This window comes from Castanea sativa, chromosome 11 (assembly GCF_040712315.1).
Source record: "Castanea sativa cultivar Marrone di Chiusa Pesio chromosome 11, ASM4071231v1".
Classification (NCBI taxonomy): Eukaryota; Viridiplantae; Streptophyta; class Magnoliopsida; order Fagales; family Fagaceae; genus Castanea; species Castanea sativa.
The window spans coordinates 53620054-53688084 of NC_134023.1; the positions used below are offsets into that span (position 1 = coordinate 53620054).

Genomic DNA, 68031 nt, shown 5'->3' on the forward strand with positions numbered 1-68031 from the left:
GACTAGTGAAGCTCCATTGGACAGTAGTTTCATTGACTATCCCTGGTGGTGTTGGTAAATGAATAAAAAAGTTTAACATGTACTATTGCCTTTGGAGGTTGTATTTAGATTCATGTTTACTGTATGCTTTAATATGTGATAAGAAGAGAATTCTGTTCAATTGGGTTGGGCGAGAAGCTGAAGCAACCAATGAATTTCGATTAGTGTTTGGAGATGAGAACTTAAATGGAAGTGTTAGCTGAATGGCATGGCTTAAGAATTCCTATTGAGTAATCTGTTTGTAAATTTATGTAATAATGCCTTATTGCTATAAGCCTATAACTATTATCAATTATGGAATGTTCTAATTTTTTTGGTTTGTGATAACTTAACTACGTATTAGTGATAGGTTCTTCATGAATATATTAGCAATACTATCTCTAATTTTGCTTTCGTTCATTTCAGACCTCCAAGATTTAAGTTTATATTCAATTAAATTAAAATTAAAAAAAAATTGGAAAATGTTTTTCAATTATTAATTAGGTTTTTTTTAATTTAATAAAAATTGAAGGAAAAAAAATTAACAATTTATCCAATTACCGCAACATTAACAAAAGTTGATATAGAAGCCTTATTTAAGTAAACTTAAAATTTAGAGGACTAAAATGAACGAAAGCAAAATTAGAAAATTGAAATGAATTTTGGTAAAACTTGAAGGATAGGTTTTGCATTTTAACTTTTATTCTTTTGCTTATGTTGGTGTTTAATTTAATTATATATATATATATATATATTCTCTAATGATTCTTTTATTTGATCATTGTTTTTTGGAAATGATCAAGAAAGAAAAAAAATTCTTCTGTGTTTGTGGCTAATTCACGTCGAGATATTAATCAAAGTAATTGTACTATTTACTTTTTAGTTTAAATTTTCCAAAACCATCTCATTGATAAGGTAGGGTTTAAAACAAGAATCTCTCTTTTTCTCTTCATCATCTATTCCCTTTTCTTTATTTATGAAGAGGCTGAACTCTAACTCATTACTTTATACACCAATATGTGTGGCCAGACATATTAAGAAATAGAGTATTGCCCAGATTACAAGGTGAAGCAGAGGAGTATCATCCCTCGTCCCCTCTCTTCTTATCAAATGTATGTTCATAGATGGAATGGATAATAATTGCTTGTATTATATTTGTAATATTTCAATAAATTTTGTAAGTAAAATGTTATTTAGGAATAAATTTTTGAGTAATACTATAGACACAAACTATTTTACAACATTTTTACAAAATGTTGATATGGCTAACCTCTTATTAGTTTTCATCTAGACTTCTCATTAATATCACTTTTTCTTTTATCAATAATTAGAGCATTTGCAGCAGTGTAGCTATATAGATATTTTAGCTGTACCAAAACACAAAAAAGAGGGCTGCAGTAGTGGAGTTAAAGGTAAAACTTTTACCTTCATTGCTACAATGCACAGCTATATTGTAGCTATATATAGATATGTACTGTAGCTAAGAGTTAAAAAAAAGTATAATTTTTTATTCTCTAGCCAGATTAAAATAATATATGTTTGTTTCTTTTTTTTATATTCTTTTATTCTCATTGTGCAGTGTCACTCTCAACTCACTCTCTGAAGTTCTCTTGTCTCTCTGTCTCACCTTCTCTCAAAACTCTCTCAAGCTCAGGCCTTGTTTGGATTTAGCCAAACTCAGTTAACAAAACTGAGTTTTGTTAACTCATAACCCAAAAATCGTGGGCCCCACATCACTGAAGTCTGTTTGGCTGCTTAACCCGGATGATAAGAGGGTGTTTGGATTTGTGTTTTCTATCACCCATAACTCTGTTTCCATCACTCATAACTCAAAATAAGTGGGACCCATGAAAAAAATGTTTGTTTGGATTTGTTTCCTATTTTTGTTTCCATCATTCAATTATCTGATTTTTGAGTAATGAGTTATGAAAACTGAAAACACATTTTGGGTGTTTTCAGTTTCCAAAACTCTATTTTCAATGGCAATTTGGTAAATAAACTCACACCTCTCTCACTGTTTAGCCGCAATGTTTGACTTCTGGAATTTTTTTTTTTTTTTGAAACAAACAGTAATGGCATAACTGAGTGATGAGTGCCGTTTGGGTGGGTTTGGGAAAATTGAGGTATTTTAAGTGATGAGTGATGAGTGACGAAAATTGAGTGAAGAGTAATGAGTGATGACAAAAAAAAAAAAAACCAAACAGCCCCTAACTCAGTTAAGAAATCTTAGTTAAATGGCTTGTGAGTTAACAAATTTGGAAACTCCCCGGAGGTGTTTTCAAGTTATGAATTATAAGTTATTAGTGGCAATTTTGTAGTTTATCTAAAAATATGGGTCCCACCGCCAGTGTTTCGTCCCATCAGTGCAAGCTTTGTGAACCCAATGGATCTATTGCGACTACTCTCCCAACCACCTCAGTCTTCTTTCTTCATCACTTTTAGCTCCTCTCAATTCTCCCAAACCCACAACAACATCACAAAATCACAAGGCCTTGTGAACCCAACATCACAGCAACATCATAACAACAACATCACAAGAGCAAGAACAACTTACAAAGCTCTTAACAAACAATAATGTCTTATTATGTTAAAATAAAAAGAGAAAAAAAAAATAAACAGTAGGAGTTGCAAATTAAGAACCGAAGGAACATATCTTCGTAACCATCACAGGCCAACAACAAAGTCACCCAGCTTTACATCTTCTATTCCCAAGGCATACAAGCTTTAAAAATGGAAAGAGATAAACAGATTTGGATTCCCATGGCATACCCAGCAAGAATAAATAATTTTTGCCTAAAATTTCAGAAAGAACAAGGGATGAATCCATACACTGTTCACTCGTAATGCTCGAGGAAGCTGTCGAAGTTCATTGGGAAAGTCAAGCGACCACCAATCTGGATGAGGAATAGTGGCCGAGCAAAGGACCAACTCTCTTTCTCTATTTCTAGGTTCGGATTCAGGGTCAACACTGGACGACGGAGGTGTAGCAGCTCAGGTTCAAGGATGAGGAAGGAGGATGATGTCGTGGTAAGGTGACATGGCGGCGGCACAGGTGGGCAAGGATGGAGGAGTTGATGCTTGGGTGGTCTTTTGGCTTTGGGGTTTGAGAGGTGAAGGCAAAGGCTGGAAATAAAGGGAAACCAAAAAAGGCAAATGGAAACTAAAAAGAGAAAAGGAACTCGGGTAGCCATTTTGTGCCTCTGCAAGATGGATAGTAAGTGGGTCCTACAAAAGGTGAGTTTTTTGTGTTTTTAAGAAAGAAAAGATGACCGGGTTTAGTTGCCAAACAGAATTGGGTTTGTTTTGGGGGTATTTTTGAGTGATGAGTGATGAGTGATGAGTTATGAATAATGAGTGACGAAAATTGAGTGAAGAGTGATAAAATAAAATGAACCAAACAGGGCCACTCTCTCAAACTCTCACCGGTCTATTTCACCGCCGCCGGCCCGACTCAATCCTTAACGTCACCGCCCACCGAAGCTCAACATCATCGACCCCCCAGCCGACCCACTTAGTCGAACTCCTAAGCTGTCATTCAGCCTCAGACCCACGCCGCCGATCACTTCTCTTCTGTCAATCCACTTCAGGTCAGTTGTCTCTAAGGTTTGTGATTCTTTGAGCAAAGTTTGTTCATTTATTTGTTAATTTTTGCTGGTTTTCCATGAATTATTATGGGATATATTTTATTTGGGTTGGGTTGTTATTTTTCAATGGATTGGTATTATGAAAGGAGTAACTTTAATTTCCATTGAAGTTGAAGATTTTATCTGAGTTTTGTTGTTTTTTCAAGATTATGGGTTTTGTTTCTTGTGTAATTATTATTAATAATTAAAAAAAATAGTTTGCTTAATCGCATATGGGAATTTGTATAATTTCAATTATTGGATTACTTGGAGTGAGTGTATTCTATTTTTTTGTTGAAGCATTCTATGAAAGTTGAAAGCGGCTTCCTTGGCACATGATTCCACCTCTACCCATGTCATTTGTGCAACAACAGATTATGTTTTAGTAGAATTCATAGTTCACATTGTTCCAAGATTGCTTCCAGACAATTGAGACGACAATAGGCTATCATGACGATTGAGGAATATTTTTTAGTCAAATGATAAATTTGTATATATATAATTTGGGGTTAAAACAAAATATTATTGTTACACTAGATGATTATTTGCTATCATGATGATTGAGAAATAGTTTTAGTTAAAAAAAATGTATAACTATAATTTGGGATTAAAAAAATCACTTGTTAGCACTAGATTATATTTGGTATCATGTGGTAGTGGCAGCGGCGGTGGTAGAAGAGTCGGTGGCGGTGGTGGGGGTGACGGTGGCATTGGCGGTGGTGGGGGTGACGGTGGCATTGGCGGTGGAAGAGTCGGCGGCGGCGGTAGCGGTTGCGAGTGGTTGTGATTGTTGTTTATTATAGTGGATATATTATTTTATTGTAGTAGATATATTATTTTATTGTGATGTTTATATTATTTTATTGTGTTGAAAGCTAAAATAGATCCACTATTGCAGCATATTTTGTAAAGTGAGTAGGAAAAATAAATAAAGTAACTTTTTATAGTGCCAAATAACTAAATTTTTAGCTCTACTGCTGTGGATGCTTTTACTCACCACATTAATAGTTTATAAAAAATTTTGTAAAATAATTTGTATTTAGTATTATTCTAAATTTTTTCTCCTTCTTACCTTTTGAGTCCATGAGAGAGTGAATATTTTGACTTCAACAATTGATAAATTGTCAAAGCAACACTTTCTAAATTTTTTCCCCTTCTTCCCTTTTGAGTTCTTGAGAGAGTGAATATTTTGACTTCAACAATTGATAAATTGTCAAAGCAACACTTTCCTGCACAGTGTACGGGATAAGTAGCAGCAGAAGAAATTATTAGTTGTCCAACTCATTTGATGCTCTCATGTCTCTCCCCTCATTGGTTTGCGTTTAGCTATAAGTTAGTAATGCACTAAACACGTTAGAATGGAGATTGTCGGTCTACAGTCTAACGCGTCTAGTGCACGTTAGGATGGAGACTACTGTAATTAGCAGATAGTAGCTTCTACCGTACAAGAAATTGTTATTTGTCCAACTCATTTGACGCTCTCATGTCTCTCCCCTCATTGGTTTGCGTTTAGCTATAAGTTAGTAATGCACTAAACACGTTAGAATGGAGATTGTCGGTCTACAGTCTAACGCGTCTAGTGCACGTTAGGATGGAGACTACTGTAATTAGCAGATTGTAGCTTCTACCGTACAAGAAATTGTTATTTGTCCAACTCATTTGACGCTCTCATGTCTCTCCCCTCATTGGTTTGCGTTTAGCTATAAGTTAGTAATGCACTAAACACGTTAGAATGGAGATTGTCAGTCTATAGTCTAACGCGTCTAGTGCACGTTAGGATGGAGACTACTGTAATTAGCAGATAGTAGCTTCTACCGTACAAGAAATTGTTATTTGTCCAACTCATTTGACGATCTCATGTCTCTCCCCTCATTGGTCGAGTTTAGCTATAAATCCAGTAATACACTAAACACGTTAGGATGGAGATTGTCGGTCTGCAGTCTAACGTGCAACAGAAGTAAAGCTGACACATACTATTAATTTTTAGCCCCAAAACAACGAGAAAGTATATCCTGTTTCAGTAATACCAAGTCAACATCTAGTTTGGTGTTTCTTCTCCAATAAATGATTGACAGCTGTCCAACAAATCCAACTTAGTTTACTCCACCAACAAAAAATGAAAAGACAGTCTTGCCCCTAAAATGTTTTCAAAGCCCGCCACTTATTACTCTTTTAGCTCCTACAGTCCTTCTTCCTCTTTCAAAATTTTTCCCAAAATCAAACCTTGAAATTTTTTCAAACCCTTGCCACTGCTAGACTCTCTCTCACTTCTATCTGTTTCTTTTTAGTGCTTATTTCACATCTTCTTTTTTCATTTTCTTCTTATTTCTTTGCAATTAATTACGAGTTTTTCACTTATTACAAAGATTAAAAAAAAAAATTAAAAGGTAAAGGAACATTTGAGCGTGGAAAGGAGAAAGATAGGAATACTAGAACTTGAAACATGTTGAATATGTGATAACCTGAACAAGATATTTATTTCTGATGTATATCCCAGCTTTTGTGAAACAAAGAGCTGAAAAATACTCATCAGGGTATTGAAACTAATCTGTATCTCTTTGAATTTGGTATTGGTACAGGGACATGATGCTTCTGTTTTGTTGGGTTTGCTGAAGGAATTCATTCCAATAAATAGTCTCTTTCTAAGAGTTTGCTCTAAGGTATTTAGTCTATCTCTTCCGTTGTCTTTTCTTAGCTTAAGTCTTTGGTTCTATTTTTATAAAATTATGAGTTCTGTGTGTTCAAGTTGTTCATTCACAATATTCTATTTTTCATATTAGGCGAGACTAGTAATGAATTTTTAAGAAAATGCTCTTGATTTAGTTGGTGACAATGATTAAAGTCAAAATCATGAGAATGTAATTTTGGGTGAATACTATGAAATTAAAATTGGAGTGCAACTGAGTTCTGAAGAAAACCCTTGTGATCTAAAAAGTATAATAAATTAAAAGTTCTACCATTTGGACAATTTGAAAATAATCTTGGAGATGGCCTTTGGATTTTTCATTTTCTTTTGTTTAATTTTAACCTCACAAAGGACTTCTTTTGTTCAATATTGGCAAAATCATATTCAATTTTTTGATGGTAAAGGGAATGCTAATTGTGGGGCCACTTGCTTCTTACTACTAATAGTATATTTTCTTTGCCTGAAACCTTGATTTAGTCATGCTGTGATCTATTTAATTTTCTTGATCATGAACTTAAATACAATTTGATATATTAAGTCCTTTAGGAACAAAAGCAGCTCTAGTACATATTAATTTTCTTGATCATTGTTAGAATTTTCAAATCCTGGTCCTTAGTAATAATTATCTTGTTTGTGGTAGTTTGTGTTCTAGCTCTTTATTTCTAAATTTGATCTCTATAAAATTTGAATGTCATTGGTGCAAGAATGTGATGTTTTTGTTTTGTCGAGTTTGCCAAAGGAATTGATTCTATGAGGTAGTGTCTTTCTAAGACCTTCCTCTAAGGTATAAGTGCTCAACAACAAAAAATTTCCAGTCTTTTCTTTTCAGTGTTAGCTTGGTTGTTATTATGAAATGATTACACTCAAAGAATGGGTATGAGATCTAGTTGAGTGTGCATGTGTTCATGGTTGGTTGAGTTATTATGGAAATTAATTATGAGAAATGCTAACGAGTGCTCTTAGGGCATTCATTAACAATCTATTTTAGGAAAGTTTTGACACTATTTTTATGGGAAATGAAAAAAAAAAGTCAAAAAATATATATATATATTTTCCTTTTCTCATAAAAACTTTTTTTAAATGGATTATTAACCAATGTCCTAAGGGCATTCGTTAGCATTTTTCAATTATAATATTTAAATTTCAAGTTGTTTGTTTGTTAGGATCATTATGGAAAGCATGCTGGTACATATGTGCGGTTGGGATGATTGCTGAGATGAGTTGCTGCCTGCTGCTAAGTTATGTCCTGTGAGCTTCTGTGCTTGTGATGCTTGAGTTGATGTGCTGAGAAGCATTAGCTTATCTCTACCGTTACTTGAAAGTAATTGACTAAGTGGCTATTGTGTACTTGACTTTGTTAGGGTGATAGTCATTGTAATTGTAACAAGTTGCTATAATTGTATTAACTAGAATATTAGTTGTGTATTTGTATTGTTGTTCAGAGCAAAATTTTGCCAACTAATTGCATATTCTCAATTCAATGTTTTTTTTAGTTGAATCATTATTTATTGTATTTTGGTGTTACAGCAATGATTTGACCAAGCTTAAATGCTTTCTCAATTTGTTGATGTGCAATCTTATGACATTGGAAAAAGGAAATGAAAGTTTTTGAGTTTGCTTTCTGCTGAGCATAATTGTCTAAGATTGCTGGTTTCCAATAGATGATTTGGTCACTTGTCCAAGACCTTTTGTGATTGAGAAGTTAATGCTTGGACATTATGAATAAAGAACTGAAAGGTTTTAGAGAGTGAAAATGAGTGATTGTAAAATTATAATAGAGAAATCAAATAGTTTTTTTCTTAATTGTTACTCCCTTTGCCGCAACTACAACATCTCATTATACAAGCTGCATCCTGTAAAGAACCTAATTGGTTCTTGATGAAAGAAATGGTTCTTGGAAGGAACCAAATTCTACAAAATAGAGAGTAAGAAGATGGAAAAGTGTTTAGAATAACAAGGAAACTTAAATTATTTCATTGATATTTCTTTATTTACAATGCAAGACCTTCTATACATATCATTACTAAAGCTCAACTGGGTAGCAATTTCCATTCATTGCCATAAAATCATTACCCACATTTATTTCCATAAGATCACCATAATTCTGCATAAGGAAAATTGATCAAACAAAAAGCCAAAATGCGTAGCAAATCTTGTAAAGGATCAATGAACAACTTTCATTAATAGATGACACTTGATCAAATGAATTGATGTCGCATTGAGTATATCACTTGAAATCACACAAAATAATACATTATAAAATGATCCTACACCACTTCTAAATAAAACAACCACTTTTTGTTTGCAAGGACTAAGAGAAGGATCCATCCCCACATGGGAGACATGAAAATGAACAAATTCATTCCTATTCACTTCCCCAGCTCAAACCTTCAAACTAGTAAAACCATTCTCATTGAAAAGAGTAAGGGAATGCCAATCCAAATCACATGGAAAACAAAAACAATATTTCATTCTCAACTTACTCCATAATTAAATATCTTTATATATATATATATATATATATATATATATATATATATATATATATATATATATATATAGATATATACATATAATTCTTATTCAAAAAATAGAAACATCACGGTCCAAGAACACAATGTATCCAAGACACTTCTAAGTATAACCCAATGTATCCTAGACAAAGAAAACACCAGAGACCATAGATTTTGTGCATAGTGGCAATTAAGGAGCAGATGGACAATATCTATCGCACCACCATCACAACCCTCCATTGGTTCCTATATGCCCCTTCCACTATTTCCTCCACTGTCACCACTTCAATAATCCATCATCTCTCTGTTATCAAGTATCTCATCACCTCATCTCTCTATTTTCACTAAAGTAAATGCATTACTATTCCAATTCCAATTCCACTACCAGTGGTATACTAAACAATTACAACAACAAAAAACCACTACAAGTATCAAAGTTTGAAACTTTCAAGTAAGCCAGCATATAATACAAACTTAGATACATATAAAAGAAACAATCTTTAAAATGAATAGCTAAAAAAAGCAATCTTACCCTAACAATTTAATGACTGAAACTCAAGCACACCCACCAAATACTTGTAATCAACTAATAAACAAAGAAGCTTTATGTTTCTACACATGAAACTACAACAAAAACATAACTTTAATCTAACCCAAAATAACATCTTTTAAAAAAAGTAACCCCTTGCACTGTATTAAATATTTTATAAACAAAGGAGTCATCATCTTTAGTTGAGACATTTTATCAAACATATACAAGTGAATCTCACTTCCAAACGAATGTGTAAGGAATATAATTATAAAAGCTAAAACTAGTGAGATTTTATGTTCCTCCTTAACTAGACGGGCACACCAAAAACAAAAATCCCAATCAAATCAAATTAGGGGCCATTTCTAATTCAAACAGTCTATTCTAAAGCAGGTTCACACAATGACCCATTTCCCTTCAAGAATTTATGTTCACTACATCGCTCTTGAAAGTTCCCAGAAACTTCGTTCTTCTTTACCTTCTTAGAACATCCATACCAGATTATGTAAAAGTTTCTAAAATAGAAATTACTACCAATTTTACACATTTTGAGCAAAAAAACACCCACATCAGTGGGTGTAAAAATGTCTAAAATTGTGCAAATCCATCCACAAGCTACAGTAACCGTGTATATTTGCATGGTTACTGTAGCTCGTTTATCCCATTATTTTATAATTTTTCGTTAGCTCTTTTTTTCTCCCTCTTTTCCGTGCTCAACAAACCCAGTTAAAACTCAACTCCTCATCTTCTTATTTTTCCTCAGATGCACACAAACACACCCACACACAAACACATCCACATAGAAAATCAACACAGAGATACACTTACTTAAAAAAAAAAAAACAGAGATACACAAACACCGATCGGATCGGAGCTCGTGGATCATGGATCGGAGCTCGTGGCTCGGAGCTGTGGATCGCAGCTGTCAGGAGAGTTGATCTGGAAAATGGGTAGCGAGAGAGAGAGAGAGAGAGAGAGAGAGAGAGAGCAAAATCAGAAAAAATGGGCAAAGAGGGAGAAAGAGAGACCGCGCGCATATGTATAGGGTAGTTAAAGAGAAATAATAAAAAATTTGAGAAAATTGATTATTTAATTAAAAGAGGTGGTAGGATAGATGAACTGATGTGGATATCTTGTAAAAATGGATGTGTAAAATAAACGGACTGATGTGGTTACTTTAGAGCATTCATATTAGGCAATGTAAATGGTATAAGTAGGAAAATTTTAGCATCAAAACACAAAACAACCCTATTATTTGGTATTGTACTTGTAAAAAGTTTTACAATACTGCAGTGGACTTCTACATATACAAGTTACTGTTCACCTATTATAAACTTGAATTTTATTTTTTTATTAGGTAGTATATATTATTTTATTGAGAGAGAGATTAGATTATATTATTTTACTGGGTAGTATATATTATTTTAATGAGTTGAATAGAAAAATAAAAGTTAGGATATTTGATGTATTGTAAAATGGTATGGTACAGTGATAAAGTAACTTTTGAGATGGTAAAATAGAATAATACAAAGATTGTGGATGTGAATGCTCTAAATAAATGTTTTTTTCCTGAGCACCTAATTACAAGTGAAATCAAACCCTTTGTTTTGACAAAACTTCACGCAGTTGCACCTCTTATTCAGTGTTCACATGTCTCTCTCTCATTGGTTTATAGCTTTTATTGTTGAACAATGAACATTTAAACTATTAATTTTTACCCTTAAAACAATGGTGTTGTATGTAGCATTATCTCTTTATGTTAGAAGTATATATTTAAATGATTAAATTTATTATATTCTAATAGTTTAGTATAGTATTAGAGCAAGAGGTCTTATGTATCTTTATTTCTTCCATTTTACCTCTTATTTAAAATCACATATGTTAGGCTCACCTATTAAAAAGGAGTCCATATGTGAGAGAGAAAGTGTTAGAACTTAAAAGTATCTGATTAAATTATTAAATTTATCATAGTTTAAATTTTTGGTACAATCAATAATTTAACTGTGAAAAAGAATGTTAAAAATATATGATTAAACAATTAAATTTATCACGATGAACTTGACACAATTTTTTCCTACAATGAGTCGCAAATTACTTTTTTTCACTTTCACCGAGAATTGACGTTTTTTTTTTACACCAAAAACAAAAATTTCAATCATGTACCAAATTACTTTTTTTCACTTCCACCAAGATTTGACGTTTCTTCTGCACCAAAAACAAAAGTCCCAGCAATTAATCACAAAAGTCCCGTCTATGGAAGACTTTTTTTTTGTTTTGTTTCCTACAGTATTTCCTCAAGCTTTCAACCAGATTTCGAAACCGTCTATAATGGAAGACTTCGAAACCTTAGTTTTGACGTTTGACTAGTGGAATATATCATGTGGCGAACCAGTCTTCGAAACCTTAGTTTTGACTAGTGGAATATATCATAGTTTTGACGTTTGACTAGTGGAATATATCATGTGGCGAACCAGACTTCGAAACCTTAGTTTTGACGTTTGACTAGTGGAATATATCATGTGGCGAACCAGACTTCGAAACCTTATATTTGACGTTTGACTAGTGGTCCATTCCCTCGCTGAGTGGAAACTTAGGTTATGTACACATTGCTCTTGAAAGTTTTCAGAAAGTTGTTCTTCTCTACCTTCTTATAAATGTGCTCTTTCATGAGCAACTAATTACAAGGGAAATCGTTTAGCAAAAAAAATTACATGAGAAATCAAACCCTCTGTTTTGACAAAACTTCACCCAGTTGCACCTCTTAGGCCTTGAGCCATATAAATATATAGAAAAAAATAAAGTTTGTACCATCCTAGGTGACTGTGCATGGCGCTTTACCTTACGAGTTCAGTTCCATCATTCTCATCTTTTTGCAGCCATGCTTCTGTTCTTCTCTTGTGGTGTGGTTTGTTAGTCACCTCAAAGGGTGGTGGGAATAATGAGACAGACCGCTTGGCATTGCTTGAGTTCAAAGCGAAGATCACTCATAACTCTCTTGGGGTCATGAGCTCATGGAATGATAGCATCCACTTTTGTCACTGGCGAGGGGTTACTTGTGGTCGTCGACATCAGAGGGTCACCGTGTTAGACCTACAATCTCAAAAAATGGTAGGCTCTCTATCACCACACATTGGTAATTTAAGCTTTTTGAGAAATTTAACACTCCAAAACAATAGCTTTTATAATGAAATCCCTCCAGAAATTGGTCGTTTGCGTAGATTGCAAGTCTTGCGATTAGAAAATAACACATTCAATGGAAAAATTCCTAGCAATTTATCATATTGCTCTAGCCTCGTTCTTCTGCATGTTGGTTATAATAATTTGGTTGGAGAAATCCCAGCAAAGTTTGGCACATTGTCAAAGCTCCAATCCTTTGATATTCATAGAAATAATCTGATAGGAAGTATCTCACCTTCTTTTGGGAACTTATCCTCTCTAGAAGTGTTTAATACACGTTTTAATTACTTGGGTGGGATTGTCCCTACTTCTTTTGGCCAACTATCCAAGCTTACACTTTTTGATGTGGCTGCAAATAGGTTGTTTGGTACAATTCCTCCCTCATTTTTCAATCTCTCTTCGTTAATAACATTTAACGTAAGAGAAAACCAAATCCAAGGACATCTTCCACCAAACATGGGTATCACCCTACAGAATATCAAAGTATTCGTTGTTGGCGCAAACCAATTTACTGGATCTATTCCTATTTCAATATCTAATGCCTCAAATCTAGATACACTTATTTTGGGCCAAAATAATCTATTTGGGAAGGTTCCTTCGTTGGAGAAATTGAATAAAATGAGGATTTTACTGCTTACCTACAACTATATTGGAAGTGGAGGAGAAAATGACTTGAGTTTTCTTTGTTCTTTAACAAATGCAACCAATCTCATCAAGTTGGGTATAAATGCCAACAGCTTTGAGGGGAAGTTGCCCGGATGCATTAGCAACTTCTCCACTAATCTTGTCAACTTGTATTTAGATAATAATAAAATATTTGGAAACATTCCTATTGGGATCGGAAACCTGATTAGCTTGGAGTCACTTACCATGTGGAAAAACAGATTATCAGGTACTATTCCCTTTGAAATCGGAAAGCTTCAAAAGTTACGAGAGTTGTCTTTAAATGACAATAATTTCTCTGGGAACATTCCATCATCTCTAGGAAATTTAACGGCATTGTTAGAGTTGTATTTACTCAATAATAATCTTCAAGGAACCATTCCTTTAAGTCTAAGTCAGTGTCGAAATGTGATTTCTATGAGTCTTGCTAATAACAATCTTAGTGGTACCATATTCCCGCAAGTCCTTGGTCTCTCATTCTCACTACTTAGATTGGATTTGTCTGCCAACCAATTTCATGGTGCACTTCCAATGGAAGTAGGAAATTTCAGAAATCTAGGATACCTAGATATTTCTAAAAACATGTTGTTTGGTAAAATTCCTACAAGTCTTGGGAGCTGTGCAATACTAGAATATCTAATCATGAGAGGAAACTTATTCCAAGGTGTCATTCCTTCATCTTTGGAGTCATTAAGAGGACTTCAAGTTTTAGATCTTTCTAATAACAATTTGTCTGGCAACATTCCAAGATTTTTGGAGCGCTTTGACATCTTGCAGTTACTGAATTTGTCTTATAATCATTTTGAGGGTGAAGTACCGACAAAGGGAGTTTTCAAGAACTCAAGTGCAACTTTGATTATGGGAAATAGTAAGCTTTGTGGAGGCATGCCTAAGCTTAAGCTTTCCGAATGCAAATACAATAAATCCAAAAAGAGGAAGTTGAGTCTTTCATTGAAGTTAATAATCGCGATACTTTCTGGGCTTCTTGGAGTAACTTTGGTGGTGTCATTTCTACTTTTTTTCTTTTTAAAGAGAAAAGGAAGAGAAAATACTTCAAATAATTCAAGAAATGTACTTTTGAATGTATCTTACCAAAGTCTTTTAAAGGCTACAAATGCATTCTCCTCCACTAATTTAATTGGTGTAGGTAGCTTTGGCTCTGTGTATAGAGGAGTTCTTGATCAAGATAGAGGTACAATTGCTATCAAGGTGCTTAACCTTTTGCGCCATGGAGCTTCCAAGAGTTTCATTGCTGAATGTGAGGCTTTACGGAACATCAGACATCGAAATCTTGTAAAGGTACTTACAGCATGTTCAGGTGTTAACTATCAAGGTCATGATTTCAAAGCTTTGGTATATGAATTCATGAGTAATGGTAACTTGGACGAGTGGTTGCATCCAATTGCAAGAACAAATGAAGCTCTTGAGGAACAAAAGAATTTGAATCTGCTTCAAAGATTGAATATTGCTATTGATGTTGCAAATGCATTGGATTATCTTCATCATCATTGCCATACGCCAATTGTTCATTGTGACCTCAAGCCTAGCAATGTTCTTCTCGATGATGAAATGATCGGACATGTTGGTGACTTTGGCTTGGCAAGGTTCCTTCGCGAGGAACCCACAGATAGTTCCACTAATCAATCAAGCTACATCAGATTAAGAGGAACGATTGGTTATGCTCCTCCAGGTGAATATCTTTATCACTTCTTAATTATAAATTCATTTCTATGAAAAATATTTCATAATGTTGTTTCAAGTGTAGAAATATAGAAGATGGGGAAACAAGGACATTCTATATCTTCTATCAGACAAATAAATATGTCTGGTAGAAGATATAGCATGTCCTAAAACCTTTTATTCGTTTGTCATAATTCTTTTCCAATTACATGCTACTAAAAGCATTCCATGTTATATTATATTTCCCATTTTTTAGTATGAAACTATATGCAATTGCAGAGTATGGTATGGGAAATGAGGTGTCAACCTATGGTGATATCTATAGTTATGGCATACTATTGTTGGAAATGTTCACGGGAAAGAGGCCCACTGATAACATGTTCAGAGATAGCTTAAACTTTCATGAATTTGCAAAAGCAAATTTACCCGAACGAGTCATTGATATTGTAGATCCTATTCTTCTTTGGCAAAGAGAAGATGGGGGAACAAGGACGGATGTTACACAAAGTCAAAATAGAACTGGTAGACCCGAAATTCAGGAGTGCTTGATTTTGATATTTGGAATTGGAGTTTCTTGTTCAATGGAATTTCCAAGAGGGAGGATGATTATTAGTGATGTTGTAGCTCAGTTGCATTTGATTAGAGAAAAACTCTTCAGAACTAGAAGACCTCGGGAAAGACTTCAATTTACAGGTAACTTCTTAATGACACATTGGTCGCTCTAACACTACTCCAAACCAATGCCATGTGCTTGTCACGTTTTATTCTAGCAAAATTGAAAATATTGATGGCACCTGAATTTTGATAACATGATTTTACTATTCAGATGATTAGGAATAAGTCCAGTTTGTTTATATATATATAGCTTTGATAGCTCTGAGATGAATATTTTTTCCAATTTCTTACTCTTTAAGGAAAAATATCATTCATCACAACGTAGCACCGCTCTACTCTAAAATCCAAATCATGTTCTTCCAATACTATTTAACTATTTAGAGAGATAATTGTCTTCCTATAACGCAGGTACAGAGGGCCAGTGACTCTATTGGATGGTGCATGCCGATATCATGACTTGCCGAGTTTTGTATTTTGTATAATATGTTGGAGCAAAATAATCATACTAGTAGCACCCTGCTGTTTCTTTTAGCAATCATGTATTTGTTTCTCTTGTATTTGTCATAGTTTTCTTACTTAATCTCAGTGGTTGTAATGTGTACTATTGATTACCTAAGGACCTTTTTTTTTTTTTCTTTTTCTTTTTCTTTTTCAATATGAGAAGCTTGAGGACTATCAATGAGGGGAAAGAGACTGTTTCACTCACCCTCTTTTGTGTTCGTATGAGTGCATGTGTTAACTTTGTTGGCATCTTAAATTGTAGAGTCTATGAATTATTTAGTTGTTAAATATTTTCTAAGGTGGATGTGGGACTTGATGCCTTGTATCCCTGGTGACATTTGAGGAGTAGATTGTGGTTTAGAGAGGAAAGAACTACAAGCCAATTGTAGAAGATGGATACTTCATACTTCCTAATTGTGAATCATTTGGTTTGTGGTGCAAAGGATGTTGAAGATCAAACATATAAGGAAAGTTCACCAATCCAATCTATTGAGGAATACCAAAATCGTTTAGGAAAGTGCACCAACTCAATCGACAAAGTCATACCCATGCCATCAGCAAAAAGGAAGGCAATGGTTATGATCATAAATAGAGATTGAATAAGTGTAGGGATTCTGTTCCCTAAAGTTGTAGAATAAGCTTTGTAATAGATTTTGTGGGGACAAAAGGCCCAAGTACGTTTTTGTCCCATGGGCTTGAGCTGAGGACGTTTGCTTGTCCGAAGACAGGTTAATGGTAATATATAACAATATCAAATTTACAGCCTCAGAAGCAAATGTGGCAGATGAGGTGGATGTAAATAATCCGAGGAAGACTACCTCCTCAACTGAGTACAACAAGAATCAAGTGGTACGTCATGGTAACTAGAATGATATTTTAGATGGACTTAAGGATGAAGATATGTGAAAAGTGGGGCATAGAGAGCAAGAGAGGGGTAAAGAAAAGATCTGAGAGAAAGCTACTACCACTGCATTGAATGCTCTGTGCCAAAGTCTCTGGCCGCATTTATGAGGAAGTGAAACCTGAATAGTAATTTTCAGTCTTACAGCTATTACTTAGGGACTTCCAAAAGAGGCAGATGGGACAAGTATCAAGGGGAGCAATCTGAATCTAGGGGAAGAGAGAGGGACTATAAGAAGAGGAGAGGTGTTGGTGAGTTAGGAGAGGAATATTTTTAAAGAATCTTTAAAGTAAGAAGAAATATAAACATTTGATTCTCAGCTTGAGTCCGAGGATAAATTTCATCCTATAAACTTGTTCATTTACATGGTTTTGTGATCTTGGGTCATTGCCATTACTGTTCAAGTTCATTAGAATCAAGATTTCTAGCCCACGCTCTACAAATTCATTGTATTGGACTCTTTGGGCCTACGTCCTCCTTCTTGTTGGGCCTGGGCACCAAAACGTGACCTTACAGATTCCTCCATTGCAAAATAGAAAATAATAGAGACTCCGTGGATGTAGGCTTTCATGGCCAAACCACGTTAAAATTGTTGTCTTCTTTCTTTTTTCTTTTGTTTGCTTCCATATATCACAGAGGAATGTGACAACTTGGAGCCTTGGATAGCACCAGCAAGCAACAAGGCATGTATTAATGTTTAAGCCTCATGACTGGGAATTGTGATTTTTAATCTATAATCATATATATTATGTTAGAGTCGAAGCACAATTAGAATCTAAAGTGAAGCTAAATTAGCTTCTAATTGTTGTTTAATTGAGTCATATGTCCAGTTTAATTTTCTTAATTTTCGTGTTAAGTAATCATAACATTTAACACGAAAGCCAAGATGATCACATTACTCACCTAGATATAATCCCCTCATCATTACTACAATTGCATGTTTCCATGCATAAGCATAGGTTACAACCTAATATATATATATATAAAATCAAATAAGTTTGATTTGTTGGGGTGGAGGTTGGGTAGTTCCATACCTTGTTAGGATAAAAATTAATATTTCATTGCTATGATTTATAAAGCTTTCTATAATTTTGGTAATATTTTTACCTCCTTTGTGTTTTCAATTAGGTGACATCTTGGTGTAATGACCACTCCACAAGTATAAGTGTTTGTGGGGTGTGGGGAGTGGAGGGGTAAGGGTCGGGGTTCAAGTTTCTAGGATGGAGGTTTACACACATATACACTTAGATTAGGCTAGAGTAGAATTCTATCTTGTATTAAAAAAAAAAAAAAAAAAAAAAAAGAAGGTGACATATTGGATATGATTTCTATGTAGTACACAAAATGCACTAATTGGATAAAATTGGACCAAAATAGAGCAAATTGGATCAAATGGACCGAATTGGATTGAAGTGGATCAAAATAGATTGAATAGACTGAAGTGGATAGAATAGGACCGAATTGATCAGAATAGGACCGAAGTGAACTGAATGGACCAAATAGAACTTCAGTAGACCGAATAAGACCAATATTAAGCAAATAGGACTGAAGTGGATCAAATAGACCTAATAAGACCAATATTAACCAAATACGACGGAAGTGGATCAAATGGACCCAATAGGACCGAAGTGGATATATTAAGATCAAAGTGGACGAAATATGACTAAAGTGGACCGATGTTAACGAAGTAGGACTAAAGTGGACCGAATGGGACTGAAGTGGACTAAATAGGACCAATATGAGCTGATGTGGATGGAATGGACTGAATAGGATTGACATGGACTGAATAGGACCAAAATAGAGCGAAAAGGATTGAAGTGGAACGAATTGAACCAATGTGGACCAAATAGAACAAATGGGACTGAAGTGGACAGAATAGGACCAAAGTAATAGTAATGGTTTTATAGTAGGAGTGTTTTTATTTATTTATTTATTCATTTTATATCCTCCCTTCAAATTCAAAATAAAGAAGAATTGATTTGAAAAACAGTGAGATATATTAGGGTGTAAGATGAAACATAAATTCAAAAAAAAAAAAAAAGGAGTAAAAAGGAAACATGTAGGTCTTGGAAAAAAAAAAAAAATTGTTGACTTAGTGGGAAGTTTAGCGGCTATTTGAATTTGTAAGTTTATATATATATATATATATAAAATAATTTGTACATTTCTTGTGGTAAAAGGATCAGCCTAGTAGGCTTCTTTTTTTTTTTTTTTTGAAAAACTAAAATAGGAAAGAATAGTTTTCTTTTTACTTTTTATCCCCATTAATGGGAAACTTGTAAGTTGTAAGTGTGTAGGATAGAAATATTTTGGACATCCTAGTGCTATGTATAGATAATACCTCTTTTTTTTTCTTTTTTTTTTGTGTGGAGAGGATATAGATAATAGTTATTTTGCCTATATGTAAAACTATTTTTTAATTAAAATGGATCAAATGAATTTAATCAGTCTGGCCAAGTTTGTTGATTTGTATTATATTGTTGTATTAAGTGATAAGCTTACAGTTTTCTCAAAAAAAAGAAAAAAAAAAGAAAAAAAAGTGATAAAGCTTATTCTCATCCAAAAAAAAAAGAAAAAAAAAAAGAAAAGTTATAAGCTTTAGCCCTACGAAAGAGGGCAAACAACAATATCCTCTATAGTTTATACTTCAAAAATTAATTTCCATCAAATTGAGTAATAGTTGGTTCCAAAAAGTTCCAATGACTATCTAAATTATCCATGTTTATCGAAACAAGTGGCAGGAATGAATTGCCAAATCATTGGTCCAAACGAAGAGAAAGTTTAGGACTAAACTTTCGTACTACAAATTTTTGTCATAGTACCCAAGCTGTCGACTTTGAGTAGTGGAGAAAAAGTAATGGTTCTATGTAAAAGTGAAAGTGGTTCCTCTCATTGTCAACTACTTCATCAAGTTGTGTTGCAGTCATCAAGTTTTTAACTATATTTGTCATTGGAAAATTCAAATGCAATCCAAATAGCAAATACCCGTTAAAATTGCAATACAATCAATTCAAGCACCGAGTATTCAGAGACAGTAAAATTCCAGCCCAATCCCAACTGATATGGTACAGACTACAGAGTCTTTCGGGTTTGTAATTCTTATGATCCAAGATGCATGGCTTATCTTATTATTGAGAAATTATACAGTCTTTATGGTGGACCACGTTACTATAATTTCTCTCTATATAATTTCTCCTTATTGTCTTTGTCCTCTCTATATAAATATCAATCACCTGGCAAACCATCTCTATCTACCACAATCCCAAATGGTGCATCCAATAAAGGTTGCAGCTTGGCTTTTTCACAGAGCTTCTAAATGTGGCCATGGATTTTTGGCTCAGGTTTATGGTTGTGGGAATGATGGTTGTCTTTATTAAAGAGGCTTCATTTACGTAATGGTAGTGTCTCATTCTTTCCTTTTTTTTTTCTTCTCCATATTGTTTTTGTCTGACAACTACTTTTCATTTTCTTCAACCATTTACTCTCTTATTCTCACACTGTCTTTTGTATCTGGATGCAGCTCTTGACTCTGGAATTTCAGGGGTGTTGATTTGAGTCATGGTTGGCCTTTTATTTTAATAATATTGTTTTCAAGATTTTTTTGGCAAAATAGTATTGTTTGATGAGAGGAGATTCACCCGTAAAAAAATTTACCTGTAACTTGCAAAAGCTGGTGAGACTTCTTGTGCTGATAGTCTCTGTGGGTTCCCTTTAGACTTTAACAAAATTCCCCACTATTTTTCCTCCAAAACTATCCGGGTGCTTTAAATAACTCCTCCACTTAGCTCCCCTAAGTAGACAAGCTTTATGTTTTCAGCAATTATGGATGCATAACATGTTTGTTGGAAAAAAGTCATTTATGAGAATCTGAGATAGCTCAGAAAAGAAGTTATTAAACAAATAAATTTTAAATAGTGCTATTTTGCCAAATAATTTTTAAAAAATTGTATTATTAAGCAAAAACATCCGGAGCAAGAGTTTGTTTTTGATTATTCAGGTGTCCTCCCTACCCTTCTCTCTCTTTCTTAGTCATGTGTTGTTCATAGTTGTTGCAAGTTTTTAACATGGAGGTTAGCTGATGTTGTATAATGAAGATTGAAGTTCATTTTTTTTCCTCTTGATACTTGCCAATCTATTATCTAGTTGAATGATATTCTTAACACTCTATAGCTCTATGGCTGTGATCTAGTTAATAATATTAATTACTCTCTTTAATGGAGTTATAATCTCTTTGGGGTAATTCTATATCTCTTGTACAGTTTTTGGGTTAATTACTTCTTGTACTTTATGATGGTAGTTTTTTGGTTGGTTAGTTATACACGCACTCATTCACTAGAGCTTTATGAAATAATCTTTCCCTTAATCTCTTTCCTTTTTCCATAAATGAATTGCATGAAAACATCTCTGCAACTTTAATCATGTTATGTATGCTCTTGTTTTGCAGATGGTATGGTATATCTCCCACCAGCAGCAAATTCTAGTGTAGCTGAATCCTCCACATGCGCTCCAATCTCTCCTACTAGATAGTCTTGCAACTTGAACACGGCCAGCTTACCATGATGATGAGGTGGATCAAGTGCAACTAACATCGGCTCCATTGACGGAGAGAATAGTAAAGTTTCTTAATGAGCAATAAATGATAGAAAAGTGAAAGGATGAAAATATTAGGAATGATAGAAAACTGAGAGGATAGAGAAAAAAAAAAAGTAAAAAAAAAAAATAGTGTTATTCTCCTAATATTTGGTTGAGAAGAATGAAATTTAAATTTTATCATTTTTTTTTCTATGGTCTTGTCATATGTGCATTGTGCAATGTAAGAATATATATATTCTTTTTTTTCCTTCTTTTGATAATTAATCAGAATGTAAGTTCTGGTTTTTTTCCTCAAAATTTTGATACTTAGGCTCACTAAGTGATTTGTTTGTCACTACATGACTTTTAATTATTACTAGCGCAGACCCACACGATGCGTAGAGATATATGATTATTTTAATTTATTCTTTAAACTTTATTGTAGATAATTTTTCCCTTAAAAATTAAACAATTTCTAAAGTAATTTCTATCTTTCTATTTTTACAAGTGTATAATTTTATTATTTTTGTTGTTTTTGATTGATATTATTCTCTTTTGAAGTGGCTCATTTCTTCTATCTATTGTTATTATGCATTATATTTTTCTTAATTTCTTTTGGTCCAACAAAAATTTTTTAAGTGTCAAATGTATTATTCAAATGCTCATTCTCTTAAGGTGATTATCATGATAATCAAATTTATCATATAATTACAATTGATATTACTCAAATAATTGATAGTACTTGTAACCCAAACTTGTCTTTCCCCATTCTTAAGTAAGTACGCTGAAATTGATCGAATGGACAGAATTGAACTGTAGACTGAAGTGGACCGAATAGACCGAACTTGACTGAATTGGATCAAAATGAACCAAAGTGAATTGAGTTAGACTAAAATGGACCAAGGTGGACCGGCTGAATGCAGAATTGTAATTAGTAAAGATATACAACTCAAAAATTAATATTAATTATAAATAATAAAGTGAAGTAAAACCATAATCTATGATAAGAATGTATTCCAACGTGATAGAAGTAGTTTGTTGTTAAAGTAATATCAATAAGATTTGTTATCACATTAATATTTTAACTAAAATATTATGCATGCTTCTATGATTTTATGTACGTGTTGAAGGTTTTATTCAAGTTGAATACGGTACTAGGTGGGGAAAGTTGGAATATCACGAAAAAGCATATTAGGAAATCCACTTGAATTTAATATATATTATACAAAAATAAAAAAGAAAAACCCTTTTTTAAAAGTTTTATTATCTCTATCTCTTGAAGTTGATGAAAATGACATATGGTTGTTTAAGTTGGAGCAAAACTAGACCCTTCAACTTGACCTTGAATACTACATTAGTATATGGATATGAAAATAGTGGTCGGATGAGATTTTCTTTAGGCGAGTATAAACTAAAAATAAATAAATGGTGTCTCAACCCAATGTTTTTGTATTACATGTATTTACAATATAAATTATGTTTAGGTTTAAGAATGTGTAAAGTCAGGGTAGTGAAAAATGATGGTCATATTATGATTGATAAGTTATAATTAGTTTTGAGTATGAGTAAATGCATAATACATTATTTCATGCATTAATATTTTATATACATATTTTTTTAAATAATGACATGACTGCTAATGTGGCTCAATAGAAGCGTAGCAATAATAAATGTGCTACGTTTTAGCTTTATATATATATATATTACAGAATATCAAAGATTACAGTATGGAAAAAGATCAATATAGTTATATATTTTGAAAATTTAACCATTGGATTGCATGTTTATTATGTCCTTAACAAGTATGTCAAATTTCGTGTCAATCAAATGTTATTTACAATTTGATCCATAAACTTATTTTTTATGCATAAGTTTAGGTACAAAAAATTGAAATTTAAACATTTTTTTATAGGAAAATTTAAACATTTAATTGATAACATAGTTATTCATTATTTATTTTCTGAGAATTTTGCAAGTATAGAGGATTTAAGAAAAAAATGTAATCCAATGATGAATTTGTCAAAATTCACATCCAAAAAAAGAAATTGAGTAGAATTGTAGTCATTGGCTACAACCAAGTTTATAACTAATCTTTGTCCTTAGAGTATTAGGCAATCTTTTGCTCAAAAAAGAAAAAAGAAAAAAGAGAGAGTATTCGGCAATCTTTTTGCATTGTTGAAATTAAACTCGTAGTCTTGTACCCAAGAAATGCAATACAAGTGCTTTTGTTTTTTGCAAAGACAGCTCATGGTTGGGATTGTGTAGAAATCTAGATGAAGAATCTTGCATATTCCATTAAAAAATTGGGCTACATTTTTGCATCATGAGGCTTGGTAGTCGTAATTTATTGGAATTGAAATTCTCGTGTGGTTTTCTCTCTAAAAAAAATTCTCGTGTGGTTTTATTTCCATCGGAATACATAGCAAATGCCCCCCCGCCGTCTTTTCTTTTAAATTTTATTATCAGCAAGAAAAGAAATTCATTCATGAAAAGGGGGGGAAAAAAAAAAAGAACACATTGCAAATATCTATTGACTACAAGTCATTTTATTTTCAATTGTAAGTACTATAAGTTGTAGATAGGTTGAACAAAATATATGAAAAACAATCATTCAATTCTTTATTGCCATCCTTGTCTAAACATGACGATCAAGTTTATTTATTTTATTGACTTCAAATTAAATGTCACACCACAATTTGGAACAACACATTTTTTTCTGGATAAAGTTTGACTATAACTTCTACTAAAAAAAATTCAAAAAATTATATATTTTGAAAATCTAATTGATAGAAAAATATATTTTTATGTATAATTTTAGTATAGAAAAATATATTTTCAAAAAATTCAAAAATATATGTTTTTATATTTTTAACATGCCTGTCAATTTTTGTGCCAATGTGATGTTATTTATTATTCAATTCATAAACTTATTTTTATATATAATTTTAGACTTTAAAAACTTGAAATTTAAAAATTTGACGTAACTATTGATTTATGATCTTTTAGAAATTTTACAAGCATAAATGATACATGAAAAAAATATTATCCAATAGTGAATTTGTCATAATTTACATTCAATAAAAAAATATTTAGTAAAATTATAATCAAAATCTACAACAAAATTAGCCAAACTTTGTCCTTTTCCTATAAGGTTTCTTTTCTCGAAACACGTCCTATTCCTGTAAGTTTTCTTTTCACGGAACACAACTTTTTGAATAGTAATTTCAACAAATGACTCCAGGCATATATATATTTTAATTATAGCTAATATGACTTGTTTATCATGTTCTTAGAACCAATATATTGTTTTAAAACATTTTAAATGGTTGATTTGAGAAATTTTTTATTAAAAAAAAACACGTTGGCCTTTTCCAAATTAATGTCATATGTTAATACAAAACGACAATTAACTTCTTAAACAATGCTTATTTGAACAAAAATCTTTTAAAAATAGATAATTTATAAATTAGATTCATTATTTTAAGTGTTTCTAATGATTCAACAATGCATAAATCAAAGGGGTTTAAGTTTGAATTATTGTTTAGATTTTAACTTCAAAACAAGGTAAATTCTAAAGTGGCCGGTAGAGAATCCATCGCCAGGGAAATTTATGGGAAATTGATGATGGTAATTATGGATTTAGTTATCCTTATTCTCGTTAAAGGAAAAGTTACTGATTTTCCCTCCACCCCATTTCATCATTCACTTCCAACCTTACTCCCTCATCTTTATAAACTTTATCATGAGTATAGTTCACTTTCTACTTGTCTCAGAGAACTTCTAAGAAGTTGTGATCGAGGAAAAGCTAGAGGTAGAACATAAATTTGATTTTGATTGTGTGATTGCGAAATTTCGAATTTGCAGAAACTTTTTTTTTTTTTTTTAGAGAAACAGAATTTGCAGAAACTTGATGCATCCAAATGATCCCATGTATCAAAAATTTATTAAAGATGTGGAAAAATGCTGGGCAAAACACGGAATGAATCCGCCTGCTGTAGGAGATTGTTTATATAAATGGTACAAGCAACATATCAAATATATCTGAGATGTTGTTCATAAACAAAATGTAAGAGCTTTTTCCGATTCTTTATACAGTAATAAGGGCAAATTATAATTTACCTAACTGTGGTTTGACTGAAATTTAAGTTGCGTACTTATGTATTGAAATTTGACACTTTATCTACCTGAAGTTAGTTTAGTTATAGTTCCGTAACCCATTTCTATTAAAAACAAAGCTAAATATGTAATTTTCCCCCACTTTTATGTTTCTCTCATTCAAAAACACAAAAAACATAATAATACAAGATCAAATAAGATAAAAAATAACATAGTGGAACACTTGCATAATGGGATTTCAAACTATATGTAGGCAACTTAAATTTCAATTAAATCTTAGGTGGATGAAGTGTCAAATTTTAAACCACAGGTAGGCAACTTAAATTTTATTCAAATCATAGGTAGGTAAGTTGTAAGTTTCCCCTAGTAATAATTTCTAACCTCTCTCTCTCACACATACACACACAACAATTAGAATACACTCATGCATGAAAAATATATGCATTTTTTTTTTCGAGGAAAGCATGAAAAATATATTTGTAAGTAGTGAATATCTTTTCATGAATATATCCAAGTAACATGCATTAAACCCATCCCCAATATGGTCCTGTGATCAAGCCGTTAGCCTCATGGACTATGGTTTGGGAATGGATTCCCCCTTGGCTTTATAGACTAGGAACCAAATTTAACCTAGAAGAGAAAAGTCTTATCTATAATTGTTTAAGTTGGGCTTAGAGTTTAACTATCACTTAAAGTCCTGGAGGATAAAAAATTGAGAGGATAAAAAAATGGGGAGGGGATGGAAAAGTAGGGAGATAGAAAATATTTTAATTTATGTTATTTGTGTTTAGTTGGAGGGTGGGAAAGTGGAGGATAGAAATTAGAGTTTGTTTAAATTTATTCTTATACCCTTGTTACATAACTTTTTATATATAAATATTTTATAAAGGAAAAAGGTATATTTTTTTTAAATAAAATAAGCAACCTGGAGCAAAGAACCCAGAAAAAGAAAAGGAAAAGGAAAAAAAAAAAGATTTAATGTGAGGAGAAAAAGAATCTAGAAAAGAAATAAAAAGTTTAAAGTTGCAATAAACCTAGAAAAAGAAAAAGAAAAAAAGAGTTCAGGAGTTTAACGTTGCAAATAACCTAGAGTTTGACGTTGCAAAGAAGAAGAAGAAAAAGAAAAAAAAAAAAAAACACTTTAGACGTGAGTTTACTTTGGGCAGGAAAAGGGTTTGATAAGTAATTTTTATTCAACCACTTCTCCTTCTCATTTTCTCTCCATTTTTTTAGGGTGGGTTGGGGGCACCATTTTCTCCTTTCTCCTTTAACAAAAAAGAGAAGTGTTACATCCATAATATTTTTCATTTTCATAACAAATCATAGGTGCTTAGTTGTTATTAGTTCAAATTTGAACTTAACACTAATATTACCTTTTTACCCCAACAATAACAACCTGTCACTTATGATTTGTTGTAAAAATATTATGAATATATTATTTCTCCAAAAAAAAAAAATCATTTCAACCAAACATCCCTCCCACTCAAAATCTCTCATTTTTCCCCCCATTTTTCATCCTCCTTATTTTCACTCCAAACAAATTTAGCCTTAAGTAGTAATCGCAGTCTAGATGTGCTTGCATAAAACCCCTAGTTTCAAATCACTTTTTTTTTGTGAAAATAAATTAATGAATTATATATTGTTGAGAATATTACACAAAGTAACAAAGGAAGAACAAAGTGAATACAAAAGACAAACATAAAAAATTAAGATAACTTAGAGGCACAAAATTGTTATCCTTAGACAATATTTGTCCCCACTCATTTGTTGCTAAAAGGTTATCACAAATTTGTCCCCAAGATACAACCAAGTTGTTGGATTCTACAAATAACAATTTTGGAGAATACCCATAAAATTTATTATGTTTCTTTGAAACTAACTTTTGGAGAGAAAAAGATTAATTTCAAGTGAACATAAACCACTATTTTTACCCATAGAGTTATATTCCATCAAAAGACACATATGGAGAGTTAAAATATTTTATAAAACCGTTCATAAGGCTTGAAACATTTTCAAACATTTAGAAAAGTTATCAGAAAATTCTACAAAAATTCAACTTTTACAAGTCTCAATCGATCAAGAAGAATTGAGCATCAATCAAAGGGTTTTTTTGATCGATCGAACAGGAATTGAACATCGATTGAGTTAGGCAGAAACTCCATATCAATTTTTTTTGATCATTTCAATTGATTAAAATTGCTGAATTTTGAATTTCACTTAGAAAAATTTTAGAACTTGAATTTTCTTTTTGTCATCTTTTTAAAACAATACTCTCCAAACTCAAATATCATTATTACAACCTATCTATCTATATGCTTATATATACAACATATATGTAATTCTTAAAATTGTATTTTTTTTTTTTTAAATATGTTTCTTGTTTCCATATTATCATATAAGACATTGAAGATAAAATGGAAATAATAATTCTTACAAACTAGAAGAGAAAGCTTGATTCAATTATTGATTAAATGAAAACTTTTGTTTTAAAGCTTATTAATTGATACAATGTGACTTGTTGAATGGATTATGAGTATTTCGGGATGCTTTACATGTAAATTTTTTTCTCTTGAATATTTGGATTATCCTAAGATGTTTTGCATAAGTTTGTAAAAATTAAATTACGATGCAATATTAAACAATGTGATTGTGGTGGAGTTTGGATAGCGCGTCCACGTTTTGCTTTTTTTTTTCTTGGTTTCTGCTGCGGGGGGACAAGTGTGCAGAGCACGCACTGTGTGCGTACTGTGCGCATACTATGCGCGCACTGTTCACGTACTTTTTAAGCAATTTTTTATTAAAAATAGGTCCTGCAGCACTATTCACACATTTAAAAATTATTTTGCTACAGTGTTTTCAATTTTCAGCAATAAGTTCTATCTAAACGGACACTATATTTTCTTTTTATAAAACCTACAAAACATGATCCTTAACTATTTTCTCCTTATAGTGATTGAATGTTGTGTCTCATGGAGAATAATCCCTTATAGGAGCTTTTGATACACAGCGATTATATGCTATAGCATTCCTAATTCTTCATTTGTTGAGTAGTGAGGAATAATATAAGAGCCCCATATTGCAAATACAATAGGGAAATTTATTCAACCTAACTGGAACACATGTCCCCTCAAAAAAAAAAAAAAACTGGAACACATGGCATCATTATGACCGTTATATGTTTGCAATTAAATATATGATAGTTTTATCAATTACATGATATAGTGAAAATTTTCTTAAAACACATGATTACTTGATTACTATGGCTATTTAAAATGCATATAAAGTGGCACCACAAACATAATGAAATTTATATTATATTGCTTAATTTGGTTTTGTGTATTAGCCATCGTGTGTTTCACATTTTGACATTTTCAGTGTGCTATGGTTCAAATAAAAATGGAGGAATCTCCTGACTGGTCCAACTTCCAAGACGTAAACTTGAGAAATGCAAAATCTCTAGTTTCTCTTGTTTTAAATTTTGTTGTTTTGAGTTTTGTATTAATATTACTCAACAATATTGTATTAACTAATTTATATTGTCTCATATTTAAGTTTTAAAAGTTATCTATACTACTACTATTTAAGAGGCTTCTCCTATCTAGAATCCTCAATTTTGATGTCCAAAATACCTTCAAATTTATAGTTTACAAAACTTATATAATATGGTTATATATATATATATATAAAATTGTTAATTTAAAAACTCCTAAATTTAAACTAAATTAAAAAAAAAAGGCAGTTTACAAACTACTTGCTCGTAAATTTTAGTTCCAGCTCTCTAATACTCCTGAGTAAGTCTAGTACTACAAATATTTCCACAACTTTGTCACAGTCTTGCTATGTGGCAACTTGTGAGTGGTGGAAATAAAATGATGGATCCATGTGGGTCCATGATTTCACCACTCACGAGTTGCCATGTAGTAAAATTGTGCCAAAATTGTGGAAAAGTTTGTGGTACTAGACTTACTCAATACTCCTATATCTTACGGTTAAGCGATTTACCAACTATTTATTCCTAAATTTTAGTTCCAACTCTCTAATATATACTCTTCTGAAAAAAGGAAAAAAAAAAAAAAAAATCTAATATATATCATGTAAGTGTTTTCTTTTTAGTTACATTAGTGTTTTTTTTTCTTTTTCTTTTTTACCATCTGATTAAAGCACCATTAGTAGACTGCTTTAAAAATATTTTTTCAAAAACACATCATTTTTTCCCTAAAAATTAGCACATATTATCTCATCTCACACAAAAAGAAATATTTCACACACTTTTGATGCATCTTTTTATTAAAAATTAGCACACACTATCTCTATTTAAAAATATCCCACACATCTCTTTTTGGGTTTCTTTCCAAATTAAGATAATTAAATAAAAAGTATTAGCCCTTAAAAAAAAACTAGCCTCTAAGCATGCGCTCATATGCGTGCTTAGAGGATCTTCTATTTTTTTTAAGGTTAATAATTTTTATTCATCATAATTAGTGATTGTTTCATTCTTCAATCACAAAAACATCTAAAAGTGTGATGAAATTATGCATTTGTAGGTGAAATAATTTTTTTATCTAAATCTCATCACACCTCTAAGTATTTTTGTAATTGAAGAATGAAACAATCGCGAACTATGATGAATTAAAATTATTAACCGTAAAAAAATATATATATATATATATATATATATATATATATATATATATAGAAGAGCCTCTAAGCACGCGCTGACGCGCATGCTAAGAGGCTAGTGTATGTTAATCATAGTATTTCAAACGCAAAACAAATGTTTTGTGGGAATTGATTATATTATTTATTATGTTGGTTGTGATGTTAGATACAGTCAAGGAAAATATTATTTTTCAAGTTTTAAACCATTGTTGTATGGTTGAATGTCATATTATTTGCGATTTCCCATTTTATCCCAGTAAATTACCAATTCTTACATAACACAGACAGCTTCAACGTTATCGTTTAACCTGTTTCAATGTAAAGTACCAAATTTTCATGAAAATTTTGAAAATATTATTATGACTAAGTTTAACTGAGATTTGATAAACAATTAGACTTTTTGATTGAGTAAATGTGATTCCATCTTCAAAAAGGTGAAATTCTCTTCATTTTGAATGCTCATGCTTCAAAACCAAATTCAATTGTTTTAAAAAAAATCTTAAAATCAAGCAAATTGACATAACTTTCTTAGTAAAGGGGATCGTAATGGTTTCAGTTCAAAGAAAAACCAGACCTAAAAGATTAATGTTAACCGGACCTAATAATAAAAATAAGGGTAAAAAGATCCATGTTCTCGCTTCATGTTTATTAGCGTCCTTAATGGGGATGAATGCCAAACTATGGGTCATTCAAATTTAGTGGATAGCGTGCCATTATGATTACGCCTACATAGAAAATGCCAACAAAAATCACCCTTTATTTATTTTTTTCCCATAAAAAGAATAATAAAAATAAGCAAAGATGGATATTAGTAGGAGGAATCCAACAAGGTGTCCCGCAAAAGCAATCTCTATTCACCTATTTTTTTATGGGAGAAAGAATCTCTGTTCACTTTAGGAGTATTAAAAAAAGGAAAAAAATTATATAAAAAAAAAAACTTAAAGGATTTGTTTGAAATTTACTTATTTTGCTGAAACTGAAAACTTTTTATTGAAAGTACTGTAAATAAATGTAAAAGTTAACTGAAATAATACAATGAGACTCATGAATAGTACCAAAAAATATAATGAAACTTATGAATAATAACAATAATAAACTGAATAGTAAAATAAACTGACTTTTTAATACGAAGCCAGAAACTTAAATCACCTTAAAATTAGCAAAAACCAATGTCACCTGTCGAAGCAGAAACCCACAAAACAAAAAACAAAAAGGAACTAAAACCCATTATGTAATGACAAAAAAATAAAAATAAAAAAACAAAAAAAAAAACCGAGACGGAGATAAGGAAAGTAAAATACAACACCAAAAAGGTCCAAAACCCTCAACAACTCTCTCACCCAAACCAAACCAACACACGCATTTCAGAAGAAGAAGAAAAAACAAATGGCGAAACTGAGGACAGCAATGGACTCCACTTTCTAGGACCTGAAAGTGTCATCACCAAGGAACCTGGAGGGCTCAGCCCGAGCCATCCCTGGCGAGCCATTTCCACTGGATGGGGCTCGAGCCAACCAAGCCCTAAGGATTCAGCAAGTCTCACTTTTGGGAAATGGGTTCCCTCTGGGAATTATTCCCTCTTTTGGACCCACTGCTCACAAGGAGTTGGGCTCTTTTGCTCTTCAGACTCTCTTGCTCAGGCCAGACACTGCTAACTGGTATGTATATGGGCAATCATTGTTGAAACGTCTTGTTTTATTTTCTTGCCTTGTGCTTTGTTTGGTAGCTAGGAATATCTGGGGGAATGGAAACTGTAATTCAAGTCTTGAGTTTGAGAATTTGAGTGGGTTTTATTTTTTGCGGGTTAAATTTAAGAAAGAATTTAGTCAATAAACATGGAAGTAGAAAGCTTGTACTGTTGTTTGCTGCTGTGTTTTGACTGTTTTCAGTAACCAAACGGATTTAAAAAATATATAGCCAAACTCTCTTTCTCACTCTGCCTTACTTGGAGTTTGTGTTTAGTGGCTGAGAAAATGAAGGCGAAGAAGAGGGATTCAGGTTCTCTAATTTTGGGTTAACTTGGCTTAGTTGAATTCATAAATTGAAATGAGGGTAGTTGAAATGAGAATATTATGATGAATTAGTGGAAATTAGATGAGATTTGAAAAAATATGAGGAAATTTGTTTAAAGGTGATGTGGTCCATATTGATAAGATGATGAGGGACAGAGAGACGCTTGAGATAATTTGGTAATGTGCAAAGGAAAATGGTTAATGCATAAATAAGGAAGAGTGGGTTGATTCAAGTTGAGGGAATGAAAAAAGGTAAAGAAAAACCAAAAAAAATCAGTGAAAGTAGTAAGAAAAAAAGGACATGTCAATTAAGTAGGTAATAGAGAATATGGCTTTGGATGTGATAGAATGGCAAAAAAGAATACACTTGGCCAATCCCAATTAGTCTTGGTTGTTGTCGTTGTTGGCTTAATTGAATTAATCTTTTAAGGAAAATTAAAGAACAGCATAGAACATGATATCCATAATTTTTTTTGAACAAGGCTTATGGTTGATTGAGTTGGTAATATAAAGATGTCATTTCGTGCAACTTTTGACAATCCTCACCCCCCCTTCCCCTCCCCACCCCGTAATAACATGTTGTAACTTCTTGTTCTTTAAGTAATGCAGTCTGTGATCAATCTTAAAAGTTAAGGTTTGGCATTCTTTGTCCTATTGGGCATAGGTTCAGAAAATGCTGCTTAGCTTAAGTTTGAAAAAAACGCTGCTTAGCTTAACTTGAAATATCTAACCCTATCAATATTACTTGTGTTCTTACTAAAGCTTGAAAATAAATTTACTGATTTGAGTTAATTTCAACATAATAAATTTTGTTAGCCACGCAAATGTTTATGTTTGAATTGTATTTAAAAATTAAAACAATTGAGTTAATTCACGATCTTTTCTTGACCTATTCCACTTCCATAAATTCATTTTAATTCCCTCATAATTACTTATGCTTGCTTGGGCATGTTTATTTGCACCAGATTAGAAACTTTTCAAGAAGTGACCTCTGCTTCATGAGGCTTGGGCATGTTTGTTAGCCACACAAATGTTGATGTTTGAAAATTTGAATTTTGATGTCCTTGTTCCTTGAGTATTTCTCCTTATAGAAGTAGGGATACTTCATGGGTTAGAAATTGAGAATTGGAACTTGTCTAATTTGTTGAGGGTTTATAGCTGACCCCAAAAGATGTGGGACTAATGCTTTGCTATTGTTGGAACTTGACCCAAAAAAAAAAAAAAAATCCTTATATAACATTTTTGTCAATGATATCTTATTGTACCTAAAATTTCTAAATATCTGACATACTAATCGGCATCTTAAATAATATTTGTGAGTACAGGTGGCTTGGATTAATTGGGCAGTTCCGTCCAAAGAAATTAATTTCTTCTATTAAAGCTGAATTTTCTAATGGTGGTGAGTGGGAACTTCCTGGATTCAAGGATGTGGCAAAGCATTTCTTGGACAAATCCCTCTATTCGTTGGGATTAAGCTCACAGCTTGCTCTGAGTCCCTCCTCATCCATAATGTTAAGCACAGAAGGACATGGTGAGAGAAAAGGACGCCGGCACAAAATGATGCTCTACCAGAAGGCACGCATAGCAGCCATATTTCTATATATATTCCTTATATTCTATAAACAATCATACAGAACACCAAGTTTTCTCCTTCAAAATAATTTTTCTAGGTAGCTGTATTTTCTGTTTTGCAGATTGTTGGGTTGGCTGCATGTTTTTTCCTTGCTTTTGGCTAGATTTTATGTACCTCTACCTTGTAACTGAAGCATCTTCCTTCTAAAACAGGTCTCCCTGACAAGGGATAGATATATAGACTTTAGGAGTTTTTGAGTATGTGGAGTTGTGGACATGCTTTGGTCTTTGTACATACATATGCTTTATATATGCTTAAAAACTGATAATCTGTACAGTAACATATGTTAAATATCTCAACATACAAGTTTTCTTTAATTACCTAAACAAATGTCAATGTTTTGCTTAACAAACTATTGAACTGCATCACAAGTACATGACATGTTCTGCTGATGAAGCTAAATTATAGAACTTTACCATTATTTTGTTATTTTGTAAGGAAGAGAAACAATGATCAATATGTCAATCTTTTTTTTTTTTTTCTTTTTTTAATTTTTTAAATTTTTTTAAATTTTAATTCTTCTGTAGTTCTAGTTATGGTGGATGAATAAATGACCAATATTTCTTAATCTTTAATGTACATTTGCAGCTTCCTAATCATGATATTACTTTGGAGGCTGCATGGCCTGAGTTGTTCATTGACCATAAAGGGCAATATTGGGATGTGCCGGAGTCCATATCATTAGATCTTTCATCACTTGTTTCTAAATCTGGATTGCGATACCGCTTTGGTTTACACAAAAATAGTGGACATCCTCAGGCGCTTGATGCCAACAATGGTAAGGCACCGCTTGCTCTATTGCCTGGCTTATGTGCAAAGGCTGCATTTTCTTATGAGAAGCGCCGGGACTTCTGGAGACAAAAGGAGAAAGAGGAAGATGTCATGGTGAAGACAGACAGGGGTTTGTTTTGGAGACCTTCATATGATGAGCGTCTCAAAGAACCACATTCAGCTATATCTGGAATTATTGGTAATTTTCTGCTCAAATATGTTTCTTTTTCTTCATCTATCTTTTTTTAGTAATTCTTTTATAAATTCTCATTTTTCCGCTCTAAAATTTTTTTCTCAGATTGTTGATAAATATTACAAATGAGAAAGAAAAACCAAGTGTGTGTTTGGGTTTTGCTTTTTTTTTTTTTGCTTTTTGTCTCAGTTTTTAACAAATAATCTAGCTTTTAGCCTTTTGGAAATAAACTAGCTTTTAGCTTTTTGTCACACATTTAACATAAAATTTACCAAAAGCTATATCTTTGATATAAACTCAGTGCAAATAAACTACCAAAAATTCGCAAAATCCAAATGCACTCCAAGTGTGATTGCTAATAGAATTGTCATAAACAGGGCATAGACTGCCCCATTCTATGACATGGTGAAAACTGTAGGAACTTTTATACCCAGTTTAACCAAGTAGATAAGTGTGTGTATGTTTTTCTCAACATACAATGTATTTACTTCATGTAAATGGAAATACATACTTGTCCTTCTTAGTAGCTTATATCTATATTACTTCCTACTTAAAATAGAATCTCTAGACTATAAAGTGACCTCTTTTCTGACACCCCCTCCCAACCAAAAAATAAGAAACCAAAGAAAACATTCTGAACGTATTTTCAATATATTTATGTTTGTGTTGTGTGTGTGTGTGTGTGTGTGTACTTCAATTGGCTGCTTTAGTTTTCCCATTAGAATTATATCGTAACCATTATCAAGTGGCCTCAATCCCCTCCACATGCAGAGAACACCTTTCAATGGCTTTGAAGTGTTTCTTGACATGATAGCTACTGTCCATTCATGGATCAGGAACTCTCTCTTAGAAAACAAACACAAGTACAACTTCTCTACCTATCAATCAATTTCTAGATGCTGCCATACTGTAGAGCAATCCATATAATTCATCTTAATTAATATCTTTTGGCTTAACCATTTCCCGGCATAGCCAAGTACACCCTCTTTTTCACCCTGATTTGGTACAAAAAATGTGGAGTTTCATGCTTTCATTGGAGGATTAGATCTTGTAATTGTACTATCTTGGGTTTTATGCGTTGGTCTAGCTTAATCCCCGATAACTTAAATGACAGAAACCATTGCACCATTGCTGAAAATACATAGCATTACACAATTGATTAAAAAAAAATTGCACCTTTGTAAACTTCCTCAAATTGCATCATTATCCATTAATTCTTGCCCCTAACTGTAGTCAATATCCTCAAACAGGGACTTAGTAAATACGTAGTGATTGGAACAATCATGGCCCCAGAATATAGCTAAAGATTGTAATGAAACATATGATACTAAGCATGGTGCAGGAGATGACAGTATAAATTACTTATAAAGTGCAACACAATTGCTTGTGATATTTACTCGTGGTGCATACGTTACTGTTTTCTTTTCTCTTATCCTGTTATTGGAGAACATTTAGATGTAATCTTTTACTTGTTTTCTATCTTATTATTAACCATACAACTTAGGTGGCACATGTGCGGCCTGGTTTGGGGGCAGTGAGAGCTTGGTGGCTACTGCATCAAGGGAAGATGAGGAAATTTCTTTGAATGCTAAGAAGAGAAGCCCATTGAGTGCTGACTTATTTGGTTCAGTATGCTATACTTTCCAGCATGGCAATTTCAGAAAGCCGTATGGAGACCTGACCAGGGTTGATACTCGCTTGGATATTTGTTCTGCATCAGCTTTTGCCAGAAGGGTGCTCAATGGTTTGAAGAGGTCTTCTGCTAATAGTGCAGAAAATCCAGTGTCTTCTCCAAGGCTTAATTTGATCTTTCAACAGCAGGTAAATCATACATTGTAGCTCCCCCTCTCTAACCAAAAAAAAAAAAAGATAGAATAATCCCAAAACCCATAGTTTCCCACTCTAATTGGTCAAACACAAGACCTCATCTACCTTTTGAAGGGGTAGAAGCACCATTACGCTGAAATGTCAATCTTGTGTGTTTTAATAGGACCAATTTGAGATGCAAAATGCAGATAATTGGGCATGTACCCTTATTGGATGATGTGGTCTGCCAAGAAAAGTTGTTATCCAAAATTTATTTATTTATATATGATTATTTTATTTTATCTCATAGTTTTTAAAAATGAAAGGAGGTAAAAGTGGTTGTGCTACTTTAGCAGATTACTACCAATGCATAATTCATAAAAAAATGTTGAAGCTGAATCTACTAATTCTCTATAAGTAGCTCAGTTTATTAAATTTTGGCTGAATATATTGAAGTCAATTAGAAAACTCTAATGATCTTACCTTGTGAACTTGTTCTTGCAGATTGCAGGGCCCATTGTCTTTCGAGTCGATTCTAGGGTTTTGCTGGATTCTTCGCCTGGGAGACGTGGCCCGCATGTAGAGGATTTCATATATAGCTTAAGTTACTCCTTAAGGCTTCTGCAATCTGGGAAAGTTGTTGCTTGGTATTCTCCAAAAAGAAAAGAGGGGATGATTGAGTTGCGTGTATTTGAGTTTTAACATTTTTTTTCCTTCTTTGGCTCACACTGTTTTGCCTGAGGCACTAATATTCTCATCTAGAAAACATTGGCTGCAAAATTCACAAGAAGCTTTTCTTCCATCCGTTTCATATTGGAATCAAGTCTATTCCGTGTGTGATTGCGTGTTTGAGAGAGAGAGAGAGAGACTCTCCTGGAGTATCACCTGAATGTCGGCCTGGCCAATGGTCTGGAAGTCGAGAACTAATGGACAAATTTTAGTTTGTTATTTGATTCATTTTGGCGTTTTATATGAACCTGAAATTGGTGTCATTGTTTATGAATATGGCCTCCATGAAGTATTGAAGTTCACTCGTAACTTGCAAGGTTTTGATGTATTTGGCTGTGGTTGCAAAGTTGCTCATTTACGGTGAAGTAAACGAAGAGTATGAGCTATAGAACATACTGGAAAATTACATTATATCCTAGTATCCAAATTCCAAAATAACTGAGTCTTAGTACGGAAAATTAGGGAGAATGGAGAAGATCAAACAATTCAAAATATTATATTTCATCTTGGCCTTTTGAAGGAAATGAGGTATTGTTTTAAGTTCTTGGTAAATTAAATGAGGCACACTTCAACATTTTGATGAAATGAGCCGTGCATGCAAGAAGATGCTCCCTATATAATAATTTGATCTGAAATGACTTTAGATTTTCAATGCACTCCAAATTTATGTCATGTCAAGTATCATCCCAATTATATTCTAATAATATAAGCTAGCGTCATTTTTTATACTTGGACAACACACAAGGTCCCATACTTCCATGTTTTATGTGTCGTAACTCATACTTTATTGAATCAATTGGGGAACAATGATGACGTGTATTTAGAAGCTCAACTCTACAAGCCTTCATGAAACTCTCTATCTCACAAGCGAACAAAAATCCGTTAATAAGTATGGACACAATTGTTGACTATGGGAACCTATTATGTTGGTGTACAATATAAGTAGTATCAACGATGGATTTATCTTAAAGTTGTGTTATTCCATAGACATAACTTGTCACTTTAATAAATTGTGAATTTATGTTCCTAACATATTTGTTTAAAGGGTAAAATTTAAGTATAATTGTTTATGTATTGTAATATTTCTCAATTAAATTCAACCATGTGATTTCAAGAGTCTTGTAACTTAATTAATTGAAATCTATTGTGTGTTTATGACATTCAAAGTTCAAATTCTCCCTTCCTGTTGTAATTATCAAAATTTATCCAAAATAAATAAAAACCAACCTTGTGGTTGGGTAATGTATAACACCTAAAGAACTTTATCAATCACAATATACCGTGTCTCCCTTTTTATTTCTTATATGGTAAAGTTAGGATCATTATAAAAATTTAGAATAATCCTTTTAACACCACATAATTTTCCCATACCACCTTACACATGGGCTATATATTAAAAAACATTTTAAGTTGTAGACCGAGGTTTGAACTAGGTATGAGGTGGTAGGCAAATTGGGGATGTTGTGAAATTGTTTTAAGTTGTCACCCTAGCTTCATTGTTTCTCTTTCTTATAAAATAACAAAATATTTTAAAGGAAAAAACAATCAATTAACACATGTACATATATATATATATATATATATATATAATAGAATTTCAAATAAATATTAAATAGTTGAATGAATATATTCTCGAACATAACGATTAATATTCGAAATGAAATCTAATTAGATTAGAATCTTATTCTACACATTTTAATCTTACTTATTTATTCTTTTTTTTTTTTTGAAAACCTTATTTATTCTAATTCTAGATAGATTTTAAGATAGATTCTAATTTCAAATAATTCTAATTCTAAATAGTTAGATCAATTAAAAACTAATAGAATAATATAATAAGAAATTTATATTAATAAATTTCTTTTTTTAAGTAATTTTTAGTTATGTTATAGAGAACCAGCCTTAAGGAAATTAAAAAAGTAAAGGGTACGAATATATATATTGAAAAACGAGAATATTAATAGCTTTTCGAGCACTTGACTTTTTTATCTAGTATATGTAGTTGTCCTATTTCACACACGCATAGTTATTATTATTTATTACATGGAGGAATTTTTTAGAAGTGACCTTAAAATGTTGTATACAAGTTTTGAATGACATCTGAATATCATGAGGTTTTAAAAATCACTAACTCAATCCCTTAGTATTATCACATGTACGTTATAATTGATTGAGTTTAAAGTTAAATATTCTTAGTCTGTCATTAATTATTCTGCTGCCTTGCTTTTAACTCAAAGCTTACCCCTATTTTTTCTTCTTTTCATATCTTTAGAAATTAAGGATCGATTATCCAAACTGCCTACGACTACCCATCTATCTCACCATTATAAATCATTCTCCTGTGAACAGCTAGAAGATATCCTATAAACTACAAAATGAGGCCTCTCTTCTCTTCCTATTCCCTCCCTCTTTTACTCTTGTTTATCTCCACCTTCCATGCCATAAACGCCAACAAGCTCATCCATGAAACTTGCAAGAAATGCTCGCAGACAGATCCAAACCTAAGCTACAACTTCTGTGTAGACTCTCTCCAAGCAGACCCAAAAAGCCAGAGTGTTGATGATCTTCGTGAACTTGGTAAGATATCCATCAAGTTAATCAAACAAAACGTTACAAACACAAGGAACCACATCAAGAAGCTCCTAGAGAACAAAAACTCAGACTCTTTCATTAAGTCCTGCTTGAGTGACTGCTTTGATCTTTATTCCGATGCTGTACCTACTCTTAGTCAAGCCCTGAAAGACTACAAGGCTAAGCGCTATGACGATGCTAACATTGAAGTGAGTTCAGTCTTAGATGCCTCTACAACATGTGAAGATGGATTCGAGGAAGAGAAAGGTGTGGTTTCGCCATTGACAAAGAGAAACAACAACACGTTTCAGTTGTCTGCTATAGCGCTTTCCATTGTTAATATGTTAAGTTGATTCACGCACGTTGGTGCTTGTCTTTATTCAATGTTTTGTACCAGTTTGGTTTCTTATATGTATTTTAACTTATTGCATATTCTTTTTTTTCTTTTTCTTTTTTAAGTGGTTAAAGATTGTTGGGGCTCAAAATTATTGTTCTTATTAGACGGCAGATATTGTCTTCATATTGATTGTAAGTTCCTTTCATTAGAGACAAACAGATGGAGTCAAACATAAATGATTAATCAGTTTAGTGTGTGTGTGTGTGTATATATATATATAATGTTGTGTTTTGAAGCTAACTTCAAGAAAGAGTAGCTTCTAATTAATCTTCACCGTAAATTATTATATACTTTTTTTCAATACTAAACCTTAGATTATTATATAAGCTCTTCTAGATTTCGTTTTTTTATTTTTTATTTTTTTTCTGTAACGGGACGTTGGGACTCTGGACCTAAGAATATTATTTTTGATTAATTTGATATAAATATATAATATTCATTTAATGAATTAAATTAAAATTAAAAATATAATTTTTATTTTAAAGCATAATATGAATTCATTTAAAATGAAGAAGATGCTTTGACTCAAGATGTAATGCTTTTGTCTTCTTCTTAATGAAAATTGCTATCTTCTTATAATAAAAAAAAAAAAGAAAAGAAGAAGAAGAAGAAGATGCTATTCATACCTAACGATTGCTCCTTCTCATAGTGGATCTTCTAGTTCTATAAGTCTTGTATTGTCTTTACTAGTAATCGTGATATGGTTTACTTTATTGCATCTTTTTGTTACAATTAATCAAGCTTTACATTACTGCATCTTCTAATTACAGCTAATCATGGCTGATATCATTGTAGATGTGATATTATTTAAGAGTAGAAGCTTTATAAAGGTAGCAAAGAATATTTTACTTTTCCTGTTACCGTTACCGATATAGTTTGTTGAGTACTTGTTAATGTAAATCATTCGTGAATATCATCAATTTCATGTATTAAATATAGACAAGCTTAAAAAAATTGTGGACATTATATATATGCAGTATGCACTTAACGAGTGTGAAAAAAGATTTTCCCTTTTTCATGTTTCATTTTCATGACCGAAGCACATGTGAAAATTGATCTATACATTTCTTTACCAAACACGATAAAGACGACCAGACGAAAACACATTCAATCTCATTAGAAAGACAAAAAATCTTTGCACACCTATTGATTATGATGCTTTTTGAAACATCTCTACTGAAGCATATGTCATAATAACTGTAAGAATTTTCTGTACTGGGAGCAGGGTTTGGATAAGACTTTCATTTTGATTGATGGTTGCACTGTGCTTTTGTTTAAACTTCAAATCCAATTAGTAGGATTAACAGTTTTGATTCAGACTAAGAGATTGACTTGCACTGTGATTTTGTTGATATCCAATTAGTAGGACCAAACTTATCATTGTTTTACAATAATTTAGGACAAATTATGGGACTTGACGTAAAGATTTAAATATTCTTGGTTTCTTTTGGTAAATGAATTATATATATTTGTTGAGTAGTGCTATGGAATTACAAGTATACTATACATTTATGAGGTAGTTAGAGTACACTAATTATATTTATTGCTACATTAAAATTTGTAACACTTTTTTTAATAGCATTTTTCATAATTGTCTGTGATTATTATTGAAGTAAATTATTTGAACCTATAACAATAAACTATGGCTTATGATGATTATTCTTTCCATCTAATCAAGATATTAATAGTTTTCTTTTTATTGAATACTGAATTTGATCGCATGTCGCTTATTTAATAACAAAAACTTTATCAATTGAAAAAAAACCCACGAAAATGGTTTTTGGAGAAAATCATAACTGCAATAATTCCCAAGTCGTCTATGGTGAACCCTAAGCTAAGCACTCATAAAAAAATTCAAATAGCACTACACACACACACACACACACACACACACACACACACATATATATACTACATACTATTTAAGGGGCTTCATCTGTTTGGATTGAACATTTTTCTGATTCCAAAATACCCTACAACTTACATTTAAGTAGGGAAAAAATTTGAGGATAACACTGTAAAAAACTTATCTTTAACTCTCATCTAAAATATTTCTTACAAAATAGGATCACTCTCCTATTAACCTACTTATTCAAAATAACTATACATTTCCTTTTTTTTATTTAAAAAAATAGAAAAACGAGTTAAACAAAAAATGTTTTTTTTTTACCTTAAAAAAATCATTATCACATTTATCTTCCTATTAAAAAAAAAAATTCAAAAAATAAAAGAGTGTGTAAGAGTGTGCTTAGAGGCTAGTGTGTGTGTATATATATATAAAATTACATTGCTCGGTGAAATAACTTTTATTTTATTTTTCTTTTAAAAAAGAACCAATAAATAAACAAGCAATATTTGGCACAGACAATTCCGCCAACATAATGATTTTTATGTTCCTAATTCAAGTAAAACGCGAAAGGACGTGTACGCTAACACATGCCATGAAATCGGGTGGAAAGCCTAATCGTTAAGGGATTGCGGATTGCCTAAGAAGTAGGAACAGCACCATGTGATTAATTATTAGATTCATGATGTGACAGTGAACGAATCCTTTAGAATTTATTACAGTAAGTTAGAACCATATCTATAATATTAATATCTCATGAAAGGTGAGATCATTAACATTAATTAGTTTCTTTCTCTAAAAAGAAAAAGAAAAAAAGAACATTAATTTATATAGTTTCACTCCAGCATAGAAACTTGGATATCTTGGATTATGTATGTGTATGTATGTTGGGTTCCAAATTTGATGATTTTTAGATAAATTTGGATTATATAAGTGATTACAAAAACGCTTAATTACAACTTGATTATACTTACTATTTTAAGAGATAATTATAACATGCCGTTAACTCCGTAGTTTAAACTTTTTCCTCCTTATTCCCTAAGTACTTTGTGCATATAGAGGTGTCAATTTAGGTATAAAACCCTTGGCTAGGATATAAACGTTGATACATTAACCTTTGCTCAAGTGCTTAACTATTATTCACAGAAAAAAAAAAAGAAAAAAAAGAAAAAAAAAAAAGAAAAGAGGTGCTTAACTATTCCATAGTTTCCAGGATTTTTTTTTTCTTTTAATGGTATTCCATTCTTCTTGGAAATGATATTCAAAAAGTAAGTAAACAATAATAGGGTTCCTAATATAATAATAAAAAGATATTAAAATTTTTTTTAGAAACACAAGTTTTTCTTGTCTTCATATCAACATATAAGAGGATAAGGGTGCAAAGTTGTTGTCAGTAGATCGTATACATGCAATATTAGTTGATCCATTTTGCTATATTCAGGCTATTTCCAAGCACCAGCAGAAGTCTACAGAAATTGAATCCCAGAGTAACATAAGTTTTTAATTTTTTATTTTATAGAAACGAGTAACATAAGGTGAGAACATTAAAAAGTAAAAATTTAATGGACGTACTAAGCATATTGGTTTAAGAAATATTATTATAATTTTTTTATGGGAAAATAAAAAAGTAATTGATATTTTTTTGACAATTTTTTTATATTTCCCTTAAAAGTGCATGGTATCAAAAATAAAAAATAAAAAGATTTATTAACAATTAACAAATGTTTTAAGGACATTTCAAGACCCTACTAAAAAAAAAATTATGCATGCAAAGGAATTGTCAACATTGGCTTCAAAAAAGGAAAAAAAAAAAAATCAATCACCTTCTTTTTTGTTTAAGGGAAAAATAAGTACAAATCCCACATATATTTGGTAGAAAGTGCCCTATTGACTACCAAGAACCAATGAGTTGATGAAAAAAATGTGTGGCTAACTTCAGTTGATCTTGAAGTAAATAACCTAACATTCTACTTCACTATATCTATAAGGTGCGATTCCATTTTTAGTCAATTGCAAATGGACACTTTGCTTTTAATCAATTTCTATTAAATAGAAATCTTGAAAGGGAGTAATTTAAGTCTTGGACGCATTATGAAAGCCTTCAACTAGTCACCATGCTTTCACTTCAAGTTCAAGATCAATTTTGATTAAATACAAGTGTCGATGGTAGCAATTTAAGTCCTAGACGCATTATGAAAGCATTCAATTGATCACCATATATGTCTTCCCACATCAACTCAGTTTGAACTACTCACCAAGTCACCATGTCTTCACGCAACACACAATATATTGAACACACTTAAAAGAAAAAAAAAAACAGAGAGAGAGAGAGTCTTATTATTATTATTTTTATTTTTTTATTTATAGAGTTTTAAACATATGACGTCGGCTTTCTTATTGTATTTTTTATCATTAAATCCATACACTAATTAGTTTTTTAGTGTAGGTGGGGATTAAAATCCGAATTTTTTATTCAACTTTTTAAAACTTTATCAATTAAACTAACTGAAACTTACAAAGAAAATCTTAATTTAAACGTAGAGGAAGAAAGGGAAGCATTTATAAGGGTTGTCTTTGAATCACTGAATGATTTATTTGGATGTTATGTCTGCTCTCTAACTGTCCGTCAAGCGTTTGTCAAGCTCTATATTGGTAAACATGATTCTCTAACAAAACTCCTTGGTTCAAATAATTTTCGAAGCCAAGAATAAAATTGTACAAGCTAGGACAAAATCATTACGGAAGTTGGTGTAGTTTGAAGTTACTTTAAGGACTAGCGACTCGGGAATATTTATTATGATTTATTACAAATGAGAGAGAGAGAGAGAGAGAGAGAGAGAGAGAGAGAGAGAGAGAGAGAGAGAGAGAGAGAGAGAGAGAGAGAGAGGAAAAATGTGATTTTCTATTATTTAATTAGAGTGGAGGTGGATGGAGTTTTCCACCTGGGGCAGCTAAATTTTTTTCCCCCCTTCAAAATTTGTATTAAAAAAAAAGGCATTGAGGGTAAAAGGACAAAATTATTCACATTTTTTTCATTCCTTTCTTTTAATAATAAGATAGTAATTTATTCTATACTATCTTTTTTTTTATACAAATTTATTCTATATTATTAAGAGTTTTGTATCTCAACTAATACTTTTGGTGTTTTCAACAATAAATGTGTCTAGAGAACATAATTAATAACAAAGTAATTTTTTTAAAAAGTGTTATTAAGTGCTTAAATGTGTAATGAATTGTATTTATAATATTATTTTAGACTACTGTATATACTATGTGTAAGTGCACAATTGCACCTGGCCCCAAGAACAGTTACGGGCTCAGGCCCAATGAGCCTTAAACAATATGAATTTGTAGAGTGTGGGTTTGAAACCCAGGTTAGAAGTGTCTGAGGATTAAATGACAAGCCAAAGATTGCAAACACTTGAAAACAACAAGGAATATTGTAAATCAACCTGCTCGGAAGTAAGCCGAGAGCTGTTCTTATATTATCTCTTTCTCTTTTTTCTTTTTCTTTTAGATTACAAAAAAGGGAGTCCCTCATTCCTGTTCTAGGTTTCTTTTTAAATACTCCTCTTTTTGATACTTTGTACACGTGTTGCCCCAACTCCCCCTTAGCCTAGATATTTCTTTTCTCAGTGCCTTTGAATAGTAACCAGAAGTTTCCCTTCCACTGTTCAGGTGTCACTTCCCCATTAATGCGGCCAGGGTGGTAGGTGCAGGGTCTTTAATGTGGAGGTGGCAGCCTTTATCTTTGGTATTTCTCTAACATCGGTGCTTCTAGGACATTCAAGGGTTCACCCCCTTTAACCATTGGTCTTGACCGTGTCATTCCCTAACCTTTACCATGAAGTCCCGGGTTCTCCGATGTCCGTCCGAAGGGAAATTCATCCTCGGCTGGACCCTCGGATGCTCGGCGTATGGGCCGACCCGTAGTACTAACAAGTTCTAAACCCAAGAGCAAGTCAGCCTTCCTTAGCATGGCCCAAAGGCCCACATCCCCATCAGGGTCTTTTTACTCCCCACACTATGAATATTATAATATAATATAAAGTAATACATTAATATTATTCCCTTCTTTGTTGAATACTCTTTTTTGGTGTTTTCAACGAAAATGTCTGCAGAACAAAATTAATAACATTTGGTTATTAAGTACTTTTTCTTTTGAGAAAACAATAAGAAATTTCATTAATGTAAATTATTTTGGAATACATTATCCAAATCACTAGGTAGATCTTCCACCCATATATCAGTATCTACAGATAAAACTGTTCTTTTAGCTAATACATGAGCTAGCTTATTACCCTTCTGTCGAAGATGTTGCAACTGACGAAACTGTAGTGTAGCCGCCTAGTCGCTAAGTATCTTTAATCACATGCCCATATATAGTATTACACCGTGATTGAGCCTTCAAAGCCTGGATAACCATAAGACAATCCCCTTCTGCTTGTTCCCCAAAGAAACTCATCTCCTGAGCTAATTTGACTGCCCTATAAGCAGCCCGAGCTTTTGCCAATTCCACAGTCTGAGGAAGCTCAATTTTCTTACTCAACGCAGCCATAACCTCCCCTCTATGATTCTAAACCACCACCCTGATACCAGCATAACCCAGACTTTTGAACATTGTTGCATCGAAGTTTGCCTTATTGCAGTTTTTCGATGGCGGCAACCATCGGACTGAACTTCGCAGGACTGATCTAGGCGCCTGCTTATTTGCCTTTAGAAACTCCACGACCAAAGCTTTGGCCCTATCCCCCACCTCATGCAACGACCAAGATACTTGATTCTCCCGTATTTGGTTTTGCTGCTGCCATAGACTCCACACACAATAGTGGAGAAGAGAGCCACAAGATTTCTCGAGCCAATCTCCATTACTTCCTCCAACAGCGCGAAGAAACTTCTATGTTTTTTGCGATATAATCGAGCAAACTCAGCATCTGACCTCCACACTAATTATGCATGCTCACACGGCCAAAGGTAGTGCAATTACGTCTCCGGTTGGTCATCACACATAGCACAAGTTTCATCCAATGGGATATGCCAAGCCTTTAAATTTTGCTTGGTTGGTAGTGAGTCCTTGGCAACTCTCCAAATAAAATGGTGAATCTTGTTTGAGGACTTGATCTTCCATATACTCTTCCATGCCTTCTATGAATAATTGGAAGAGGATGAGCTCGAATTGTGACTATTAGACTCAGCTGCTAGCATGTGATAGGCATTTCTCACACTATCATCCTCATCAGCTTCAGACACATGGATACGCTTGATCATCTCTGCTTCCCACAGTATGAACCACCTCTCCAGAAAACCCTGATCCCATACTCTTGTATCAGGATAGAAAAGTTCATGAACTCTACTAACTTCAACATCTCATCTCGGAGAAATAATCTTGCTATGTCTTAACTCAAGCAACCATCTATGATTCCATACATCAATAGAGAACCTATTCCCCACTCTCCATGTAGCCCCTCTATTAGTGACACCACGAGATTGAAAATGCTTCTCCAAGCAAATGAGCATTTTGGATGGACCAAAGCATCCAAAATATTTCCCGTAGGAAAATATTTGATACTGAAGACCCTTTAAAGCAAAGTCTCCTTATTATGAAAAAGCCACCATACTTGTTCTGCAAGCAAAGCATTATTAAATTTCTGAACATCCCTAAAGTCCATACCTCTAGCAGATTTTGAAGTACACAACAAGTTCCAGTTAACCCAATGAATCTTCTTAAAATCCCCTTGCCCCCACCAAAACTTACGGATCATTGCCTCGATATCTTTGCACAAGCTAATTGGCATTTTGAAAACACTCATGGAGTAAGTGGGTATGGATTGGACCACTGCTTTGATCATAACCTCTTTACCTGCATGTGAGAGAAACTTCTTTTTCCACCCTTGCATTCTAGCCCAAATTCTTTCTTTAATCTGTGTAAATCAAGCTTTCTTTTCTCTACCAATAAAGGAAAGGAGCCCCAAATATTTCTCATAATGTTAAATAGCCAGAACATTTAGAGAAACTTTGATTGCCTCCTGCACCTGCACATCAATGTTCCTGCTAAAGAATAAGGTTGTTTTATCTTTATTAATAACTTGACCTGAAGCTGCTTCATAACAGGCCAAAAGCTCCTGAATTTTCGCACATTCCACTAGGGTAGATCTACAAAATAATAGGCAATCATATGCAAAAAAGAGATGAGTGAGTTTTGAACCATTCCCGCAAATAGAAAAAACCCTTGAATTTCTCCATGTGATGTTGCACTCTTAATAATAGCATTAAGCCCTTCTGCACAAAACAGGAGCAAATATGGCGAAAGGCAGTCCCCTTGTCTCAATCCCTTAGTTGGTTGAATCAAACCTTTCGATTCGCCATTAACCAGAATAGAGTAAGAGACTGTGCTAATACACTCCATAATCAGAGCCACCCAAGACTCCTGAAAGCCCATCTTCAGAAATATTTTTTTAAGGAAAATCCCCTCCACCCTATCATATGCTTTGCTCATGTCCAACTTAAGTGCCATAAAGCCTTTCTTTCCCTTACAACTGTTCTTCATGTGGTGCAAAGATTCAAAGGCAATAAGTATATTATTCGTTATCAATCTATCTGCAGTGAAAGCACTTTGAGTTTTGAGATAATAGAATTTTACCAAGGCTTAAAACGTTTAGCAATAACCTTACTAACTATCTTATAAATCACATTACAAAAACTAATAGGCTGAAACTCATTTACTCTTTCAGGATTTTTAACTTTGGAAATCAATGTAATAAACATATGATTGACAGATTTCAAGAATGAGCTAGAATTAAGCTTGATAAAACAGCTTAATAGACATCCATACCTACATTAGTCCAATAAGTCTGATAAAACAAAGGAAGCGTACCATTCAGCCTCGGTGCTTTTAGAGGTTCCATCTCCTTGATTGCATTATCAACTTCTTCCACTGTGTATGGTCTAGCCAAGTCTGCCTTCATCTCTTTGGTGTCAACTTCTTGAATCCCCTCTAAGATTCGGTCAAAATCATGTGGCTGAGAAGAAGTGAACAACTTGGAATAGAATTAATTCAAGACCTTCGAAAATAGCTCCTTATCCTCCTGACACACCCCATTCTCATCTCTCAAACCCTTTGAAAAATTCCTACATTTTCTTTGGGTAACAGTACCATGGAAGAATTTTGTATTATGATCCCCATTTTTTAACCACTGAATGCGTGACCTCTGCTTCCACATTTTTTTTTCTTTATCCTACAAAATGCTAAGCTCTGATTTTAATCGCTCCACCTCATCCCAACACCCAGTTCTGGTTGAAAATTCTTCTGCTTTCCACAACAATTCTTTTGTTCTCTTAATCCTTTGCACAACATTCCCAAAATGATCTTTACTCCAAGCTTTCAGCATTTTCTTACACTTCTTCAATTTTTTGGTTGTCACATACACGGTGTACCCTCCGGACTACACTCCCAAGCTTTTGAAATTAAACCATTACAAGCCGGCTCTATCAACCACATTGCCTTGAATCAAAACAGTTTTCTTCTCCACCTCTGCCTCTCAACATTTGATGCAAGTGACACCAATATGGGGCGGTGATCAGAAGTGAAGCAATTCAAGTGCCTCACCCGCCCTATTGGAAACTTTGCTAGCCATTCTTAGTTTGTTACTCCTCGATCCAATCTCTCCCAAATCAGTTCACCACCTCTACGCCCATGCCAAGTGAAATCCAACACTAAGTAACCTAGATCAGCAAACCCGCAAGTGTCTAAACTGTCTCGGAACGCTTGCATGAGGTTATAAGCTTGAGGTGGTCCTCCCTGTTTATTTTGTACCTGCAACAATTCGTTAAAATCACATAAGCAACACCAAGGTAATTTCAGTTTTGAGCTCAATAACCGAAGCATATTCCAACCTTCACTTCTACACCTATTTTGGGCTCCCCATAAAACCCCGTTAATCTCCAAGCATTTTCCAAACCTCCATGAAAAATCACATCTATATGGTATATCGAAAAACTGTCCACCCAAACATTCTTACTAGCTTTCCACAAAAGTGCCAATCCACCACCTCTTCCATCACTTAAGACAGTAAAGCACCCATCAAAATCTAAATTATCACATATGCATTCCATCTAAACCTTTGTCGACCAAGTTTCTGATAAGAACACAATCCCGGGATCTTGCGCTCAGATAATATCACCAAGCCCATCAGCTGCACAGCAATTCCTAAGCTTCTGGCAGTTCCATGTTGAGAGACTCATTGATATCGGTGGGGATGGATTCTAGCCTTCATCGTTAAAACCTTCTCATCAGCCCCTCTTCTCTTCTTTCCCCCTATTGTGTCATCAAACTCCTCATCAAATTCTTGTTGAATCCTTTTTGCTAGCACCGTCACCTTTGCTTCTTTAGAAAATCCATCATTGTCCACCTCACTTGCACTACCCAGTTGTTTGGACCAATTCCTCACTACTCTAGCTCTTCCTTTTTTATTCAAAACCAGCCCCACTAGTTCAGATAGAGGTATTGAATCTAAGCTGGGAATTCTTCCCTGCAAGCCTACTTCATCTAGTTGGTAAGGGATAGTAATATGAGAGAGTTCAAGCCCAAGCCCTGCATTCCTACCTCTCATATCCTCAAATCTAGTAATCCCAACATCAATGTTTGCTAATTTCTCCTTAATGATGGGGATGTGAGTTTTCGTAGGCAGCAATGTATCCCCCATCATAGGCAAATCAAATCCTTGAATATCCGATAAAGCATCCTCAGAGCGCGGTTTAATATATCTTCCCATAACTTGGTTCACCTAGTCTACTACCTCATCTCCATCACTAGTTTCTTCCCGTCATCTTTCTTCGGCAACAATAGGCTGGGCATTTGTGGGCACCTCCAAACCTATTTCAGTCTCCTGAGTGGCTTCCCCATTGGTCCGAACATTATCGTCACCTGTGTGTTGCACCTCATCTCCATTATCGTCCACATCAAAGGCAAAGACCCATATCATCGTTTTTTGAGATGGATTCGAAGCGAAAGCTCACAGCCATGGGCCAAACTACTTATCACCCTTTCTAAAAGTCCTTCTACCATTCAACCAAGTAAGACACTCCCTATCAGAGTGTGTAAGCTTCCCGCACCAATAACATATATTGGGTAGCCTCTCATACTTGAAACTAATCCACCATTCTTGTCCATTGCGCAGCGTTATTTTCCTTCCTTTGCACATCGGCTTAGAGATATCAATCTCCGCCCTAAATCACTGAAAATTACATCCTTCCATCTCTGACCCACTCTCATCTACGACACCCACCATCGAGACAAAATCCTGCGCCACACTCGGGCTTAGGCCAATGGGTAAATCATGCACTTGTACTCAAAGGTTGCCACATACAATTTGAAAAATGGTGTAAATAATTTTTTACATTTTCAATTGGTATGATTTTTTTGCCAATGTTGATAGGAAAATTAACAACGGCTCTTTAATCTAATTTCCATATGTGTGTGTGTGTTTACACTTTTTAACCTATTGACACTCCTCTATTAATATCTACCAAACCTAATTGATGAACAAAGAGTATTACTAATGTTATATTACCTATTCTCCCAAAAGTTTAAACTATTAGAATATGGTAAATTTAATTATCTAATTCATATAATTCTAACATTTCCTTTTATGTGTGGGCTCAAATTCTCTTTTAATATGTGAGGCCCAACATGTGGAATTTTAAATGAGAGGCAGTGTGGAGGAGGCAGAGATCATACTCCAGACCTACCGCTCTGATACCATATTAAATTACTAACTGCCCCAAAAGCTTAAACAACTAAATTTATACAATCTGAAAGATATAGAAATAAGAACAATCATATTGCACACATAAATAATTAAAATTTGCTAGCAACTGAAATCACAATGAAAGAGAATAAAACCACAAAGAAATAAGGCAGATTCAAGAGTAAAAGCGTGAAAAATTACAAAGATAATTAAAATTACATTTTCATAATCCATGTGCCTCTCATAAAATCCTTTTTAGCATCAATTTTATTGTTGTCAAAAGCATTACCAATCTTCTTAATGTGGCATCCCAATTCTTTTTGAAATCTCTTCAACCCATTCCAATAAACACCTTCCCAGATTAGTCATTTGATGACGCTTCACAAATTTTTTTAGGCATAATTCTTCGGCCTTTATAGCTTCCCGAAACATTGGATAATCTTGATGCCCAACTTTCTTGCAAAATTTAAAAGCCTTATAAGCACAATGTCCAAGGTCAAGTTCGGGCATGTTGATAGTTGACCTGCTTCTAAAACTTAAAGCTCTCTTACATTTTTTTTAACCCTTTCTTCAAGACAAGTAGAATAGCTTCCATCCACATTGTCAAGTTTGAAAGGCCCATAAAGCGTGATTGGAATGGAAGAGTGACTCAAAGATATAGAGATTGGATCATTACCTTGCACTTCAATGAGAATAAGATTAAGAATAGCTAAATCTAACATCACCAGCATAAGTTTAGTCATGAAATTCTTAGCCATTGGGTTTCTACAATAAGGACAGAAACCTTTGTGCCTTGTACACAATTCAATGACTAAAAATATTTGAAATAATGAACTAATCTTAAAATATTTTTGTTCAAATAAGTATTATTTAAGAACTAGGAACTTTACACTTTAGGGGATTTTTACATTGGTTGGATTCTAGTTTAAATATTGTGTTTTAGTTAGGTCATTAGGATTCATAATATTTTTAATATGTTTTTTATTTTACTTTTTATAAAAATTAAGCACATTCTATATATATATATATATATAAAGACTATAATTACTCTCAAATGAACACGCAAGGAGCTATGATCCAATAGTTACTATATATTTAATCAAAGCACTCATTTGAGAGGTTTTAAAGAATATATCGGTTCAAAAAAATTATAAACGAGTTATATTATTGTATACAAAATTCAAATAATCTTACTACTTGTAAATAAAAAAGACAACATATATAATTATACTTATATGCAGGATGATTAGAAGAACCACCCAAATTTGATTGGCGTTGTTTTAAAAATAATTGTACAAAATAGCATTGTTTAAGAATTTTTATTTTCTGTATCAAAAAAAAAAAAATTTATTTTCACCATATTGATGGGTTTTTTTTTTTTTTTGTCATTTAAAAATTTTGGTTAGCTTATTGTTTAAGTATTGCCATTTGGTTAGGTCAAAAGATTCCAGAAGTGGTTTGATGTATTTGGGGGCCTAAGGCGAAAATTGATTATCTTGTTTTAGATGCAAAATTACTATTAATTAACATGAACTACATAGAATTTTTTCTTTTTTTAGAAATTTTATAGACAGAAAAAAAAAAATTTGACAAAATTTTTCATACTTGTTGATGTGGTAGATTGATAGTGGTAAGTAAAAGAATGGTGTTAGTAGTAAACTTAGATGAGAACTAATAAAAGTTTGTTATCTAAACTCTTATTATTATTCTTTTTATTTTAAGTGCAACATTCACAATATTTTTTATAACAAATTCCAAGTTTTAAGTTGCTTTTTGTTTTCTATTTGAAAATATCACTATAATTATTTTTTTGCCATCAATAACAGGCTGTAACAACCTGCTACTTAGCATTACTTGTAAAAGTATTGTAAAAAATATTGTGGACGTTGCATTTTTCTCTATTTTTTATTTGTTTTTCATCTGGTAAAAAAATATTATTTTATTTATTGATTATAAATAACCCTATTAGATAAAATTTGGAGGCCTTTTTTTACTTGATGCCTTAATAGACAGCATCTTTTGCTTCACCATTCAGCAGGCCCTGAAAGGTTCCATAATAGCTTTGATGTTAAAAGTAAAAATAATTTCACAATACTCAAGTATACTCATAAGACTACTTTCAAATGAACATGTGGGAAGGCATGCTTCAATAGTCGCGATATATTTGAGCAAAACACTCGTTACAAGGTTTTAAAAGAGCTTATTAGTTCAAATATCATAATAAACAAGTCATATTTGTGCATATGGAATTCAAAATTTTGAACTATTCATTAGTTAGAAGACAACATATATGATTATTTAAATATGCTAAAATTATTATTCAAATACATTTGCTTTGGAGAAGTAATCTTACTGGAAAAGAAATGGCTTTTTACAAATTATGATGTGACATTTAATTTGAAAGTAGTAGAACATACTAAAATGATTTTGTTGAGATATATCATATATGACTTCAAATGGTAACAATTAAATTTTTTTTTTTTTTTTTTTTTTTTAGAGTTTCAACTTATGATGTCTGTTTTATCATCAGATCAAGACACCAATCGATTTTTTATGTAGACGGAGAAATTAAATCTCAAATCTCTTATTCAACCATAAAAAACTTTACTAATTGAGCTAACAATTAATTAAATGAGTGCTCAAGGCGAAAAACTATATGGTATTATCATTAACATTATCCTAAACAGAGTTTTTATTTTAGCCGTGAGTTATGAATTTTGATGGATAAAGATTATAAATTATCAATTTTAAGAGCAAAAATAAATAAATAAATTATCAATTTTCTTTTCTTAAATTTTATTTTCTTAAAATAATTTCATTTGATTACCAATATGAGACTTGTAAATAGCTTAAATGTAGTTCTTTAATAAAAGTTTATTAGATAATTACTTGGTGGCCTTTAGCAATAATCATCAAACTATAAATCATTTGCAATATCTATGATAAACAATAAACTTTTGCAATTAACATTCTAGGTTAAGATTTATTAAAAAGTTCTACCAATCATTCAAAATTTCTCCTATAATTAACAAATAATCCAAGTAATTGATGTGAATTTAAATTAGTGGGAGCCTACAAGAAGTACAACAAAATTCAAGCAACAGAAAAGAATACTCTCCACAAATTCAATGATACATGCTCGCACCCACACACACAGAATGAGCAAATGTACATCCAATCATACATATATAAACACACCAAATTTCATATGCAAATTCAGATTGCTTATGATCCCTATTTAATTTTCTTTCCTTCTTGATCTCCACAATTTCAGTGGCCAGTGCCACCATTTGAAATTTGCCGGTAAATACATCTATATTCACACAAAACTTCATATGCACATTGATGCTCCACTGGATGATCCCTATTTATTTACTTTGGCCCCAAGCCATAAAAAATTTAAATAAAAAAAAATACACACAAAATAGTAAAATACACACCAAAACGTCAACGTTCCTACACTACGGTCATAACATCTCAAATGCCACAAGGAGAACAGTGGGGCTACCACCAGTTCACCTCGGATCCTTCATTCACCAAAGTGTCTGTTCTGTGACAAACATTTTAAACACGTTAATTGCACTGGACATAGCCATTCAGATGTTCGTCGACAATAAAAAATAAACTGTTAATGTTTTAAAGTAGAAGCATCACAAAGCCATGTTTCAAAAGGGCCACTCTTTTTCAAACAGATTCGAATTATTTTCCACCACAATTTGGGAATCACTTCTACAGATACCCAACTGAGAAGACAAAACAAAGGCTGATCAGATTACTGTTCAACATGTAATTCAATGAGAAAAAAGAGAAAGGACTGCAAATGTTAAGTTAACCAGCCATGGGATGGTTATAGATGTATTCAATCGCAAGATTACTGGAATCAATCTTATCGGCTTCTTTGTCTGGAATCTCCAGCTTGAACTCCTCTTCAAGAGCCATTACAATCTCCACATTGTCCAAGCTATCCAAGCCCAAATCCTTCTGGAAATGTACATCAGGAGTCACCTGCAGATGCAGGATAAACTGTAACCGCCAGTAATAAATTTGCTAAGATACAGTGACTGTAATCAGGAGACATGATAATGCTGTTCTCAGAAAGAACAGAACTGTTGCAGATCAAGCAAACTCTAGAATTACTTTATATACTTAAAAATAAAACTAAAAGAAGAAGACTTATTATGGAAACAAGATGTACTTCAAAAAAAAATATGGAAACAAGATGCTAAACAGGGGATGAGAAATATTGCACAGAGAGAATTAAGGAAGGAAAGGTAGCCAATAGCCTTGTGGTTCAGTAGACATTGTTTGGTCTCCTTTATAAGGATAACCAAGGTTTGAATCCTCCTCCCCCATTTTTTCTAACTATTGTTCAATTATTAAATTAAAAAAAAGAAAAGAAAGGAAAGTAATCAAAATCAAGAAACAAAATAATAACAATTTTAGATAGATGGGCAAATCATTTTATGTGATACAATCTTATTAAAAAAAAAAAAACATGCTTGACGAAATCGGCTAGGCATCTTCTGACAGCCCCTGGATGGAACCAATCGTCCCTTAGATTTTATTTTTTTTAGATAAGTAGAAGCTTTTGTTTTAAGCCATGCAAAATTAAGTGACAAACAAAATCAGGTAGAAAAACAGGAAAACTTGAAATAAAAAAAAAGGGAGGTGGGGGGTTTGGAGGTAGCTAAGGTGTGGGACAGGACAATGCTGACTAAAATATCCACTAAATTTATTCCCACTTAGCTGTAGCTTCAACAGTGATGCATCATGCTTTCTGGGACAGAAAACAATGAAGTCTATGCTTAAAGCAACACAACCTTCAAGTTCAAAACCATGTTAGTGTAAAAATCTGGCTTCACGAGATTTAATAAATAATTTTTCACAACTGATGATGTAGGCAAGCGAAATATTGTGGCTTACTTTACAAATTATATGGGCATAGAAGGCAGTACAAAGGATCAGGTGCTGAAGAACTGACAATTATTCTACCAAGCAGTTTTATATAGTAATTTCGCACCCTCTTGTAATATTTGGGAAATAAAGTATTTTTCTAGGAAGTAACGATAGCTCTAACAAGTGTGTCAACAATGATTAGATGAAAAACATCTTGCATAATGAGATGAAATAAGGATTTAATTATGAAATAAAGCAACCCAAAGAAGAGGGGGAAGAAAGGCCATCTGTAAAGAGTTCTTGTCAAATTAATTGAGGGGGCAAAGTAGCAGTAGGCTTAATGAGAGCCATGAAGCCAGGAAGAATGAAGTGCTGTTTGGGATTCTTTCAATTAACAATGGAATGCCCTTCTATAAGCAATGGTAAAGATACTTAAAAATTAATAAATAAATAAGCAATGGTAAAGATTTTTCAATAAGATGAGCAAAACGAGAGACGAAACTTGGCATAGCATGCCAAAAGAAAGAAACAGAGGAGAAAAAAGGGCAACCCTGCATCCAACATTCATGCAATACAATGCAAGGGGCAATGAGACCAAACCACTTAAATGCTAGCATGTGATGCACCCAACTATGATTTCAACCTGGCTACTTGAGGCTTCATGCCGTTCAAGATTTATGCTTGTTTGTCCATCCATATGCCATGAAAGGCTAGAATGATCTAGATCACACATATTCATAGCCTCCAAAATTTAAAAGATGCAAAGAGTAAGGGTGAGATGATTTTTATTGTTTTGTTACTCTTAAGGTGGGGGATGGCTCCTTCATTAAATTTGGGCATGATTGTTGGTGTGAGGAACTTCTTCTGAAAAATAGTCTCCCAGAATTGCACAGTATTGCTCGTAACAAGGATGCTTCAGTGGTTGACCTTTTATATTTTTCAGATTATAGTTACATTTGGAAAATCAGTTTCTTGACTGGTTCAAGATTAACAGTTAGAGCCGGTTTCCTCTTTTATGGACCTGATATATTCCTGCTCTTTTGAAATGGAGTAGGGTGGCTAGATTATTATAGGGCATTACAACCCACTAATCCACTATCTTTTCCATGGAAGCAATTGTGGACACCAAAAGTTCCTACCAAGGTTAGTTTCTTCATTTGGACTGCGTCGTTGGGGAAAATTTTTTACTGTTGATAATTTGAGGAGGCGGCAAGTGGTTGTGGTAGATTGATGCTTTATGGGTAAGTGGAATGGGGAGGCTATTGATCACTTACTCCTACACTGCCCTATAGCTCGGGAGCTATGGAATATGGTGTGTTCACTATTTGAGGTACATTGGGTCATGCTGCATGGTGTTGTGGAGGTGGAGCTCCAAGCTAGCTGGGTCTGATAATTTCAACAGACACAGAAGTACAGTGATTTGGAGTATGATCCATCATTGCCTCATATGGGGTATTTGGGAGGAAAGGAACGCTACCTTCGAAGGGAATGGAAGATCGATTAATGATTTGAAGCTTTCTTTCTTTCAGACTCAGTTTGAGTGGGAAAATGCTTTGGGAGTTTCTACTTTTGATTCTTAACACAATTTTTGTAGATACATTGCTAGTTAGTTTAGATTTTCTACTGATTCTTTAGCACACTAACTGTGTGCCTTTTTTCTTTTTTTCTTTTTTTTCCATTGTATCTCTTTTTATATAACTCAATGAAGTTTTTTGCTCATCATCAAAAAAAAAAAAAAAAAAAAGATGCAAAGTGAACAGTGGCATATACCAATGAATTTTATATCTTCCCATAAAATCTCATTCAATTTGGACCCCAAAAATAACAAGAAATCAGAAAGTCGTACAGTAGTATATTTTTTGCTTACGCATTTGACAGTGCCTTACAGGATACAAACCTTATGCAGACTCCAAAAAGAAAAATAGTAAACTCTCTCCAAAATTGGGCTTTTTAGAATGCAAAACCATATGAAGCAACTCCTCCAAAATGAAACCTATAACTTTACTAAAATGTTGGTCTGGTCAAATATTGACCTAGCATTTCTACATTGTATGGGATGTTAAACAGTTATGACACATCATTCCAAACAATAAAACAGAAACCATTATACAAAAATCATCAGTTAAGCAAAATTTACTTCTACATTTGTTTAGAAAAATACATTGACATTAAAACCTGAACCAAACACTTTTCCTTCTTTTTTTTTTTTCTCTTTTTTCTTCGTTCCGATTATGATTAGCCACACAACACGAATTGGTTAGTTCAAACGAAAGAGCAAAGGACACTCCCACTGGCTCTAAAAAACTTGCTCTCATATCAAACACATCTAGAAACTGATTTTGGCAAAGAAAACACAAGCTGAACAATCACCCAAAAAAAAAAAGATCCTTTTATTTAACATTTGTAAGCAGATTTTAGATAGATCAATATCCTCAAAGCAATTACAAACATATAAAAGCCATTAAACAATGCTAATTATGTTTGGTTACTAAGAAAATAAATAAAAATTTAAAAATTTATGTCTAAATTGTTGATCTAATATCTGTAAATCCAGCTCAGCTAAACCATAACAGTACTATTAGACTCAGTCAAGCAGCCATTTTTCACTTCCTCACATTTTCTCAGAAACCAAACAGACACTTTTAGCAAAGGAATTAAGCTAATCGATACCAGTTTTTCAGCTTGTTATGCAAAAAAAAAAAGTTTATCGATTGAGGAGCAAAAGCAGACACATAGAAAATTCCTGTTTGGTCGCGAACCAAAACAGGAATTTTCTCGAGAAAATGGAAGAGGGAAAATGAGGGGCTGACCTGAGAGGGATCGACTTTGGGGAAGCTCTTGATGACGGAGAGGACTCTTTCGATGACCTCGTCTTTGGAGAGATGATCGTTACCGTGCGATGAGAGGAACCGGAGGGAAGCACCGTTCGGACCCCATGGCTGCGATTTCCGTCCGGTTAGGGTTAGGGTTTTGACTGGGACTCGTACGTGGCGAAGTATGGCGGCTCTCAATGCCATCTCTCTCCTTCTCTCTCGGTGGTAGCGAACTCACTCACTTGGATGAGAACTCTGAACCAGAGTAATTAAAAAGAGTAAATTAGGAGCACGTGATACCTTTGTTTATAAATTACAAATTACACCCCAAAGTGTAGGAGTTTTTGAATTTTATACCTTAATGTTTCACAATTTGAATTTTACCTTTTGAAGTTTGGAAGTGTTTAGATTTTATATCTTAATATTTCAAATCTTGGATTTTACCCTCTAAAGTTTCCCCCAATTTCTAAAATTTTAGAGTATAAAATTCAAATATTCCTAAACTCTAAGGGGTAAAATTTAAAAACTCCTAAAATTTAAGGGGTAAAATCTAAATTCTAAGACATCAAGATGTAAATTTCAAACAATCCTAAATTTTAGGAGATAAAATCCAAATTTTAAAATTTCAAAGTGTAAAATCTAAACACCTCCAAACTTTATAGGTGTGATTTGTAATTTATCCAATAAACAAATAACTTTGCTTCTAAATACATCTATTACAAAACTTTGGTAAATTACCCACTGAAATTCAACATTGATGTTTGAGAAATGCTACGTATACAACAATTTCACAACAAATCTTAAATGACAAGTTATTACAGATTATTATTGGTGGGGCAAAAAGTAATTTCAGTAGTAGATTTAAATTAGAACCAATAACAACTAACCACCTATGATTTGTTATGAAAATGTTGTGGAAATAAGTACTTATTTTAATAATTTTCAAAAAATGAATTATTTTTTTAAAAGTATTTTCTATGTTTCAAAATTTGCATCCATTTGATGTAATTACCATACATCACTACATCTATTTGTAAGCATCATTTAAAGATGCCAAAAAGTCAAAAAATGACATTCTATTGGAATGTTATTTTTCATTTAAACTGACACTTTATATATCTCTCTACTTTAGAATAGCAAAACTGAGTTTATTGGGATGTTATTTTCATTTGAGTCCAACAGAGCCTTCTATCAAGTTAAATAAGATTACAAAAAAATCAAGATCGTTTGAGATTGTTAGAATTGTACGATCTTGAACAATCGTAGCGATCCTAACAAAAATATTTGAAAGATCCAGATCGTTTTTGGCAAGTAAGATTATAAAATTGGAAGAGCATATGATTCAAATAAGGATTTCAACAACCACTACACTACCTAAGCATGGTCGACAATTGCAACCTAATTTGGTCTCTTATTTAGATCCCACAATTTATTTTTTGTTTCTCATTTTCTTCCCATTTCTAGGTTATTTCTCATCTTATTTTGTGGTTTTTTAATCAAAATGCATCAGGTAGTCAATGCTTGCTATTTTAACAGATTCATCCATTACTATTAAACTGGCTTTTTTTTTTTTTGGATTGTGAGAAAGTTAAAATAAAAAATTAGGGGCTATGAACGCATTTGATTTTTTTTTGATTTTTTACCTGAGTTTTGAAACAGAGATGGTAGAAGATTACTCCAACTTGTGGAATTGCTAAAATTTATATTAGTAAATTCTATACAAATTTCGCATAAAATCTCTTATACATACAAGTATACAATATTCACTAGAACATTAGAGCATCCACAGTAGTGGAGCTAAAAAATTAACTTTTTAGCTTCATCAAAAGTTACTTTATCTATTTTACCTATACATATCTATACACATGCTGCAGCAGTGGATCTATATTAACTTTTAACACAATAAAATAATATAAACATTACAATAAAATAATATATCTTCAACAATAAAATAATATATCCCACCACTCAAAAAACATTCACAGCACCAACCACAACCACTTTTACCATCAGCCACCGTCACAACCACCACCACCACCACCACCACCACCACCACCAGTCCACAGCAACAAAAAAAAAAAAAAAAAACCAATCGAAATCTCCAATCTTTTTCCTCAACCCAGACCAAACAAAATCACCAATTATAAACAAAATAAAAAATCACCAATCATAGAACTAGGCTTCGGTGAGGAGGACAGTGTCGGCGTGGGTCTGATCGGCGGAAGAGAAGTGGGTCTGAGGCGGAGGCTGATCGGCAGATTTGCGTTGGGTGACCATTGAGATGGTGGACTGGACATCGGCGGAAGAGAAGTGGGTCTGAGGCGAAGGCTGATCGGCGGTGAATCAGCGTTGGGTGAGCATTGAGACGGTGGATTGGACATCGGCGTGGATCTGATCGGCGGTGAGCTTGAGAGAGTTGAGAGTTGATAGGGTTGATCGGTGCGGGTTGAGGGTTGATCGGCGTGGGCTGAGGGTTGATCGGCAGTGAGCTTGAGAGAGTTGAGAGTTGAGAGCTTTGAGAGGGTTGATCAGCGTGGGTCTTAGCTGATCGGCGTGGGTCTCAGCTGACGTTGAAGACTGCGTCGGCGGCGGTGAGCTTCAGAGAGTGAGTGTGAAGAGAAAGAGAGAGGAGAGAGTGAAATGGAGAGACTTGAGTTCCGGAGTGACTGAAGAGAAAAAAGAGGGGAGCGTGAAATGGAAAAGACCTGATCTATTATTTTTTAATCCATGCCCGAATAAAAAATTCTTTTTTTTTTTATAACTCTCAGCTACAGTGCTCATGTATTGATACATGAGCACTGTAGCGCAAAGCTAAAATTTTTTAGCTTTGCCTCCACTGCTGCAGGTGGGTTTTTGGGGTTTGAGTGGAGCTAAAATAACAATATAGCTATTTAGCTCCACTGCTGTGGATGCTCTTATTGTGGGGTCCCTTAACGAGTAGTAAACAATAGGGCCGATTCTACCATTTAGGAAACCAAGACAATGGCCTACGGCCCCCACAAATAAAAAAAATCCCACGTCTTTAAAAAAAAAAAGACTAATATAATATAATATATTATATAAAAAATTATAATCTCTTAAATGTTGTACACTCTGTTAATTTACCCCATTTGCGGATTCTCAGAAAATTTACCCCATTTGCGACGCTGGTTGTAAAGTTTTTGATCTCCTACTCTTCCATTATCTTTAAAACAAAAGGCAAAAAAACAAAAACACACACACTTTCCATCTTGATTCTTGAAAAAAATCATACCCCAATTTTCCCTACTCTCCATTATTCTAGGCTTTCTGTGAAAGCAATAGAGTTGAATCTAAGGAAATCTCATCTAAACAGAATTACAGAAGAAAGTCACTGCAAAAGCTACTGCTGCTACTGAAGAAACTACTGTTGCTATTGTAGAAACAGAGGATAAGAAGAAGAAAGAAGTTACAAAGCTACAGGCTGTTTAGTATTTTGCTGTAAACTACTTGTAGTTTAGGAGCTAATTTATAGACAGTGGATTACAGCTATCAGTTTATTAGTTCTGAGGCAGAGTTAGTTAGTTAGTACAGGTATATATAGCTTAGTACACAAATAATAATGAATTGAATCATTCAGTTTTTCCCAATGAGCAGAAAAGAACCTGAGGTTATACCAGACCCTGTAGTTGTCCCTCAAGCTTCTGTTCCAGTTAGAAAGTCTTCTAGACAGTCCCATAAACCCTCATATCTTCAGGCTTATCATTGCAACCCGGTATCCATTGGTTCTTCTCCTTCTTCTAATATCCAATCGGGTACACCTTATCTTTATCTTCATATTTGTGCTATGATAGATTGTCCTCTAAACACAAACATTTTTGCAATGCTATTTCCTTTACTGTGGAACCCAAGCATTATAATCATGCTGTTTTAGATCCTAAGTTGAGGGAGGCACTGGCTAATGAGATTAAGGCTTTAGAGGCTAATCACACTTGGTCTCTAACTTCTCTCCCACCTGGTAAGAAGGCCATTGGGTGTAAATAGATGTATAATATTAAATATAAGGTTAATGGCACAATAGAGAGATATAAGGCCAGATTAGTGGCCAAGGGTTTTACTCAAAAGGAAGGGCTGGACTATATTGAGACATTCTCACCTATGGCAAAGATGGTCTCTGTGAAGTGCTTATTGGCAGTGGCTACTGTGAAAGGGTGATCCTTGTGCCAGCTAGATGTCAACAATGCCTTCCTCCATGGGAACTTGTCTGAGGAGGTATAAATGGTGCTGCCACTTGGCTTTCACAGCAAGGGAGAGTTTGTTTGTAGACTTCACAAGTCTCTATATGGTTTAAAACAGGCTTCAAGGCAATGGTTCTCAAAATTCTCTACTGTCCTATTGCATTTGGGCTTCAATCACTCCAAGTCAGATTATTCTTTGTTTACCAAGAAAAGTTCAAGTTCCTTTGTTGCACTTTTGGTTTATGTTGATGACATTCTCATTGCTAGTGACAATCCACAATCAGTTGCAGAATTAAAGGTTCTACTACATCAACAATTTAAGCTTAAAGATCTTGGTGATTTGAAGTTTTTTCTTGGTCTTGAGATTGCAAGGTCAGCGTTGGGCACTCATTTGTGTCAAAGAAATTACACTCTAGAGCTGTTGAGTGATGTAGGTCTATTGGGTTGCAAACTAGCTAAGACCCCTATAGAACAAAACTTGAAGTTAAGCAAGTTTCAAGGGGAGGTGTTGAAGGATCCAAGCTCTTGTCGAAGGCTAATTGGTAGGTTGCTATATCTGACAATCACAAGGCCAAATATCACTTTTGCTGTTCACAGATTAAGCCAGTTTATGTCAAGACCTAGGAAGGCTCATCTTCATGCAACAAACAGGATTTTGCAGTGTCTAAATGGTGCTCCAGGAAAAGGTCTTCTGTTCTCTAGCAAATCAGAGCTTCACCTCAAAGGTTTTGCAGACTCAGATTGGGCATCTTGCTCGGATACCAGGCGGTCCATCACTGGATACTGTATGTTCCTTGGTGACTCAATGATCTCTTGGAAATCCGATAAACAACACACTATCAGTAGTTCATCAGCTGAGGTCGAATATCGTTCCATGGCAGTGGCTGTTTGTGAAATAGTTTGGATTCTTAGTTTTCTAAGAGATATTCAGGTTTAACATCCAAAAGCTGCTCTTCTGTTCAGTGATAGTCAATCTGCTCTTCACATTGCAACCAATCCTGTGTTTCATGAGAGAACAAAACACATTGAGATTGATTGCCATGTGATTAGAGATAAGGTGTTACAAGGAGTAATTCGTTTGTTGCATATTAGAACACAAAGTCAGCTTGCAGACTTGCTCACTAAGGCCCTTAGTGCTCATCAATTTCATGGTTTACTATCCAAGATGAATATGGCTAATATTCATTCCCCTATTCCTCCTGAGGGGGAGTGTGAAAGAAATAGAGTTGAATCTAAGGAAATCCCATCTGAACAGAAGAAAGTTAAGAAGAAAGTCATTGTAGAAGCTACTGCTACTACTGTAGAAACAGAGGATAAGAAGAGGAAAGATGTTACAAAGCTACAGACTGTTTAGTATTTTGTTGTAAACTACTTGTAGTTTTGGAGCTAATTTATAGATAGTGGATAGTATTTTGTTGTAAACTACTTGTAGTTTAGGAGCTAATTTATTGATAGTGGGTTACAGCTGTCAGTTTATTAGTTTTGAGGCAGAGTTAATTAGTTAGTGCAGGAATATATATCAAAATTACAGCCACTAGTATAAGAAATAAAGACCAAATAAAAATTTTATGAAGCTTGGAAGAAATCATACCACAAATCCTAGAATAAGGTGAAATACCCTCTTGAAATTTTCTCTATAAATATTCATCTACTGACACTAACCATGGTTTCCAACAAACTATATGAAACTTAGTTGGTCACATTACCCAGTGGTACGGACCCTCCCGATCTTAAAGTGACCAAGTCTGTGAATTTCCCTAAAACAAATAGACACCAAAGCAAACAATAGCGGAGACGTTATTGCAAAAAAATCTGCTCAAACCCTTAACCAGCTCTCACTCTACATAGATTAATAACCAGACCTCCCCAAATATTCTATCACAATTCCAATGCATAACAAATCAACAATTTACTGATTCATCAACAAATGGCAGAGATCAAAGAGAAATATAGAGTTAAAATTTAAGAAATACATCATCCATATGATATCATCTCTACATCACACATAATGAGTTTTCTCATATTTAAATATGAGAATCTCACTTTTCTCCTGCCTTCAAAATGTGTACGGAAGTCAATATGTGTAAAAATTTTCAATATTTTCATAAATTGGGTTGGTAGAATTAATGAGTAATTAATTCAATATGCTATTAAATGCACTACATAGATGTAGGTTAATTAAATCAATAAGATTCTATAAATTCATTGTTATTGTGAATGTCTTTTTTTGTAAAAGAAAAATAAGATTGACTCAATAGAATTTGAAGCTTAAAGAAATAATTTTAAAAAAGGATTAATTAATTAAAAAATATTTAATTAATAATATTACGTCTCAATACATTATTTAAATGCTTGTTTTTTTTCTCTAGATATACAAAATAACTAATTAAGTTTTTCTATTTAAATATTACTAACTCATTATTTTCAATGAGTAATATTGTTAAATCAAATAATCTAAAATAATATTTTATCCATTATAATTTTTTTGAAAAGTTATTTATGCCAAAACAATTATTGGGATGAAGCCTATTTCAATTGATAAGGGACTATTTTGGGACTTTTTCTTTTTATTGGGATATTGGTCTTTTTTAGTGGAAGCCTTCTGCCTAGGCTTAGAGGTGGCCCTAATGAGAAAGTATCTCTTTTAGAAGTATTACAAGGTTAGTGTTCAGAAAGATCAACATTACTTCTGTCGATATCAATTTTTGGAAAAAAGCAAAAATATAGAGGAAATTGGACCAATAAACCTAGGTGCTGTTTTCAAAGATACTAATGAAGCCAAGTTGGGGGCGGTGGTTCGCAACTACCAAGGGCAAATCTTAGCTTCCTTATCCAAGAAAGTCAGGTTACCACCCTCCACAGATGTTGTCGAAGCTTTGGCGGCAGCTAAACTATCCTCTTTGCGCATGACTATGGATTTTCTTTTATTATGCTTGATGGGAATTCTGAAGTTGTTATCAAAGCTTTGAGAAGTGAAGATGAGTCTTTTGCTACCTTTGGTCATTTACTAAAGATTCCTTCTGTTTCATCTCTTTTTTTCCATAGTCGTAGAACATATAATGCTATAGTTCATAATCTAGCTAAACATAAGAGATATGTTAGTGATTTTTCAGTGTGGATGGAGGATGTTCCTTTACACTTCCATAGTGCGCTTCTCATTGATTATGGCTCATTTTTTTAATGAAAGTTCGAGGTATTTCTTTTATTAAAAAAAAAACACTTAGGTTCAAAAAGTAGAAGGAAGCCCAAAATTCACTCTTCTTGTTGAAAAATTATATCTTGTACCCGGCACATATATCAGGTACACCATATACTACCTCCTTCTTGTTAAATAGAAGCTAATAGTGTACTTTGAAAAGAGACCTCTCTCTCTCTCTCTCTCTCTCTCTCTCTCTCTCTCTCTCTCTCTCTCTCTCTCTCTCTCTCTCTATATATATATATATATATATATATGTATGTATGTATGTATATTTCAAAAAAAGCACACTCTTCAATCCAAATTCAAAATAATATAGTTCAACAAAAATATAATATCTATGAAACTCACCTAACAATAAATATAAAAAAAAAATATAACATAGTTTATGTCTTTCTTATTTTCTTTTTAAGTTTAAAATATAGGTTGGATATAAAAGGTATTTGACAAATTTAAAATAAAAAAGAATATTTATTTGTCATACAATTTAAATGAGTTGTGATAAATGTGTCATTTCGAGTTGACACGAATAAATTGGTATGTCAAAATGTGTCAATTTGTGAGAGGTTGCACCCCCGATCCATTTTGAATCATTTAGTTTGGGCCAAACCCATGTGAATGAATAGATTCATGTTGATGCCTCTCAATATGGAGGTTCGACTGATTACATTTTCCCTCTAGATTAAGGGTGTTACAGTGGAGTCACCATTTATTTAATTATTGAAAGAAAAAAAAAACCACAATTGAAAAACTCATCATTTTATTGATTTGAGACTGAATGCCGATTGTTCATAGGAAATTACATGACTTTAATCCCAAATACATTTTAAGATAAAGTACATGACTTTATTTCCTAGTTACAATCTAGAGATTGAAAATCACATAAAGAAGCATCTAATCTACTAACCATTGATCTAAGCTCAAAGGCTATGTTATAAGATGGGAAGGTGTTAAGCACTACCTGGCCCGGTGA

General features: G+C 33.2%; 4 protein-coding genes across 5 annotated transcripts; 3 read left to right on the forward strand and 1 right to left on the reverse strand.

Annotated features, from left to right (window-relative positions):
• The first annotated feature begins 12178 nt into the window (after nt 1–12178).
• Nucleotides 12179–17080, forward strand: LOC142615320 (uncharacterized). 2 transcript variants are annotated; one of them, XM_075788056.1, is made up of 3 exons: nt 12179–14899; nt 15169–15582; nt 15913–17080. In XM_075788056.1, exons 1-3 carry the CDS (start codon nt 12196–12198, stop codon nt 15927–15929), a joined length of 3135 nt encoding a protein of 1044 aa, XP_075644171.1. In that variant the 5' UTR covers nt 12179–12195; the 3' UTR covers nt 15930–17080. The 2 variants fall into 2 exon arrangements, with proteins under 2 accessions (XP_075644171.1, XP_075644172.1); XM_075788057.1 differs by lacking the exon at nt 15913–17080 and having other exon boundaries at nt 15146–15268.
• Nucleotides 17081–31558: 14478 nt separating this feature from the next.
• Nucleotides 31559–37667, forward strand: LOC142614547 (protein TRIGALACTOSYLDIACYLGLYCEROL 4, chloroplastic). The gene is given in 5 exon segments (XM_075787081.1): nt 31559–31911; nt 33591–33840; nt 34487–34868; nt 36367–36683; nt 37173–37667. Coding segments are annotated over 5 exon segments (1419 nt in total). The 5' UTR covers nt 31559–31639; the 3' UTR covers nt 37371–37667.
• Nucleotides 37668–39710: 2043 nt separating this feature from the next.
• LOC142617887 (putative invertase inhibitor) lies at nt 39711–40521 on the forward strand. The gene has a single exon (XM_075790868.1). The coding sequence runs from the start codon at nt 39773–39775 to the stop codon at nt 40319–40321; it is 549 nt and encodes a 182-aa protein (XP_075646983.1). The 5' UTR covers nt 39711–39772; the 3' UTR covers nt 40322–40521.
• A 14998-nt stretch (nt 40522–55519) lies between these two features.
• On the reverse strand, nt 55520–59941 carry LOC142615717 (acyl carrier protein 1, mitochondrial). Its single transcript, XM_075788484.1, has 2 exons — nt 59664–59941; nt 55520–55962 (listed from the first exon to the last, which is right to left on the reverse strand). The coding sequence occupies exons 1-2, from the start codon at nt 59868–59870 to the stop codon at nt 55786–55788; spliced, it is 384 nt and encodes a 127-aa protein (XP_075644599.1). The 5' UTR covers nt 59871–59941; the 3' UTR covers nt 55520–55785.
• Between the last annotated feature and the right edge of the window lie 8090 nt (nt 59942–68031).

Coding starts and splice junctions, on each gene's coding strand:
- LOC142615320 (XM_075788056.1), top strand. CDS start 12,196: ATGGCGCTTTACCTTACGAGTTCAGTTCCATCATTCTCATCTTTTTGC. Junction 14,900..15,168: donor GATTGGTTATGCTCCTCCAG/GTGAATATCTTT, acceptor ATGCAATTGCAG/AGTATGGTATGGGAAATGAG.
- LOC142617887 (XM_075790868.1), top strand. CDS start 39,773: ATGAGGCCTCTCTTCTCTTCCTATTCCCTCCCTCTTTTACTCTTGTTT.
- LOC142615717 (XM_075788484.1), bottom strand. CDS start 59,870: ATGGCATTGAGAGCCGCCATACTTCGCCACGTACGAGTCCCAGTCAAA. Junction 55,963..59,663: donor CCAAAGTCGATCCCTCTCAG/GTCAGCCCCTCA, acceptor CTGCATCTGCAG/GTGACTCCTGATGTACATTT.